Source organism: Bos javanicus, chromosome 17, assembly GCF_032452875.1.
Source record: "Bos javanicus breed banteng chromosome 17, ARS-OSU_banteng_1.0, whole genome shotgun sequence".
Classification (NCBI taxonomy): Eukaryota; Metazoa; Chordata; class Mammalia; order Artiodactyla; family Bovidae; genus Bos; species Bos javanicus.
The window spans coordinates 3,001,841-3,073,929 of NC_083884.1; the positions used below are offsets into that span (position 1 = coordinate 3,001,841).

At 39.3% G+C, this 72,089-nt stretch overlaps 1 long non-coding RNA gene across 1 annotated transcript; it reads right to left on the bottom strand.

Moving 5' to 3' along the window:
• Positions 1 to 34,198: 34,198 nt before the first annotated feature.
• On the bottom strand, positions 34,199 to 50,883 carry LOC133228486 (uncharacterized). Its single transcript, XR_009730215.1, has 3 exons — positions 50,785 to 50,883; positions 34,572 to 34,748; positions 34,199 to 34,414 (listed from the first exon to the last, which is right to left on the bottom strand). It is a non-coding gene; the product is annotated as an uncharacterized LOC133228486 (long non-coding RNA).
• Positions 50,884 to 72,089: the final 21,206 nt, after the last annotated feature.

The following is a 72,089-nucleotide window of genomic DNA, read 5'->3' on the forward strand; positions in this document are numbered from 1 at the left end:
CAGTTCTCCTGACTCCTGATCTATGCTCTGTCCTTTAAACCAGGACAAAAGCTGAATAGTGAATTTATGGAAGGAGATGACAAATCACATCAGAATCTCAAAACACTTGCAACAGTAGAATGAACCTGGTGACAAGGGTAAGCAACAAGAACTGAGAAACTGCTAATAACAGCAATGGATGTGACATTAGGAGCAAAAGGTATATTGCCCCCAAATCAAAGAGAGTGACTTCTAAAAGGTTGTCATTTCCTATGGAGACGTGGTTCCCATTAAACAAAATACATAGAGTTGATGTGAAAGGCTAACACAAATGCAGAGGCTGTTTGGGTCATTTCTTGTGCTCTGAGACATGATGTGATGCTGTTAACATCACAAAACAAAACAAAACAAAAAATTCAACTTCAAACAGAATTCAGCATATGGTCAACTTTTATCACCCTGCCAGAGAAGCAGTATGGAATTCAGTTTGCTTGTAGAATTATCTGTTTCAGAATAATGAGGATATAGTTGCTAAAGCTGTAGTTTCCTAGGCTTACAGAGTCAGGTTCTCTGAAGCAACTTAAAGTCTAAGAACCACAGAAAGAAAACTCTTACTTCCTGCCTAACCTTAAATTCTTCTTTCCCTGCTGTAATTCTTCTGTGAGTCATGGAAAGAAAGTTTGAAATGCTGCATAGGAGCCTGGAGTTCTGCTTTTACTGGGGTCAAGGATGGGCCAAGGAATTCAAGGGTTCATTCGTCAGTGGTAAATTTAAGAAATAAGAGTGGGAATTTAAAGATTTGTAAGAGAAAAAACAAGTTGCCCAAATGGCAGTTATCCAAATCAATCAAGTTCTTTGAAACTAAGGAGCCTAAGTAGGAGGAGGTTGCCCAGCTCTTCACTCATCTTATGGCTGGCAGCATTTACTGTATTCCAGAGGTAGAAGAGAGAGATCTGTCTTTGAAGTGGATGTCTCTTTAAAATAGATGCTTCAATCAGTCACCTACATTACAAAAGAAAAAAAAAAAAAGTGGAGGGGAACAACTCCCAGTGTTTACACTACCAGTTCTATATAGGAATTAACATTTTAGAAGAAATTGTGCTTATTTCCGGTACCACACAAGATGGAGTAAGCCTAGTATGGACTATGTCTCCTAACAGACTACAAACATACACTTTGAGAAAATATAAAAATCAACTACCTGAAAACTCTGAAAATTAAATAGTAGAAAAATAACTAAGAAGAAAAATCAAAACATGAAAAATGGCCAAAAGCATAAATCCTCATTTATCTCCAGGTTTTCACCCAAAAGTGGGCCAAGTCCTGGAACTGTGCAACAGGCATGAACAGTGGAAACCCCAGAAAAAAACACTTTATCTCAAGCCAGACAACTAGAAACGAGGTCCTCTGCATGCTGATGGGTAAACAGAGATCCCCTCCTTTCCCTCTCTCTTTCTTTTTAAATCTCCTGGTCCTCCCTGAGGCTAGCCTCAGCCTCAAAATGGCAATGCTAGGGCAGCAGCGGTACTGTCAATCATGCAGTGGGTACCCAAAATCTTAGGGGGAAATTCTTCACTCTAGCAAGAGGAATGGGGAACTGGGCTCTTGCATTTCCCACAGTGTTGGGGTGAGCGGAGGGTTTCTTTCTTTCTTTTTTTTTTTTTCTTCTTTTCTCTCCTTTCTTTATCCTAAGGACAGCCTTCACTACACAAACTGCATTGAGAACCAAGATTCTGAGAGTAAACCCAGATTCTGAGCCAGAAAACAGCTGTCCTAGGAAAGCATGGCTCCAAGTACAGACAAAATTAGTGATTGCTTTACTATGTAAGTGCCATTTCCCCTGTGGGTTTCAACTACCCTCTGTAATATATTTGTAATCCAGCAAAAGTTGTGTGGCAATACTTTTCACTCCTACACTCCCCAACATCCATAGACAAGTGGCTAGATGGAGGGATAGAGCAAGGTCTTCTGGGTGAGAACAGAAACTGGAGTTCATCCCTTCCTCTTACACTGATGGGATAAACACAGGAACAGCACCTTGAACTTCAAACAGTAGTCTCCAGAGAACCACTTGTAAGGTTTGAAGTTGATAGCAGTGACTATAATGGACTTCTGAATACTTCAGTACGGACTGTGTGATAATGTATTTCCAGCAGTTGGTTAAAACTTAAAGTCTAGAAGCAGTTGCCCAAATCAGACTGCACAGTCCAGAACGGTCGACTAGCATATCAAAAACGTGCATACTCTAGAGGTTACTATTATAAGTACTTCTTTTATCCTGTGTTTATCAACTATTGACACTTTGGCAATTATCACCCTGTGTATCAGACATGGGTCTTCACAACTGAAACTTACGGCTTTAGCATTTAGTATATAAGTCTTAGGATTGGCTCTTGTTGGTGAAACAGGCCAACATTTATTACATATGAGTTGATGAAATATTTGAGATACACTCCCCATCCTTGGATGAAGAACTTATAAGAATCCACCTATCTTTCACCTCTAGAGATAAAACCTGAGTGTTGATTCCCTAGTCTGCCATTTACCTTGTCATTGATAATAGAAGGAATTCTGAATATGTGATGCTAACTATAGGGATAAAAGAACCCCACTTCTGCCATGCTGTTGTGAACTTTTCATTCAAGGTATGGTCAGAGCAACTAACTGAATGAAGAATGGGGACTTTTAGTGAGTCTGTAGAATGTGTGTTAGTCGCTCAGTTGTGTTCAACTCTGCGATCTCATGGACTGTAGCCCACCAGGCTCCTTTGTCCATGGGATTCCCGAGGCAAAAACACTGGAGTGGGAAATATTGAAAGTGTTCTAGGCTAATAAACTTAGTTTTATGTATCACTGTATATGAAACATAAAGTTTATTTTATTTTAATATAATAGACTATAGCCAACTTCCACCACTTTAAATTTCTTTGGTAGCTGCCTTACATATTATCAAACACCTAATTGTGATACACAACCAAATGATTTTAGGTCAGTTCTTACAACTATTGGGATGTCCTCCTCCTCCATTGAGGTGCTAAACACTTTGTGATTCACGTTAAGTGCCATAGCTGTGGAAATTTAAGGATTACGGTACAGCATACGTAACACAGACAGAATATGTGGCTATCCTACAGCTTTAAGAGAGTACAAGAGGGGTGCGAGAAGGTTCCCACAGTCCTTACAGAGGAAAGTGCAGAGGGTTTTCTAGGGGGAGACCTAAGCAGGTTTCCTCTAAAGAGTTTTACCAGCTTGAGAGGATGCCTGCATCCAAAGAGGTGGAAATGAAAACCACCGGTGTGGGCTGAAGGAAGCTAGGGCGGAAATCCTGTGATGAGTCACCCTTCCTTACCCAGACCAGGGAGAGGAGTATTCAGTGCCCACATCAAGACTACTGCGGCTACAGAAAACCCCACTGAACACTCCTGTGCAACTACACCCATTACAGTAATAAAAATCCTCTTGAAACATAGTACAGTGCTGCCAACAGCAATTCTTAACTAATTTTCAACTCAACAAGTAACATATTTTTTTCCAAAAAGCTCAAGGCAATTGAAACTGAAAGAAGTAGAATCCTTAAAATATTCTTCAGCCCATCAGTCTCTGGCTTCACTCCCCTTCCATTGGGCCTTGACTCTGAGCTCAGTCTCTAACCACTGCTCACTATAGTGTCACATAATGTCATGCCCTTCCTCCTCAGTCACAACAATTTCTACCCAAGGCCAGTCTCACCAACAGTTTTCTCTAGTTTCACTCCTAGGGCTGTCAAATTGTTTACTGGGACCATGGAAAATACAGTTCAATCTTATCAAAATCCTTTCTGATATTCAGCTCTCAGAGAATCTTAGGATTGGAAAAGCTTCAAGTGATATTCAAAGATCTTCATGACCCAGATCATCACAATGGTGTGATCATTCACCTAGAGCCAGACATCCTGGAATGTGAAGCTAGTGGAGGTGATGGAATTCCAGCTGAGCTATTTCAGATCCTGAAAGATGATGCTGTGAAAGTGCTGCACTCAATATGCCAGAAAATTTGGAAAACTCAGCAGTGGTCACAGGACTGGAAAAGATCAGTTTTCATTCCAATCCCAAAGGAAGGCAATGCCAAAGAATGCTCAAACTACCGCACAATTGCAATCATCTCACATGCTAGCAAAGTAATGCTCAAAATTCTCCAGCCAGACTTCAACAGTATGTGAACTGTGTACTTCCAGATTTTCAAGGTGGATTTAGAAAAGGCAGAGGAACCATAGATCAAATTGCCAACATCTGCTGCATCATCAAAAAAGCAAGAGAGTTACAGAAAAACAACTACTTTTGCTTTATTGATTACGTTCAAAGCTTTTGGCTGTGTGGATCATAATAAACTGTGGAAAATTCTGAAAGAGATGGGAATACCAGACCACCTGATCTGCCTCCTTCTCAGGAGGGAGATTTCTCAATCTGTATTCAGGTCAAGAAGCAACAGTTAGAACTGGACATGTAAAAACAGACTGATTCTAAATCAGGAAAGGAGTACCTCAAGTCTATATATTGTCACCCTACTTATTGAACTTATACGCAGAGTACATCATGTGAAATGCCAGGCTGGATGAAGCACAAGCTGGAATCAAGATTGCCAGGAGAAATATCAATGACCTCAGATATGCAGATGACACCACCTTTAAGGCAGAAAGCAAAGAGGAACTAAAGAGGCTCTTGACGAAAGTGAAAGAAGAAAGTGAAAAAGTTAGCTTATAACTCAACATTCAGAAAACTAAGATCATGGGATCCGGTCCCATCTCTTCATGGCAAATAGATGGGGAAACAATGGAAACAGTGAGAGACTTGATTTTGGGGGGCTCCAAAATCACTGCAGATGGTGACTGCAGTCATGAAATTAAAAGACACATGCTCCTTGGAAGAAAAGTTATAACCAACTTAGTCAGCATACTAAAAAGCAGAGACAATACTTTATCCAAAAAAGGTCCCTATAGTCAAAGCTATGTTTTTTCCAGTAGTCACGTACGGATGTGAGAGTTGGACTATAAAGAAAGCTGGGCACTGAAGAATTGATGCTTTTGAACTGTAGTGTTGGAGAAGACTCTTGAGAGTCCCTTGAACTACAAGGAGATCCAACCAGTCCATCCTAAAGGAGATCAGTCCAGGGTGTTCATTGAAGGACTGATGCTGAAGCTGAAACTCCTATACTTTGGCCACCTGATGTGAAGAGCTGACACATTGGAAAAGACCCCGATACTGGAAAAGATTGAGGGCAGGAGGAGAAGGGGACGACAGAGGATGAGATGGTTGGATGGCATCACTGACACTATGGACATGAGTTGGTGTCCAGGAGTTGGTGATGGACAGGGAACCCTGGCGTACTGCAGTCTATGTCGTGCAGAGTCAGGCACAACTGAGCGACTGAAATGATACTCAGTTCAATACTCCCATTTAGAACAGAATTTTCCTCTACAATGTCCGTTAGAAATCCAATTTATGACTAAATTCATTTGCAATAGGTCAATAATTTTCCCTGAAATAATTTCCCTCAACTTGTACAAAATGTATATAAATTGGTAGAAGTCTGAATCCCTAAGTCACTAAATTTCCAATCACGTGATCTTGGTTTTTCCTTCTGTCAAAAGGAAATGCATCTGTCCCCTGCGCTGTATGTCATCTTCTCAGCTGTCTGAAGTGCAGCTCCATGTGTCTCCTAAAGCTCCTCATCATAAAGTGAGGTTATCGCTTCCTTCTACGACATAGTTTACAAATCCTTCTCCATCGTGGTTGTCTTTTATAGTGAGTGAGCATAATTTAAATTGGAGTGAGAGACTCTCTGGTGCCCAAAGAGAGCACTGTTAAATTTGAGGAGGAGAACTGTGGAAACAGAACAGTAGAAAAGTAGAGCACTAACAGATGTCTACTTGACAATGCTTTCCAATGTCTGTACTAAACTAATTGGTATCCAAAGACTATGTTGACCAGCTTTGGTCTGCAAGGTCTTATCTAGAAGCCCACCCAATCTAGTATTTGCCACCCAGCATACTGATGTTTGAATAGAGAAATTCCTGGGCTCTAAGAATTTCAGTGAGTAGAATGATATACCATCACTAGATATTTTCATGCTATAGGGTAAAACTTAAGAGTTTTTCTAAGAAAAAAAATTGAAATATACAACTTGAAATGTTAGTGTGCTTTGCAGTTTTTGTCATTCTGTAATTTTTGAAATGTGTCATCCATAATTTGCTCAGAAAATTCATTATATTTTAGTATATTTAAAGGTAAAAGCCCTAGAATAAAAAATGATATCGTTGCTAATTTTCTGTATTGTTAAGGGTAGTTTGTTTTTGTTTGGGGTTACAATTGTAGGGAACACCAAAAACAAATTTCCTTAGCCAGTGGCAAGAATTTTACTCAGGCCTTCTCAAAACTTCAACCTCTTTTCAACCCATCCTTCACTCACTCTGTTACCAAGGACTCTGTATTACCATTTTGAAGCCACTCTGCTCTCATTCAAGGTTTAGCTCCCCAAAATGAATTTCCTAGTTACTCATGAAAGCTAATTTCTTCTGATCTTCAGGTTCTACTTATGCCTGGATATCACTAGGAGCTCAACAACAACTTTCACTCAACCACCTTCTTTAATATTTCTCCAAACTACTTTTGACTCAAGGACTGTTGACCTACCTTTGATTTGAATTTTCAGGGATAATCTTTTTATTCTGAAATCTAGATGTCTCTCCTTAATTCATAAGTCCTAAAAATTATCCAGGTGGCACTAGTGGTAAAGAACCTGCCTGACAATGCAGGAGATGTAAGAGATGTGGGTTGGATCTGTGGGTTGCGAAGATCCCCTGGAGGAGGGCATGGCAACGCATTCTAGTATTATTGCCTGAATCCCATGGAAAAAGGAGCCTGGGAGTCTACAGCCCATAGGGTTGCAAAATGTCAGACAAAAATGAAGCAATTTTAGATGCTGACTCTTTGCCTGGGAGTTGTTAAATTTTGATGCATAGTAAGCCATCTAATCCTGGCCAAGAGCCAGCAATGCCAGGAAAGCATTTCACAAAGAAACTGCTTGAATATAAATGTTCTCGAAATTATGATTCTAAATGCATGCATCAGCTTTAGATCATACAAGGCAATGCTAAATTCCAAGAAAATGAAATTGTCAAGGTACAATAGAATGGATATTGACAATGTTAATCTAAAAAAATACATTATAAAGACAAAAGACATATTTTCAGGAAAATCTACTCACATGCACTGTCTACTGATCAGAATCTGTGTAAATTATTCATAAAAATGGAGGGGCCAATGCAGGTATCATTGACTGGAAAATTCAGCAAAAGAGAGAACTAAGAAAGCATGTGACCTTGAACAAGCATATAAACTCCCTGAACTTCTATTTTCTCATTATTAAAATAATAGAATGATTGGTACGAGTGAATCTGACTTCAAAATTAATGATAATTTTGACCAGAAGGATTACAAGAGGGGTTGTCCATTGTCCTTTCCTTTTTTCTTCCTTCCAAACATAGATTTTAAAATTATTTAAAAGCATCTTGGTTTGTATTTAATAATTATCCCCATTTACACAAAAAATTTAAAATTCAAGTTTTTTGCACACGTAGGATTTAAGTGGAAGGGAAATGTTTTATAGCAATAAAAAGAATGGGAATTAAATTATACACAATAGAAGTTCAAAAAAGAAACACAGTAATAGTGTTTTTTCCTAATTCAAGGAGGTTATAAAAATATTAAAAGTACTGAAAGGTTGTTGTTGAACCACGTGAAGACACCGGGATTCTTGGCCCCCAGGGGAGAAGAATTCAATCCGGGGCTCGAGACGAGGCTTGATCGCTCAGAGCTTTTGTATAGTAAAGTTTTATTAAAGAATAAAGGAGATAGAGAAAGCTTCTGACATAGGCATCAGAAGGGGGCAGAAAGAGTACCTGCTTGCTAGTGTTAACAATGAAGTTATATAATCCAAAAGAATGTCTGGAGGTTGTAAAGACCTCATCAGACCTACTCCCATAATTTACATTTTAAGATAACACTGTCCTCAGGCAGGATACATCCTTGTAAAGACCAGGTCTACTCCCATAATTTACATTTTAAGATAACGGAAGGTTTAGTCCAGAGACTGTCCTTAGGCAGGATACATTATTGTTATATAATCCTAAGGAATGTGGAGAAAGAAAAAGGTTTGTCTTTTCTTCCTCGAGAATTCCAGACCCCTCTCTCCTTGGGAACCCCTAGACTCCTTATCAACCTGCCTAGGAAATGACTCTCTCAGTACCACACTATATGTCATCATGGGATTGTAGGTAATTCATGCTTTTCTCTTTACTCTGCTTTCTAAATTGTCTTCAATATTCATGCATAGCTTTTATTATCAGAAAAAGAAAATGAGTTTGTTTATAAAGAATGGGGGAAGGAAAATAACATATTTTGCTTATTGGCTATGAAGTATTCTTTTTTATATAGACTATATTGATTGAAATGCTTATTTGCATAAGTATTCTGGTTCTTTCCCATTATATGGTATTTCTGTTTCTTAAAACAATTTTCTCAGTTTTAAGAAAAATTGAGGTAAGTCATGCTTAAATTTAGACTGTTATTAAGGGTAAAGGGAAATTTTCAACCTGAAAATAATTTTGTACCTAAAAAGTTTAGAGAATTTAAAGAGACCAGAGATGTCTTCAAGAAAATCAGAGATACCAAGGGAACATTTCATGCAAAGATGGGCTCGAAAAAGGACAGAAATGGCATGGACCTAACAGAAGCAGAAGATATTAAGAAGAGATGGAAAGAATACACAGAAGAACTGTACAAAAAAGATCTTCACGACCCAGATAATCACGATGGTGTGATCACTGACCTAGAGCCAGACATCCTGGAATGTGAAGTCAAGTGGGCCTTAGAAAGTATCACTATGAACAAAGCTAGTGGAGGTGATAGAATTCCAGTTCAGCTATTCCAAATCCTGAAAGATGATGCTGTGAAAGTGCTGCACTCAATATGCCAGCAAATTTGGAAAACTCAGCAGTAGCCACAGGACTGGAAAAGATCAGTTTTTATTCCAATCCCAAAGAAAGGCAACGCCAAAGAATGCTCAAACTACCGCACAATTGCACTCATCTCACACGCTAGTAAAGTAATGCTCAAAATTCTCCAAGCCAGGCTTCAGCAATATGTGAACCATGAACTTCCTGATGTTCAACCTGGTTTTAGAAAACGAAGAGGTACCAGAGATCAAATTGCCAACATCCGCTGGATCATCGAAAAACCAAGAGAGTTCCAGAAAAACATTTATTTCTGCTTATTGACTATGCCAAAGCCTTTGACTGTGTGGATCACAATAAACTGTGGAAAATTATGAAAGAGATGAGAATACCAGACCACGTGATCTGCCTCTTGAGAAATTTGTATGCAGGTCAGGAAGCAACAGTTAGAACTGGACATGGAACAACAGACTGGTTCCAAATAGGAAAAGGAGTACGTCAAGGCTGTATATTGTCACCCTGTTTATTTAACTTATATGCAGAGTACATCATGAGAAATGCTGGACTGGAAGAAACACAAGCTGGAATCAAGATTGCTGGGAGAAATATCAATAACCTCAGATATGCAGATGACACCACCTTTATGGCAGAAAGTGAAGAGAAGCTAAAAAGCCTCTTGATGAAAGTGAAAAAGAAGAGTGAAAAAGTTGGCTTAAAGCTCAACATTCAGAAAACGAAGATCATGGCATCTGGTTCCATAACTTCATGGGAAATAGATGGGGAAACAGTGGAAACAGTGTCAGACTTTATTTTTCTGGGCTCCAAAATCACTACAGATGGTGACTGCAGCCATGAAATTAAAAGATGCTTACTCCTTGGAAGGAAGGTTATGACCAACCTAGATAGCATATTCAAAAGCAGAGACATTACTTTGTCAACAAAGGTTCATCTAGTCAAGGCTATGGTTTTTCCTGTGGTCATGTATGGATGTGAGAGTTGGACTGTGAAGAAGGCTGAGCACCGAAGAATTGATGCTTTTGAACTGTGGTGTTGGAGAAGCCTCTTGAGAGTCCCTTGGACTGCAAGGAGATCCAACCAGTCCATTTTGAAGGAGATCAGTCCTGGGATTTCTTTGGAAGGAATGATGCTAAAGCTGAAACTCCAGTACTTTGGCCACCTCATGCGAAGAGTTGACTCACTGGAAAAGACTGTGATGCTGGGAGGGATTGGGGGCAGGAGGAGAAGGGGACGACAGAGGATGAGATGGCTGGATGGCATCACTGACTCGATGGACGTGAGTCTCAGTGAGCTCCGGGAGTTGGTGATGGACAGGGATGCCTGGCGTGCTGTGATTCATGGGGTCACAAAGAGTCAGACATGACTGAGCGACTGATCTGATCTGATCTGAAACCAAGAACTTCCAGATGTTCAAGGTGGATTTAGAAAAGGCAGAGGAACCGAGATCAAATTGCCAACATCCACTGAATCATTGAAAAAGCAAGAAAGTCCCAGAAAAACATCTACTTCTGCTTTATTGACTACACCAAAGCCTTTGACTGTGTGGGTCACAGCAAATTGCAGAAAATTCTTACAGAGATGGGAATATCGGAACATCTTATCTGCCTTCTGAGAAATGTGTATGCAGGTCAAGAAGTTTCATTTAGAAATGGACATGGAATAACAGACTGGTTCAAAATTGGGAAAGGTGTATGTCAAGGTTGTACATTTTCACCATGCTTATTTAACTTATATGCAGAGTACATCATGAGAAACACTGGGCTAGATGAAGCACAAGATGGAATCAATATTGCTGTGAGAAATATCAATAACCTCAGAAACACCGATGACACCACACTTATGGCAGAAAGCAAAGAGGAACTAAACAGCCTCTTCATGAAAGTGAAAGAGGAGAATGGAAAAAGCTGGCTTAAAACTCAGCATTCAAAAAACGAAGATCATGGTATCCAGTTCCATCACTTCATGGCAAATATCTGGGGAAAAAATACAGTGAGAGATTTTATTTTTTTGGTCTCCAAAATCACTGCAGATGGTGACCTCAGCCATGCAATTAAAAGACACTTGCTCCTTGGAAGAAATGACCAACATAGACAGCGTATTAAAAAGCAGAGACTTTACTGTGCCAACAAAGGTCCGTCTAGTCAAAGCTATGTTTTTTCCAGTGGTCATGTATGGATATGAGAGTTGAACCATAAAGAAAGCTGAATGGCGAAGAATTGATGCTTTTGAACTGTGGTGATGAAGACGACTCTTGAGAGTCCCTTGGACTACAAGGAGAATAAACCAGTCAACCCTAAAGGAAGTCAACCCTGAATATTCATTGGAGGGGCTGATGCTGAAGCTGAAACTCCAATACTTTGGCCACCTAATGTGAAGAATTGGCTCATTGGAAAATACCCTGATACTGGGAAAGATTGAAGGCAGGAGAAGGGCACGACAGAGGATGAGATAGTTAGAAGGCATCACCGACTCAATGGACATGAGTTTGAGCAAGCTTCAGAAATTGGTGATGGACAGGGAAGACTGGCGTGCTGCAGTCTATGGGGTCACAAAGAGTCAGACATGACTGAGCGACTGAACTGAACTGAAAGGGTTTAGTAAAGATCACTCATTTACATAAAACTTATTTGACATAGTTGTCATAAATAGGAAAGAAGATTTGTCCAAATTAAAGAGGTCTCTGCCTCCATTTGGAGAGAGCCAAAGTGTCAAGGGCTTGAGAGGTGAGGACATCACTGTGATGAACACACCTCATAGAACATGTCAGTCACAGCACCTGGGAGTCCCCATGTTGGCCTTGAACAGTGGAGTCAAGGCGTGGGTTTTGGGAGACACTTCCTCAGACAGAAGTGGGGATAGGATGGCATGAAACATGGGGGCAAGGAAGAGGATGGGGAAGTGAGGTCCCCTTCAAATGTGGGGCCTCTGGGTTCCCCAGGAGCTGTCTTTTCTTCCTCCTGCAACCAAGAATTAATCCCATCTTTGTGGCCTCAGAATGTCTTGGGTAGAGTCAGATATATTACTAGGCTATTAATAAATGCTGACTAATATTTATGGCAACTGCAAAGTGCCAGTCACTATAAATGCCTTATATGTATTAATTCAACAAATCCTCACAATAGCAAATGTTTTTTACAGTTAAGGAAAACCAATTCAGAATGATTCAGGGACTTGCTCTAAGGGCCAGAGTGTTGGAAGTCAGACCCCTGACTCATTCTACTGTCTCTCTGCAAGTGGAAACGAAATGAGAGAAGGAGCTGAAATCTCATAATGAAGAGAGTTTTTCCAAGTATAGAGGACAATAAAGAAAATCAGCAAAATATAGCCATAATAATCCACAGGGGCAGAGAAAAGGCTCTGGTTTCTGGGTGTGGATTCCCATTGTCTTAGACAGCAGCTACTTCATCAGTCCCTGAGACCCCCAGCTAGGGAATGCCTGAAAGGCAGACAATAGATAAAGAAGCTATTCGAGCAGGTTAGAGACATACATCTACCATGCTAAGAGGAGATTAAAACTCCAGCCAACAATGCCAAAATAAACCCTTTCCAGAATTAAAAAACTCATCTTACAATAATTCTCCAATCTAATTGAAATCTACCTCTGTAGGATAGATTCACAGACAGCAGATAAACTGTGGTTCAATAGTTGAGTATGCTTTCAGCATAAATAATACTTGGGCTGAATTCTTAGCTAGACAAAAGCAACAGGAACAGAAAAGCACTGTTTTTACATGTCTGAAATGTACACCTAAAAATGTCCACTTGGGAAGACAAATAGCTGTGTGTGTATGTATTTTTAATATAATATTTATACATATCACAGTGCCTGGTTGGAGACTGGGGTGGGGATTTTTATGAAAAAGATATGTAAAGGGAGTGCTCTGAGGCGGAGCCTGAGGGAAGTGTAGGGGCTCTCCCAGCATAAGGCCTTGACAGGGGATCCCAGGGATGGCTACTTCTTAATGCAAAAAGGCAGTTTTCTGTATCCCTGCTTCCCTGTGTCAGTCAGTCACTGGACAGGGAGGACAGCAGAGAGGAAAATGGTCAGATAACCACTCAGTTAACTTGGCTCCCATTTGGCCACAGGTGACGATCAGGAGAAGGAAGATGCTGTGAACGGTTAGCAGCTAAGCCTCAGCAGCTGGGGTGTGTGCTATACAAGGGCAGTGGGTGAGCCATCAAAAGCACCCAAAGCAGTGCACCATTTTATAATAGCTATTAAGCTTCATCCACAAATAAAAGATTAAATCAAGAAAAAATTAATAGAACACAAAAATCTGTACCTACTGACCTCAATTAGGTAAAAATACATGTAAGAATAAGTACAAAAGTGTCTTTGAGACAAGGTTCCCTGTATTTTCATTATGTTATCATCTCCTGCCTTACACATAGTAGGTAGGCAATAAATCTGGAATTAAATAGTCATTAATTCAGCTAGTGACTACTCTCAGAGCAATAACTCATCGCCACATCAACCAAGTGGGTAATCCATTGATTCTCATAGTTTCCATTAATGCTTCTGGAAACACCTAGGCATTGTCGCTGTGTGATTCATAGTAATGAGAAAATCTTTAGGAATTTAACCGAGCCATAAGGAAAATGTTTAAGATGGAACTTGTTGATCATTCTTTATTAAACTTTCATTTTCTAATGTATTTTCAGAACTTTCTGAACACAATAATACTTGATTACAGCTGTATCTTCTTTAAAGAAATCCAAATACCTAATCTCATACCTGCAGTTATTAAATTCCAGAATGTTAATAACATAAAAATATATTCATTGAATGCAAATGGTACTAATGACACTATTCCTATGATCCATTTGTTGCAAATGTTGTGGTTACAGCCTTCTTATATTCTATTACCAAAGCTGTGACTCTCAGTAAGTATTAGACATATTCTATTATATATAATACTCAGTAAGTATTAGACATATTCTATTCTATTCTACAAGCTGGAATCAAGATTGCCAGGAGAAATATCAATAACTTCAGATATGCACAAGATTGCCAGGAGAAATGTCAATAACCTCAGATATGCAGATGACACCACCCTTATGGCAGAAAGTGAAGAGGAGCTAAAAAGCCTCTTGATAAAAGTGAAAGAGGACAGTGAAAAAGTTGGCTTAAAGCTCAACATTCAGAAAACGAAGATCATGGCATCTGGCCCCATCACTTCATGGCAAATAGATGGGGAAACAGTGTCAGACTTTACTTTTTGGGCTCCAAAATCACTGCAGATGGTGATTGCAGCCATGAAATTAAAAGACGCTTACTCCTTGAAAGGAAAGTTATGACCAACCTAGATAGCATATTAAAAAAGCAGAGACATTACTTTGCCAACAAAGGTCTATCCAGTCAAGGCTATGGTTTTTCCAGTGGTCATGTATGGATGTGAGAGTTGGACTGTGAAGAAAGCTGATTGCTGAAGAATTGATATTTTGAACTGTGGTGTTGGAGAAGACTCTTGAGAGTCCCTTGGACTGCAAGGAGATCCAACCAGCCCATCCTAAAGGAGACCAGTCCTGGGTGTTCATTGGAAGGACTGATGCTGAGGCTGAAACTCCAATACTTTAGCCACCTCATGCCAAGAGTTGATTCATTGGAAAAGACCCTGATGCTGGGAGGGATTGGGGGCAGGAGGACAAGAGGACAACAGAGGAAGAGATGGCTGGATGGCATCACCAACTCGATGCACATGAGTTTGGGTGAACTCCAGTAGTTGGTGATGGACAGGGAGGCCTGGCGTGCTGCGATTCATGGGGTCGCAAAGAGTCGGACACGACTGAGTGACTGAACTGAACTGATTCTATTCTACTCTATTCTATATATAGAATAACCACAAATCCCAGTATTCCAGCCCCATTCAAGTTTGTACCTAGTCACACTATGAATAAAAACCAGCCTTGAATGGAGTAGAAAGACACAAGATGGTCACCAAAGTTGGGAGGATCCCCCTGAGCCTTGACCTGCTGGTACAACTCTAATCAAAATGATCATAGCACAGAGCTGTGTTTAGCCCCATCTCTTTGCTGTTGTTGCTCAGTCACTCAGTTGCGTCTGACTCTTTGCGACCACATGGGCTGCAGCACACAAGGCTTCCCTGTCCTTCACTACTTTCCGAAGTTTACTCAAACTCGTGTCCATTGAGTAGGTGATGCCATCTAATCATCTCATCCTCTGCCATCCCCTTCTCCTCCCACTTTCAATCCTTCCCAGCATCTGGGTATTTTCCAATGAGCTGGCTCTTCACATCAGGCCCACCTCTACTCTTTAATGATTCCCAGGTGGATCAATGGTAAAGAAATCTGCCAATGCAGGAAACCAAGGAGACACAGGTTTGATCTCTGGGTGAGGAAGATCTCCTGGAGAAGGAGATGACAACCTACCTCAGTATTTTTTCCTGGAAAATTTCATGGACAGAGGAGCCTGGCTGGCTACAGTCCATGGGGTTGTAAAGAGTCGGACATGACTTAGCACACACCTACGCACTACTTTTTCATATGATCAACTGGCATCATAACTTCAGGTTTCTTTATGCAGTGGGTAACAAAAATGAGCTGTATCTGAGTATTCTTGAGTCTGCTAAAAGACTGTGGCTCTGAGTCCTCTTCTGCAGTGCACTTTTAGTCCAAGGTTGTCCAGACCTGCAAGGAACCTGGTCTCTTAATTTCACATTTTGCATATCTACCCTAATCATAATTTTTAATTTACTTCCATTTTTTTAATCTAGATGAGCCTAAGGCTAATTGTCCTCAGATATTCCACAGTTATCTTCAATATACTTTAGTCTAACAAAATGGTACATGCCCATTTTTTCTAATATCCATATTCCACTTTTTCTCAGTGAAGGAATCTTTAGAAATAACAAACCCAAAAGAAAGAATCTGATTTTAAAAATCACTCCTAATCTCAACACTTCAGAGAAAATTGATTTTAATCTTTCAAGGGACTCTCAAGAGACTTCTCCAACACCACAGCTCAAAAGCATAAATTCTTTGGTGCTCAGCTATCTTTATAGTGCAACTTTCACATCCATACATGACTCTTGGAAAAACCATAGCTTTATCTAGACGGATCATTGTTGGCAAAATAAAGTCAAAGTGAAAGTAGCTGAGTCGTGTCCGACTCTTTGTGACCCCATGGACTATACAGCTCATGGAATTCTCCAGGCCAGAATATGGGAGTGGGTAGCTTTTCCCTTCTCCAGGGGATCTTCCCAACCCAGGGATCGAACCCAGGTCTCCCACATTGCAGGCAGATTCTTTGCCAGCTGAGCCACCAGGGAAGCCCAAGAATACTGGAGTGGGTAGCCTATCCTTCTCCAATGGATCTTCCCAACCCAGGAATTGAACCAGGGTCTCCTGCATTGCAGGTAGATTCTTTACCAACTGATCTATCAAGGAAGCCTGTCAGCAAAGTAATGTCTCTGCTTCTTAATATGCTGTCTATGTTGGTTATAGCTTTTCTTCCAAGGAGCAAGAGTCTTTTAATTTCATGGCTGCAGTCACCATCTGCAGTGATTTTGAAGCCCCAAAAAATCAAGTTTCTTACTGTCTTCATTGTTCATCTATTTGCCATGAAATGATAGATCAGATGCCATGATATTAGTTTTTTGAATGTTGAGTTTTAAGCCAACTTTTTCACTCTCCTCTTTCACTTTTACTCTTTCATCAAGAGGCTCTTTAGTTCTTTGCTTCCTGCCATAAGGGTGGTGTTATCTGTGTATCTGAGGTTGTTGGTATTTCTTGCAGCAATCTCGATTCCAGCTTGTGCTTCAGCTATGACTTCCAAAACTATATTGAATGATAGTGGTGAGAGTGGACCCTTGTCTTGTTTCTGATCTTATGGGGAATGCTTGCAGTTTTTCACCATTGAGAATAATGTTTGCTGTAGGTTTATCATGTATGGCCTTTACTCTTTACTATCCATTTTTTGAAGAGTTTTAACCGTAAATGGGTGCTGAATTTTGTCAGAGGCTTATTCTGCATCTATTTAGAATATCATATGGTTTTTATCTTTCAATTTGTTAATATGGTATATCACATTGGTTTGTGTATATTGAAGAATACTTGCATCCCTGGAAGAAACCCAACTTGATAATGGTGTATGAGCTTTTTAATGTGTTGTTGAATTCTGTTTGCTAGAATTTTGTTGATGATCTTTGCATCTACGTTCATCAGTGATATTGGCCTCTAGTTTGCTTTTTTTGTGTTGTCTTTGTCTGACTTTGGTATCAGGGCAATGGTGGCCTTGTAGAATGAATTTGGAAGCACTACAGAAAATTATAAGACACTTATGAAAGAAATAAAACATGACATAAACAGATGTTTATCCATGTTCCTGGGTAGGAAGAATAAATATTGTGAAAATAAGTATACTACCAAATGCAATCTACAGATTCAACACTGCTGCTGCTGCTGCTGCTAAGTCGCCTCAGTCATGTCTGACTCTGTGCGACCCCACAGATGGCAGCCCACCAGGCTCCCCCATCCCTGGGATTCTCCAGGCAAGAGTACTGGAGTGGGGTGCCATTGCCTTCTCCGACAGATTCAATGCAATCTCTATCAAATTACCAATGGCATTTTTCACAGAACTAGAACAAAAAATTTCACAGTTCATATATAAACAAAAAAGACCCCAAATAGCCAAAGCAGTCTTGAGAAAGAAGAATGGAGCTGGGGGAATCAACCTTCAGACTATAATACAAAGCTACAGTCATCAAAGCAGTATGGTACTGGCACAAAAACAGAAATATAGGCCAATGGAACAAGATAGAAGGCCAAGAAATAAACCCATGCACCTATGGGTACCTTATTTTTGACAAAGGAGGTAAAAATATACAATGGGGCAAAGACAGCCTTTTCAATAAGTGGGCTGGGAAAACTGGACAGCTACCTGTAAAAGAATGAAATTAGAACACTTCTTATCATCATACACAAAGATAAACTCACAATGGATTAAAGACCTAAATGTAAGACCAGAAAGTATAAAACTCTTAGAGGAAAACAAAGGCAGAACACTCCATGACATAAATCAAAGCAACATCCTCTATGACCCACCTCCTAGAGGAATAAATAAAAGCAAAAGTAAACAAGTAGGATCTAATTAAACTTAAAAGCCTTTGCACAGCAAAGGGAAACTGTAAACAAGATGAAAAGACAACCCTCAGAATGGGAGAAAATAAAAACAAAGGAAACAACTGACAAAGGATTAATTTCCAAAATATATAAGCAGCTCATACTACTCAATACCAGTAAAACAAATAACCCACTCAAAATTGGGGAAAAGACCTAAACAGACATTTCTCCAAAGAAGACATTGAGATGGCTAACAAACACATGAAAAGATGCTCAACATCACTCATTACTAGAGAAATGCAAATCAAAACTACAATGAGATATCACTTCAGACTGGTCAGAATGGCCACCAAAAAAAAAAAAAGTCTGCCAACAATAAATGCTGGAAATGGTGTGAAGAAAAGGAAACCTTCTTGCACTGTTGATGGGAATATAAATTGATACAGCCACTATGGAAGACTGTACAAAGATTCCTTAAAAAACTAGGAATAAAACCACCATATGACCCAGCAATCCCACTCCTAGGAATGTACCCTGAGGACACCAAAATTGAAAAAGACACATGTACCCCAATGTTCATTGCAGCACTATTTACAACAGCTAGAACATGGAAGTAATCTAGACGTCCATCAACAGATGAATGGATAAGGAAGTTGTGGTACATATACACAATGGAATATTACTCAGCCATAAAAAGGAATGCATTTGAGTCAGTTCTATTGAGGTGGATGAATCTAGAGCCTATTATACAGAGTGAAGTAAGTCAGAAAGAGAAGGATAATATTGCATACTAACACATATATACGGAATCTAGAAAGATCATACCAAAGAATTTATTTGCAGGGCAGCTATGGTGAAACAGACATAGAGAACAGACTTATGGACATGAGATGAGGGGAGAAGAGGGTGATATATGGAGAGAGTAACATGGAAACTTACCTTACTATATGTAAAATAGCTAGCCAACAGGAATTTGCTATATGTCTCAGGGAACTCAAACAGGGTCTCTGTATCAACCTAGAGGGGTGGGATGGGGAGGGACATCGGAGGGAGGTTCAAAAGGGAGGAAATATATGTATTCCTATGGCTGATTCATGTTGAGGTTTGACAGAAAACAACAAAATTCTGTAAAGCAAGTATCCTTCAATTAGAAAATAAATAATTTGTTTAAAAAAGAAAAAATGTCCAAAAGGAACTTGGTAGCCCAACTATTGGCAAGTCCAGAGGCTGGATAAGCTTTGTAGTTGGTGACAAGGACGTTGTGCCCTTCCTTCACCATCAGAGCCATCCTGAAACAGCCTCACCTCAGCCACAGAAAAGCTACCCATGTTTCCTCACTTTACCAATAGGATACAGAGCCTGAGTTATACAATCATTGACAGAATTCCTCATGTTTCCAGTGACTAAACCACCCCAAACTCATTTGTAGCTGGGAACATGCCACGCACAGACTGGCTTTGTTGTAAATGTCCAGAACTGTACCAAAAGGAAGGGATTTCCTTCTGGGTTTATTACAATCCAGACTGGAAATGGAGTCAATGTTAATGGGAAAGAATATTAATGGATGCTGAAGAGAGTCACAGGCTCCACAAGAGAGGGGCTTTGTCTGTAGGCCCAGCAGCCAATAGCATACTACCTGCTAGAGATTTCTAAATTTCAGCAGCTCTTAGAAAGTCAAAGAGGATAAGAGTGAGGGTGGTCAGAAGACTTTAGACAGAGAGGGGAAAAGAGACCTGAGCTACAGAGGTGTAATATCCCCTGGAGGAAAGCTGGACAAGCCCTGAAAACAAACTCTATGACCAGATGAACATGCAGACCCTGCCCCAGGAATCCCACTCTGTCAAGTCCTATATGGTATAAACACCCCAGCATGGGGCAAATATGACTTAGGATGGTGGTTTACCACAAGCTGTTCACTCTCCCATTTCCACTTTGCCTCATCTTTTGGATGTGGTATACACCCGGCTTCCTCCCTCCATCCTCAGTGGCTTCACAAGGCAATAGCACTCATCCACACCAGCCACTGTTGCATGCTCGGCCTCAAGAGAGCTTCACAGTCCTGTGACCTCTGCTTTTCTCCTCATTCTTCCAGGCTCCTGCAGCCCTGAAAAATATTGCCCCTGGGCCATATTGTCAGTGGAATGCCAGACACTTGCAAACATGTATAAAGCACACTTCTACATGATAAATCTAATAATAACCAAACATTTTTCCTAGCCTAGAATATGCTCATTTCATTTTTGTTTCCATAATCATAGCTGCCATTAGTTTAGCATATCTTCTGTGAGTGGCACTGTACTAGACAATTTGTAAATCTTAATAAATCCTCATAATTGAACAATGTTTTACAATAGTTTGCTGTTGAAAAACTCAGGCTCAAGTGAAATAACTTATTTGAATAATTTACTACAGTGGAAGACCCAAGTCTGTGTAATTCTCTCTCCGTCAGGTCAGAGTAATATACATCCTGACCACCATCACCTTTATCCTGAGAACACTATACTTACATATATAAAGAGGGAGGGGATGAAAAATACTAAAATACTTTATTATTTAGTTTAAGCTTTGGGCCCAAAATCCATTGCAGGAACTAGGTTATTGGGCTGGACCATAGGAAAATTCTTCTTTTTTTTTTTTTCTTCAGAGACATGGGGATCTTCTTTCCCTTCAAGCCCAGGTGCCAATCTTGAATCTTAAAACTCCAGTGAAAAGAAAATTCATATCTCCTAGGGCCAGGGATATTGGAGATGCAGATAAGGGGAAGGAAGGAGCAGATTACTCAATACTCAACTTATATTAAAATTGACCAGGTCACCTCCCCTAGGTTTTTCAGGCTGATATGGTAGCAATAAATTTAGTTACATGTGGGAAAAGTGAAAGTGAGAGCTGCCTAGGGTTGATTGAGTCCAGATTCTTAAGCCCATACACATAAAAGAAAACACATCCATGGGATCCACTTAGAGAACACCAGCTCTAGAAAAAGGAAAAATGCTTCCAGAATGTTCTCGAATTTGTACAATACATCTGCTTTTTAGAGTGAAACTTCTTGCCTTAAGTCTTCTCTAGAGTGTTAGAAGAGGTGTATCAGGGTAGAGATACTTTGAAATCTCTCTTCACATGGGCATCATAGCTGCTAATTATAAGTAGAAATGCCTTGTTGATAATGTTCATTATTTATTACATGCAACAGAATAAAGTTGTAAGGAAACTTATTTTGGTCAGGGTGAGTTCAATATGAATAAAGTGGGAATATTAGTGAGTCACTGGAATACTCATTTATATTTCAAGAACACTTCTTCAGATAACCATGCTACACCTCTACAAACTTAAATCATCCCCCTGCTTTCAGTCCTAGAATGTGAGTGATGGAGACCACACTCACTGCTCCTATGACCAAGCAAGCTCAGTACCCTCAAAACAGGGTGGCATAGCCAGTACCGCCCTGGCGACTGAGAAGGGAAAAGAACACTTTGTACAACAAAGGAGAGAAACAAAAGTCTTGATTACAGAGTAAAGCAGTTCTCTTAAAGAGCAAGCAGTTCTCTGCCTGCTCAATTGACTAAGTTATAATGAAAGTGAAAGTGAAAGCCACTCGGTTGTGTCTGACTCTTTGTGACTCCTTTGTAGATCAGTTGGTAAGGAATCTGCCTGCAGTTCAGGAGACCTGGGTTTGGGTTGGGAAGATCCCCTGGAGAAGGAAATGGTAACCCTCTCCAGTATCCTTGCCTGGAAAATCTCATGGACACAGGAACCTGGTGGGTTGCAGTCCATGGGGTTGCAAAGAGTCAGGAATGACTGAGCAACTAACACCTACTTACACTTACTTTGTGACTCCATGGACTATACAGTCCATGGAATTGTCTAGGCCAGAATACAAAAGAAGGTAGTCTTTCCCTTCTCCAGGGGATCTTTCCAACCCAGGGATCAAATCCAGGACTTCCACGTTGCAGGTAGGCACTTTTACCACCTGAGCCACAAGGGAAGCCCATAATTATACACAAAAGCATAGAAGAACATTCATGAATTGAAGAACCTAAGCCTAGTGAACTGAGTGATTCACTGCCAAAACCAGTAAGAGAAATTTATTATCTTCCTATTGCATATAGGCAATCAGTAGCAAAGGATGGATCCTTCATTTAAAATTTGAGTTTTGGTCCTTATTTTCACTAGTCTTTTCAGGCTCCCAAAACTCTCAATACTTTTCAAGAAGTTCTTTGCAACTCTGGACACTTGCTCCTTCCCTCCCACTTGGAACAGGAAGAGGAAATTGAAGTTAAAAATACTCAAAGATCATAGAAATAATTTTGGTTTTTGTTTACTTTATTTCTCTTTAGTTTAAACCATATTTTATACTACAATTAATAAAGCCCTGCTCATAACATATTCTAAGCCTCCAGATATTAGGACTCATTGCTCATATTTAGTTTAAAGGGAGTTTGTGCTTGGCCTTCTTTAATCAACAGGTCAGGTTTATTTGAAATTATCAAAATTCATTTCAATTGTTCTTTTCTGGCAAGTTTAATACATTCCCCCAGAAAGAGGTTTGTATAATAATATCCAAGGAATTTCCTGGCAGTCCAGAGGTTAAAACTCTGTGCTTTCAGTGCTATGGGCAAGGATTCGACGGCTGGTCAGGGAACTGAAATCCCACAAGCTGGGCAGCATAGCCTATATATATATATATATCCATAAAGAAAGAAAATAAAAGTTTCAAATAAGCCTCAAGTAAAATGATGACAAATACAGAACTGATACAAATGCCTTTCATGGAGTTCTGCTTATATTCTGACCTTCACAGAAATTAAACTTTGGGGTTTTTTCTGTTAATCTTTTGGTTGCCACCGAATATGACGGAAGCTTATTGTGTCCCAATATAATATGTGTTGTAAAGGCAACATTTCTTCATCCATAGTGAAAAAAATAAAAATGTTTAAACCTGCCCAAACTATCAATCAGTAATTTTATGAAAATAAATGTGATTTTTATGAAAGCACTTTGTTTTATCAAAGGAGGAAGGAATGTGATACAGATACAAGGGTGTAAAACTGATAGCAAAAAAAATAATAACAATCCTGTGTTATTCCAGTGCAAATCATATTTCATACATTAGAACAATATGGGCACTTATCAGGAATAAAATAACCTTCAATTAGATTGAAATAGAAACAGGTGTGTAATGCAATACCTTCTGACTGAATGCTAACATGAAATAAGTCCCTAGTGGCTTAAAAGGCTTAAAGAATAAGCACTACAAAAATAAACAGCATTACTGGGATATAATTCAGTCTCCAATTTTACTTCTAATTCTTTGTTCAACCCACACACCTATTGTCTGCTCTGCATAGGCTATTGACATCTACATCATTATTATAATCAATAACGGGAAGAAAAAAAACAGCGCTCTTAGTCTCACGTAGCGACACTTTTCATATCTTCTGTAGTATCTGCAAATGAGATAAATCACGGTACAGACCATAAGGGACTTTGGAAAACAAATTCCATTAAATAAGTGTAATTTACATAAAAATGGAAATTCTTCTGTGGAAAGAGCTGAAAGGCTTTTGCTAAACTTTTCTTCCCCCTTAGGAATACAAATTAAAATAGAAAAAAAAAAAGTTCTCTAATTTTCCCTTTCTATGATTTAAGTACATATTGCTACTAAAGATGGCAAATCAGACGTTTTCCCCTTCTCATTTGAAGGGGAAGTGATGGGCTTCTTGGACCACAGAATTGCAAGGTGAGTGGGAGCTGTACGTACCAGAGTCCTTCCCATGTCAAAGCCCACCGAATCAGTTTCACTAAATGGCATGTGATCTTTGTAGGACAACAAACAAAACAATAATAGTAAAACAGAAACTGAGACTTTTAAAAGGGACTGGGTCAATGGCATTGCACGGTTTACTCACGTTCTACTCCTAGTTGATCATCATACATCATTTCAAGGAGTAGCCTTGGGCCTGTTGAGAGCACTTTGTCTTTCTCTACCCCTCCAACCCTCTTGAGATACAGGGACACAAAATGTTCTCATGTGACTTATCTCATATCATATTTCATATGATTTGGGCTATAGTATTCTGAAGCTTTAATGTGTCCTAAAGAGATCTTTACATGGTACTGTTAAATCTGTCCCAAATTATCATATCTGTGTCTGCCCCAGTGCGGGGTCACTGGGAAACAGACTCTGAAAGCTTCCCTGGGAAGGACTCTCAGCACCAAGGGCTGTGGAGGAGAAAGTGGGGAGGACGCAGCAGACAGAGGGGCAGACTGCTCTGCAGCTGAACAAAGGCCTCCAGGGCTCCCACTGGGAGCTCCGGGGCTAGGAGGGCACAGTCTCAAATAGAGGTCAGGAGTCAAGCCTTTACATTCCCTCTTGGACTGGTCATTTATTTCAAGCTGATTGAGGAAGTGCCTGGGGAGACTTGGGTGGGGCTGCTCTCCCCAGCTGAGGGCAGTGCTCTGGGAAGGACTCCCTGAGTGTTCAGGGCAGCCTCTGGAAGTGTTTCAGCCCCGAAGGGAGGAGATGCGGGCTGTGCTTCACAGCATCCCCTGCAGTGCAACAGTCTATAGGCTTCATCTCCCTGGCTCCCAGCAAAGCAGCCAGTCATGATATGCAGCGTGTTTACACTTGGTGGATGCCAAGATCACTGCTTATCCTCTTTCACCACTTCTACAAGCTGCTGACAAAGGTAAGGGGCATGTTTTGTCAATTACTTACCAAGTGCTCTTTTAAATGTTGCCCATTTAGTATGGTAATCTTGCTATAGTTGTCATACCTGAGGTGTAGTTAACACATACTAGCAAATCATTTTTGTAATCTTATATTTTTAATACAATTTAAATTAAAATGTTAACCCAGGGTTTCTTAACAGTGACACTTGATATTTTGGACCAGATAATTCTTTGCAAGAGGACAACATGCTACTGGTCTCTACTCACTAGAACCCAGTAGCATTTTTCCCACAGTTGTGATAGCCAAAACATCTCCAGATATTACCAGATGCCCCCTTGGGCCAAGGTGCCCACTGGTAAGAACCCCTGTGTCAGCCTCGAATGCCCATATGCTAGTGACAGCACATGGGTTTGAAATGATCGAATGCGAGCATCCTCCTCATTCTGCTACCAAGGCAAAGACTCCTCTCTGGAGAACTATACCCAAGATTGGTGAATTTTTCCTCTTCTACAGAGAGTCACTGAGGCATGAGGTTTAAAAAATAATCCCTTGCCAAATGATTTGCTCTGCAGGTGGGCGGTGTGGTCCCGTTTGGTCTTTGCCACCCCTCCCCTCCTCTAGTACTGGTCTGTTGGCCTCCTCTGTCTTCAGGGCTCTCTGGGGCAGGAATGAACTGAGAAGTAGGGTGCCTGATCTTGTGCTTCTTGAAGCAGCAGAACAGAAAGCTCTCCTGAGGGCACCACCCTCTCCAGAGAAAATCCTCCATTCTATCAGGGAGGAAAGGGTTAAGTTAGCAAGGTTGGGAAAGACGCTAGGAATCTAAAGGAGGGAGAACACATTCAGTCTGGCTGGAGAACGCATTCAGTCTGGCTCCATTTTTTCAACATTTATTGAGAACTTAAGTCCGCATGAACCAATCTGGATACTGGATGGAAATGTAGGATGTAGCCTCTGTGCTCCAGGTTTCAGGGCTTTCATCAAAGTGCTCACACTACTGTGACGCCAGCAGAGCCTCATCTGAGAGATGTCAGCATGTCAGATTCTGTCTGGAGTCCTGCAGATTCTGCCCACAGTCCTGCAGATTCTCCCCTTTATGGTTGCCAGGACCCTGAGAGTGGTTGCCTCTCACCAGCTCAGACTCAGACAAATCAAAACAATTAAAAGTCAGACATAACAAGCGAAAATAGCCATAGATTTAGCCATGCCAATAAATATGACTGCCAAAGAAAGACACTTCAATCGGCTACCACATTTAGAGAATCATCCCCAGAAGTCAATTTACAATCCCTTGACTAGCAGACATACTCAGGTCACAAACTTGGGTGTGCAAAATATGACTTTACTTTCCTACAGCTCACCTGAACTTCTCTTTAGTACCATATTTTTCCCAGTGTAAGTCCTAAAGTAACCAAGCTGATTTGGAATTACCAGTCCTAATCACAAATTTGTTTTTAGGAATAGTCTCAGTGAAATTCAGTATTTTCTGCTCTCACTTATACAGAGTGGTCTTAACTCCAGGGCAAATGATTAGTCCCTGACATCTGCTGAGACATGGTGACTTTCGGTCCCTGGATAGTATCATCTCTCTTTCTTGGCACATCCTGGGCTGTCCATATCTCCGTGGGTGTCTGTCACAGAACTCTTTGCTGTTCTGACCTTTAAATCCCCGAATCCACTCTCTCTCTGACACTGACACAAGATTGTGGGCCTCTCTCAGCCGCGCAGGAGGGTGCTTCCTGTGGGCGGGGCTCTCTCTGAGGCTGCCGCAGCAGGGTCTGCAGTCTTAGCAGCTCCACATGTCCACCTCCGCTTTCTTTCTGAAGTCCTGGTGGCACAGGAGCTCAGGGTGGGACTGACCATCTCTCAGATCTCCAGGTAGAAAACAAGACAAAAGTTATTCTTCTACTCTGGGTTTCCCAAAGCTAGTTTAGAGAGTTCTATCAAACACTGCCCCCAATCCCTCACCCACCCACCCACCCAGTCAAGCCAGAGTCTGGCAGCCCTTACTAAGGTTTGACTCTTGTTCCCTCTCCAATTCTGCCTTTCCCATCAGAGGCTTTTTTGTTGGTTTTGTTTTTGGCCGTGCTGGGTCTTCTTTGCAGTGTGCAGGCTTCTGACTGCAGAGGCTTCTCTTGTTTCGGAGCAGGGCTCTAGGAGTGCAGGCTTCAGTAGTTGCAGCTCTCAAGCTTAATTACTCCACTGTATGTGGGATCTTCCCAGAGCAGGGGTTGAACCGGTGTCCACTGCACTGGCAGTTGTATTCTTAACTATTGGGCCACCATGGAAGTCCCCAGAGATTCTTTATTCATGACTATAAGGAGGATTATGCTCAGTCCGTAAAAGTTTTTTTTTTTCTAAATATGTTTGTCCCATACTGAGGCTATAACATTTTTGAGAAAATGCAAGTTAGGTGTCATGAATAAATGAGAATTTAGAATGGCAAAATGTATTTATTAATAAATGTTTAAGTACATCTGTTTGCGAGAAACTGATATATCATCTTCCTAACAAAGAGCAATCGACCTCAGGGACCAGAGATATTGAAGGCTGATTTAGGGAAAGAGAACCGTTCTACATATTTTAAAACCAGGAATGACTCATCAGAGGAGGCCTCTGATAGAAAGGAAGCCAGTCACAGGGAACAGATTGTCTCCAGTCCTCACTTAGGGCATGCCCATTCCTGTAAAGGGGGTCCTGCCCACTGAACTCTGTGGACAATTTTTTAAAAACATGTACAAAAATTGACAGAAATTTGACAACCTAATGATTGACAACAAACATATTTTAAACTCAATAAAAGTAAAATAGAAACAGAAAAAACACTTTGTTTTGATGTGATATTCTAAAGCAACCAACTCTGAAAGCCATTACTAACAAGAGACAAGTAAAAGGTAATTATCTAAAGGAAAACAGATGTAAGCCCCTTTACAATGACATTCTCCATTTTCCCTAGTATGTTCATTACCCTCCCTAAACAAAATATCAGACACTTGATCCATGGGAAAATTTGTTCTCCACTAACCTCGGTTCACAGATTGTGATTCCCCACCCTCTGAGTTGGGGTAGAGCTAGAACATTGGAGAGAGAGTTGTTTTGAACCAGCTCTGCTTTATACATATCATTTTAGTTTCGTAACAGTGAAGTGTTTTGTTCCCTTTGCCATTAAAGTGGCCGTTTAACTGAAAGGCTCGTGGCCACAAGGACTAATGGGGTCTTCTATTTTCAAGAATATTGAACAATAAGAGGATGTAGATGTTGAAAGAATTTTTAAGACTGGTCATAATTAGAAATTATAGTGAGTGAATTTTCCTGTGTTTAGACAAACCTCTATACTATTCATCAACCAGTAAATATTTGAATAAACATTTAAAATATATCCTACCCATGTTTTTCAATTTAAAAAACAAGTTTATTATGTTCAGGTATAAAATAATTTTCACATAATTTTAAAACTCAATTTAGGCATTATAGCCTACTATAATTTTGAAAATTATATTTTAAAACTGGATATGTCTGTCAACTAAAAAAATACACAACTTAAAAGTTGAAGATTATGTTTTATTTAGCAGAGCTTCTGAGGTCTTCAAGTCCAGGAGGCATCCTCTCAGATAGTTCTACGGGACTGCTTCCAAGAGGTAAGGGAGGAACCAGGATATATAGTTTTTGCAACAAAGATCAGGGTAGTCAGAACATAAAAAAAAAAAAAAAATCACTGTTAATTAAAGAAAACTTCCCAGGTGGCTCAGACAGTAAAGAATCTGCCCACAGTGCAGGAGACCTGGGTTCAATCCTTGGGTCAGCAATATGCCCTGGAGAAGACAATGGCAACCCACTCCAGTATTCTTGCCTGGAGAATTCCATAGGCAGAGGAATCTGACAGGCTATAGTCTGTGGGGAAGCAGAGTTGGACATGACTGAGCAATTAACACATGCCAATGTCCTAAGTTAATGTATTTAGTGCTTTTCTCTGTATGAAAAGATGCAAAAGTTTGGACTCATTGAAATCATTCATTTGATATGCATCTCAGCTCTCTGGGGAGCATATCCTGTGCTTTCTTATCCTGTGTCCCCTTGGGGCGCACCATTGGGGGTGCTGCAGTGGTTGACTGCTTGATGGCAGGCATCTTGTTTCCACCCTGAGTCTCCTCAGGGCTCACCATCAGGGGTGATGGCTTGATGACTGCAACACCCTTTGTTTACTGATAGAGCAGCCAATGTTTCTCATTCACAGGTCCTTGAAGCTCCTTCATTGTGTCTACTACTAGTGGGCGGCACCGGGAAGTCGAGCAGGTGATCCAGGGCACAGTCAGAGGCAAACAGAAGCAATAGGACAGCCACTCAATCAACAAAGCTTACTTTGAAAACTGTAATTTTAAAGGGAATAGGGCTATAGGTCATCATCCCAAAAAAAGTAGTGCTAATTTGTTCTTAGGTTTGGTGCTTCTCAAACAGGCCTTCTTAGAAGGAAATGCAATGCTACCAAAGTAACAACAGAATCTGGTCTTATCTCCTTTCTCATTTGCAGAAGGTTCAGAGTTCATTTAACTGATAGCTTTCAGTTATAGCCTGGGATGGCAGCCTCTCCGAGAGCTCTGAAGGACTGTTCTGAAAACCTAAGGGGGAAACCAGGATACTTAGGAGTTTCCACTGGAAGAAAAAAAGTAATTGAACATCAAGAGATTACTGCTCATTACAAAAATTAGTCATTTCAAATTAATGATTTTAGTGCTTTTCTGCACATGGGGAGATGCAAGAGTCTGGGCTTATTGAATCATTCCTTTGATATACATCTTAACTATCTAGGGCCAGTACCAGTTTTTTTACATCCTGAATATCTCAGGGTGCATGATCAGCAGTACCTACAGCAGGCTTTACAGCAGCAGCATCCTTTGTTTACTAAAACAGCAGACAGAATACAATCTTTGACCTCAGTACTTTCAAATAAGCTGCAGACAGTAGACGAGTCAGAAATCCTCAAGCCTTGTATTTATGATCCATATTTATTTATTTATTTTTTTTAGACAGCATTTTATTTTATTTATTTTTTTTGTTTGTCTTTTTTTTAATTTTATTTTATTTTTAAACTTTACATAATTGTATTAGTTTTGCCAAATATCAAAATGAATCCGCCACAGGTATACATGTGTTTAGATTAGTTATCTCATCCCATCAAGAAGATAAATATTCAGTTCTGGAACTGGGAGGCCAGCCTACGGTCCTGACTTACACCTACAGGATGTAAGTCCTTCGCCGTGTCCATGAAGTAAGGCTCCTGGAGTACCTGGACCAGTTGGCCACATGCTGCTGTAGCTGGGTCTCCTGCACTGACTGAAACCTCCTCCGTGACTTCCTCTATCCCACAAATTGGCCAACACAAGCTTGAAGGAACCATTACTATCAAATGAGTCTTTGAGATGAGATACATCAAGGCACATGACTCCCAGGCAATGGGTAGGGAAGACTGGGGCAAAATGAGGCCAGGCCAAGTGTGGCAAGGGCAAAGTGAGGCATAAGAATTGGCCAGAGTCAGCCAAGGCCCCATCCAGCAGGCAGCCCTGCCAGGTATCTGGATCCTAGAAATGAGGGAGGCAGAGTGAGCACAGATGATGGTCCACAGAAACAGAGTGTCTGCCTGCTGCAGCACCCAAAGATCACAGGCCGTGATGAGGGCTTCTTCCAGAAGGAAATGATGATGCAGTATCCATTGAGGGTTGGTTCCATAACCCCAGTCCACACCAAAACAGGCGCCTATAACAGTTCCTGTATACAATGGCCTGATATAGTCAGCCCTCCTACCTGGGAGCAGAACTCCAAGGTAGAAGTAGGACTGTATATTGGACTTTTGGTGCAGACACACCCAGGTTCCAGTCCATGGTTGTAATTCACCAGTTGAGTAACTTGCAAAATTTATATGTCAGAGCCTCCATTTCCTCGTGTAAATGGTAATAGCAAACCAATCTTGCAAACTTCCTATTGCTCTTGTTTAGTCATTAAGTCGTGTCTGACTCTTTTGCAATCCAATGGGCTGTAACTCACCAAGCTCCTCTGTTCATAGAATTTCCTAGGGAAGAATACTGGAGTGGGTTGTCATTTCCTTCTCCAGGGGATCTTCCCGACCCAGGAATCAAATATCTTGCATCTCCTGCCTTGGAAAGCAGATTCTTTACCACTGAGCCACCAGGAAATCCCAAACTTCCTATACAGATACATAAAATAAGGATGTAAATGGCTGTCATAGTAAGCACTCAATATATATTAGTTGTTGTCATTATTGTAGTCATTCTTCTGTTTTCTTTCCATCTTCTCCTTTTCACTTTCTAGCATTTAAAAGGACGCTTCCCCTGTTTTGCCATTTAAACTTTATTTCCTTCACGTCCCTAAGGGCTCTCAGTCTCAGCTCTAGGCAGGAGTCTGTGACTTACAGAATCTGAGGGGCACTTGAGGGTTAACTGAGGACAGAGCAAGGGGACCTCTTCTTGGGTTATGCAAAGGAAGTGACATCATCACTTCCTGAATCACAGAAAAACCTAAAAAAAATCATCTCAGGAAAAATTTTTAAAACATTTCACTGTAATCTTGGTACACTGTTGTTCATACATTCATGGAATGCATAGACAAATTTACCAAATTTGGTCATAGCTAAAAAAATGTCATTCATGAATATTTTAAAATATTATGGAAATGTCTACTAATCTTGATGCTTTTTTGAAATGAAATTCTGCTTCTTTTTGTGTGAACTAACTCATGAATAATTAAACGTTTCAAGTTTTCCAGTTCGCACACCAAGGGGCCCTTAGAAATTAGTGAGTGAACTAATGAGCCTTAACTTTCTCAATTGTAAGAATCTAAATGTGTTTCATTCTAGAACTAGAATGTTCTTCCATTTTATGAGTAATACGTCCAAATTGATTAATCCAAATCTGGATTTGGTATATAAATACCCAGGAAGAGAGATTTATATATTGATAAAAACACAAATATTTGAAATGAAAATGTGGAAATTGGCCATCAGTTAATGAAAGCCTCCAATATGCTGACATCTGACAGCTGTCTGGCAAGTTTACAGTCAAAACTGGAATGGAGAACAAAGGATGTAAAAGGACAAAGCTCTTTGGGAAAATATATCACTAAACAGCACTTACATGGTGGGATAGGCGTCCTGAGCAGAACTGACTAGAATACTAGTGCCTGAGGACACAGTGTCTGTGGACATACTGGCCTCCTGAGCAATTCATGTAGATTATCAAACGTGAATAGACCTTAAAGTATGCAAGTGTTAGCAGCCGGGTCGTGTCCAACTCTTAGTGTCCATTTTCCAGTGAGTTGGCTCTTTGCATCAGATGGCCAAAGTACTGGAGCTTTAGCTTCAGAGTCAGTCTTTCCAATTAATATTCAGGCTTGAAGGATTGACTGGTTTGATCTCCTTGATGCCCATGGGACTCTCAAGATTCTTTTTCAACACTACAATTCAAAAGCAACAGTTCTTCAGTGCTCAGCCTTCTTTATGGTTCAACTCTCTCATCCATACATGACTTCTAGAAAAACCATAGTTTTGACTATGCAGACCTTTGTTGGCAAAGTGATGTCTCTGCTTTTCAATATGCTGTCTAGGTTTGTCATAGCTTTTCTTCCAGGGAGGAAGTATGGCTTGCAGTCACCATCCACAGTGATTTTGGAGCCCAAGAAAAGAAAACCTTTCACTGTTTCTACTTTTTCCTAATCTATTTGCCATGAAGTGATGGGACCCAATGCCATGATCTTAATTTATTGAATGTTGACTTTTAAGCCAGCTTTTTCACTCTCTTCTTTCACCCTCATCAAGAGGTTCTTTGGTTCCTCTTCACTTTCTGTCATTAGAGTGGTATCATATGCATACATGAGGTTGTTGGTATTTCTTCCAGAAATCTTGATTCCAGCTTGTGATTCAGCCAGCGCAGCATTTTGCATGATGTGCTATGCATATAAATTAAATAAGCAGGGTGACAATATACAGCTTCTATGTACTCTGTTCCCAATTTTGAACCAATCCATTGTTCCATGTCTGGTTCTAACTGTTGTTTCTTGACCTGCATACAGGTAAGGTGGTCTGGTATTCCCATCTCTTTAAGAATTTTCCACAATTTGTGGTGATCCACACAGTCAAATGCATGTATCACATCTTTTTTTATCCATTCATCTGTTGATGGACACTTAATTTGCTATCATATTTTGGCAATTGTAAATAATATTGCTATGAATATTGGGGTGCATATATCCTTTCTAATTAGTGTTTTTTTTTTCAAATATACGCCTTTTGGATATATGTGCTTCCCATATTTTGCACAAGAAGATGTGGGCTGATGATACTAATGCTGATTTTCCAGTGTAAGCCATGTGACTACAATATTACACTACATCCTATACATCTATACATCCTATTCAAGGTTCATTTTATCATTTGTTTGGATTTAATTCTATTATGGATACCAGCATGTTCATTAGAGCTCATGTGAATCTTATTCACAAGCTTGGAAAGGATCATGTAATTGCTTTCCAGGCCCTAACGTCTCCTAAGTGATCATTCTGCCAAAACAGTTCTGATATCTCTCTCTCCTACCCCTTACCCAGCATATAACAGAACAATGTAATGATGATATCCCTCTTATTGCTCTATGTATCTTGAGGATTTCAGCTAAGTTTGCACAGTCCAGTGATCATAAATTGACCAGGACCTGATTAACTATGCAGAACAAGGTGGCAGAAAAGTTCCATTTATTTTGTCCTAACAGAAAGAACCAAGCACAATGATTACAAAAAATTTTCACAAATGTTAAAAATGAATTTTAGCTTTTCAAAAGCATTATGTATGACTGAAAGTGAGATTGTTAGTCACTCAATCATGTCCGACACTTTGCAATCCAATGGACTGTAGCCCACCAGGCTCCTCTGTCCATGGGATACTCGAGGTAAGAATACTGGAGTGGATTTCCATTCCCTCCCCAAGGGGACCTCTCCAAACCAGGGACCAAACCCTGGTCTCTTGCATTATAGGCACACTCTTTACCATCTGAGCCACCTACATGCTTGACTACAATGAGTCAAGCATTTAAAAGTTCACTCAGACTCTTTATACTGAGTATAAACCAAGTAAGCTAAACTCTAAATGGGTGGGGCTCCCAAAGGCGAGATTTGTAATGATAATGAATACCCTGCAGTGGCACCAGAAACAGAGAAGACTTTATCCATCAGACACGATTGTCCTTCCTCCAAGAGCAAGCAGCATTGCAAAAGACACAGGGCAGATGGCCTCCATGGTGGTCCAACTCATGAAAATTCATGAATTAATTAGGTATGTTGTTCTTTATTTTTTGCATACATCATCCCTTGACTTTAACATATTTGTTGAGTATTTAACTGTGTTCTAAGTATTGGCAACTAAGCAACAACAAAAAGTTTTAATAGATAAGGAAACTTAAGCAGACAGATTTTAAAACATATTTAAGCAAAACAACTGACAAAGTAAATCAAAATTTCTTATCTGTGGAACTTTTTCAGAACTTTCTGAAGGCAGGGGCAATTTTTATTCATTTCTGTATGTCTAGTAGGTGGGACGCTTGAGCCAGCATGTAAGAGGCTTTTGGTAAAATATCTGTTGGATAGATCGATGACTCCATCCACTAGAGTATTGTCCTTTACATTCTATTAAAAAAATGAAGGAAAGTTATTAACATGGGATATCCAGAGCCTGAAGAAAGAAATACAACATAGATTAAACCAATTAATTTTAATTTCAAATGTTTTAAATGCAAACATTTCCCAATGATTAGAAGACAGTGTTGTAAAAAAATGTAATTACACATTCATTTTGATGGGTCCTTTCATTTGTCCTCCTTGTACACATATTTTTATAATAATTGTCATAATGGAAAACTGTAGGGAGTCCCATGGCAACAGGGCTTCTGCTTTGTCAAGAAGAGACACACAGTTTCCATCATTTTGTGATTTACTTTACTGATGAAGCAAGGAAGAGACACTACAGGAAGAGATAAAATTGAAAACAAGGAAAACCATTATCTCAGTGAATCATCAATATTTTCTAGGTGGATGCATCCATGGAGTTAATAAATTGGTAGGCAGGTCTGATGTGTCTCCTATTCTGCTCCCTCCCACAGTTTATTCACTGTCTTTCCTATCCTCTCTGCAAACAGGGAGAGCCCAGCCCTAGCAGCTTCCAGAGCCACCCACAACAGGAATGCATCAGTAAGCACCCACAGTATCCTTTGGCTTCTCTCTCTGAGCTCCCTGATTCCCTGCCTGTCTTCTGATCACTGCTCCCCTGCCCATCCCTCTCAGTGCCGTCATCCTCCAAGGTTCCATCACAGTTCTTTGCATCCAGGCACCCTAGCACAGCATCCCCTTGATGCCACAACATCAACACTTCTGCTTTCGCAAATCTGGATTTTCAGCCCCCACTCTCTCAAGGGCCCACAGCTGGCATTCCTGCCTTTGTGCTTGCCTTATTCCAAAAGGGAAATTACATCATAGGTCAAACACAGCAGAAAGGTGAACAAAGGGAAGAAATAAAATAAGGCTTTGGGATCTAGGAGATCACTGATGATGTGCAAGACAGCATTTCTATGAAATGTCAAGAGAAGCCATATTAGGAAGCTATGTATTGTCCACCAGCCAAAAACAACTTCCTTAACTTCTAATCTCTTCATATTTTGATGTTACTCCTGTTATCCAATCTTTAAATTCCTACCCCTCATTAATTCCAAATCTCAGTCACTCTCATGCTTTCCTTCCTATCTTTATTATACTGTTGTTAGCTATGTTTCATCCATTCATGGAGGTTCATGTTTTACCCTCTCTGCTAGTGTTTCAGATTCTTCTGACTTACTGAGTTCAGTGGATCATACTGAACCATTGCACTTTGATATGCATGTGTGCTCAGTCACTCAGTCATGTCTGACTATTTGCAACTCTATGGACTGTAACCCACAAGGCTCCTCTGTCCATGGAATTTCCCAGGCAAGAATACTGGAGTGGGTTGCCATTTCCTTCTCCAGGGGATCTTCCTGACCCAGGGATTAAACTCACATCTCCTGCATTGGCAGGTGGATTCTTTACCACCACACCACCTCGGAAGCTTGCATCTTGATATATCCTAGTCTATTCTCCTTTTCTTGTTAAGTGAACTTAATTCAATTTCATTAGCTGCAGTTCTTAGAATAGACCATATTTGTAGGTAATACTACAATTTGTATTTAATACGTGTGAGAATTAGCTTCTGCCCCACAACCTCTCCACTGAGTAAGACTCAGAATAAATTCTGTCACATAAATATATTTACTATATAAATATTCATTAGCAAGTAGACAAATATTCATATAACCTGTTTGCAAGCTCCATAAATTCTAGTTCTTTATGTTTTTATTGCTTCAATTACCATCATACATTTAATGTCTAATTAAGGCAAAATGATATCTACTTCAGTGGTAGGATTCTGTTTCCATTACAGTTGACATCAGGAAACCAGAATCCTTTGACTCAAATGCTGGACCTAGACAATTAAGGATTAAATTTTGAATGTCATGCTTTCAAGCCTTGCTCTATATCCCACTCATGCAAGAGTAGAAGGATAGTCTTTAGTTTATGGAAACCAATCTACACAATTTGGGTACCTTTAATTTCATCAGTGAGAACTCATTTCTGACACTTAGAATGTTATTAAGCAAAGGATCTGATGTCAATTGATTTTGTTCATTTAACACTTACACAGGACTTACTCTGTGGCATATAGTGCTCTAAAAACTATATCTGTGTTAACTCATTTAATCCTCTTGGCAGTCTACAACATAGTCACTAGTATATTCCCAGTTTACAGGCTCAGAAATTGAAGTGCAGGTAATTTAAATTCCTGAGATATTATAACTGGTAAATAACAGAACCAAGACTCCAATGGGGGCGGTCTGATTCCAGGGTTTAGTCTCCCTAAGTCCTCTGCCCCTCTGGATAATGGAAGCATTTAGAGACGTTAATGTTACTTCTGAGATACAGGCTTCCTGATTAGAAATGCTAGCTGATCTAGTGAATATACTAGAATGACTTGGGTTGTGGCTTAACCTGACTAATAATGACAGCCATTATGACCCACTGTCTATATCAAAGTATTTTAAAGTGAATAACTAACACAACACTAGTTAATTCTATGCTTTGTTAGTATGTTAGTGAAGAAGGCTGGTTTTTACAAAAGCCTACTTATTTAGGTTTGTAGATCTTTTGTCTCCAACTCTACTGCTTATGCCTTGCGCTGGCAACCATTCAAGGTACTTTATTTTATTTTATTTTTTTTTGGAGTGGGGGGAAATGACTGTTTATTGAGCACTTACTGTATTTCAGGCATTTTGGGCACAATAGTTCTATATCTTGGATTTTGCAAGGTTGATATTATTTCAGTTTTGTAGGTGATAAAGGTGAGGCGAAGTAATGCACCCAAAGGCACACAGAGCTGAAATAAAACCCACCTATATTTGGTTTCAGAGTTGATACTAATTCTATTATTCCAGGCTTTGTCTTTATTTTTATTTATTTATTTATTTTTTAATTTTATTTTTAAACTTTACAATATTGTATTAATTTTGCCAAATATCGAAATGAATCCGCCACAGGTATACCCGCGTTCCCCATCCTGAACCCTCCACCCTCCTCCCTCCCCTACCCTCCCTCTGGGTCGTCCCAATGCACCAGCCCCAAGGATCCAGTACCGTGCATCGACCCTGGACTGGCGACTTTAGAATGTGTAGAATTATACAATCTATATATAAAGGGCCTTGGAGCTCAACTAGTTTAACTACCCTTCTGAACTTTTTAATTCTCTGTTTATATCATCCTGTCAGATGATTGTGGAGCTTTTGTTTGAATAATGCCTTTGGAGGACACTCGCTCTCTTGGGGCAGCCATCTAACTGGTAGACATTTCTGCCTATAAGAAGATTCTTTATGTTAAGCAAGATTTGTTTTTTCCCAAACCTCCAATAAAGTGACCACGTTTCTATGTGGCCCTTAAGGGATAGAACTTATGAAAACAAGACATGCTCCCTCACAAAATAATAACAAAAATACAATGTTTCCTGAGGTTGCACACTGCCCTCATGAAGGATGCTGTCACATGAGAAGGGTCCATTGTGACGCAGCAAGTCCACAAATGCAGGACTCAGAGGAGAGAGTTCGATGAGGACTGGTGTTGTCAAGGAGGGTTTGGCAGACACGACAGCAGAATGGCCAGGTTCACAGCAAGCAAGCAATATGTTTTGTTGATGGATGAATTGAGCTGGTATTAGGCAATCTGGTATCTAAGCATGGTTCCTTTTATCATGATTCCTGATTCCTGCTTTTGATTGATCATGACTCAAGACCAGCTGTGGAAATACACCAAAGGTGGCTAATTGCTAATTTCTTGCAGTTTGAGGCAGAAACACAAATCAGCAACCCTTGCAAGATTGTTTCACACTTCTGAATCCGCCCCCAGAGAGCTGCTGATTTTGAACTGCAAGTTGCTGATTGCTAAGTGATCCATATGGAACAAGGCTGTTATTCAATCCTGAGCAAAGTATGGATAAAAAGTTACAGGTTTGTCCAAGTTAGAAAACCTGATGCTACAAGCCAACTCATTGGAAAAGACCCTGATGCTGGGAAAGACTGAAGGCATGTGGAGAAGGGGTAGACAGAGGATGAGATGGTTGGATGGCATCACTGACTCAATGGACATGAGTTTGAGCAAGCTTTGGGAATTGGTGATGAACAGGGAAGCCTGGCATGCTGCAGTCCATGGGGTCCCAAAGAATCAGACATGACTGAGTGACTGAATAACCACAGAAAACCTCAGTCTTCATATTGATAGTAAGAATAATGGAACGAATATTACTAACAAGAACGCTTGAGCAGTACTTCACAACTGTAAATATTCAGTACTTTTAACTCAGATTCATACAGAATTCTTCGTATGAATAAAAAATCTCATAGAAGTCATGATGCTTCTAAAATGGATGCTTGGGGCTAGTGCACTGGGACGACCCAGAGGGATGGTATGGGGAGGGAGGAGGGAGAAGGGTTCAGGATGGGGAACACATGTATACCTGTGGTGGATTCATTTTGATATTTGGCAAAACTAATACAATTATGTAACGTTTAAAAATAAAATAAAATTTAAAACAAAAACAAAAAATAAAATAAAATCAAACATACGGTATATACTAGACATGATATGAGAGGTCAAATATTCAGACATTCAATTTAAACAGTAAATCTAGAACCAATAATGAACAGATGTTGACATGTATGCACTTAAGATTTATGCATTTTACTATGTAAAAATTGCATTACAATAAAAATATGCTTTAGTGAGAGTCATAAAGCGGTGATTGAACCAGTAAAGTAGTAAAGATGAGTAATAAATGGAAAAAGACATTAATCTATGAGCACCTCCTATGAGCTCTACCCCTTGGTCATCCAGTTCTGTACATCATCTTATTTATTATCCACCCCAGATTCAGGGAGCTGCATTTACAGATAATATAAGTCCTAGAGAGGAAATCTGACTTTCTGGGATATCTAAGAAAACAGTCCAAGTGTGGATAACCCCAAAATCCATGTTCTGTGCTATTACTTTTTTCCCCAAATTATGCTAGGGATACTACTGGCAGTGCATGAGATGACTTCTGGTGCACATCTTCTAAGTGCCATGTGTCAGTTTAATGTAATTTGGGAGAATAAAGCATTTAAAAGCATTATACAAATGCCTTTAAAAATAAATTTAGGTTTTTAAAAGTGGCTCAATTTTAAGAAAAATATGAAATATTACAAATAACAATATAATTGGCCTGCAGATGTGTTGCCTGGAGAATCCCAGGGATGGGGGAGCCTGGTGGGCTGCCATCTGTGGGGTTGCACAGAGTCGGACATGACTGAAGTGACACAGCAGCAGCAGCAGCAGCAGATGTGTTACCACACGATGTCATGGCAAAAATAATAACAGTAACATGGAATGACTAAAACTTGAGAAAACTAGAGTTATATCATGTTGCATCCCCACAGGCAGCAATTAACTTGGCTAACAGCTTAACCTGAACCCTGAACTGTTCTCCACAATACATTCCACACACACTAAAGAAAATAATTCCAGAAGAGCTTAAATCAGAAGAACAGAAATGAAACTTTAAGAGGTTTTTGTTCATAAATATACTCTACATAAATTTATATATATTCTCTCTGTTGCCTGTCTCCTCTTAGTTCCCATTTGTTTCATGCTGGGTCATTTGATTTTCCCTAATAAACAGTGTGGCCTTTGAGGAACCAGCAAATTTGGAGCATAGGAAAAGAGAAAACCTATTCCACAGGCTATCCAGAAAAAGTTAATGATTAGAAATACAATATTAATATTTTTATTGCTGCAACCAAGTCAAAAATAGTAAACAGACCAGAGTCCAATGACCCTCCTTCAAAATATTAAAGAGAGTTTGATGAGAAAAGAGCAAAAAGCTATTCCAAGGGTATTGGAGAGCCCAGGGTACTAAATTATTCACTTATTTAACATATATTAGTTGATAAATTATTGTGGCCAACGACTTTCTTATTTGGTGAGGATATAATGTTGGAGGAAAAAAATCCCTGGTGCTTCTTGTAGTGTGTTGGCAAACATTTAAAACCACCAGCTTTCGAGGAAGGGGGGGACATCCCTAGTCCATATCATTTGCCAGTTTCTACGGTGTAAATATGTGAACCCTAGCTAACTTCAAGCTATCAATGTGCTGCCTCTGATAGTGGAGTTGGAAAAAGCCCATGACTGGTTCTTAGAGTTGATTCCAGCATACCACTGAGTCCTTCTGTATTGGCACTGAGAGAGGAAGAGAAATAAAAAATCACAGAAATAAATTTAAATTTCAGCTCTGATAAATCACCTTCAGAAGAGCTACATAGAAAGCCAAGAATACCTATCACTGAGGAATTGGACCTAGTCATGGAAGTTGTGGAAGGTTTCTCTAAGCCAGTGAAACTTGAGTTGAACTATGAAAGATGGGAAGAAGTTAACTTATTAAAAAAGAGAGGAAGGAGGATTTCCAAGCATAAGTAGCAGCACGAATATAAACTGTATGGTAGGGGAGAGCCAGAAGTGAAAACAAGGATAGAAAGAAAGCCAGAATGATTGGAGTGTAGAAAGCAAGGGTGAGAAGGACAGAAAAGAAGACTGGAGAGGACGCGAGGGCTTGAGATTGCAAGGTTTTATTCATCATGCCAGGAAATGCTTTATTCTAAAAGGAATGGTAAGGCAATGAAGTTTGCTTTGTTTGTCTTTGCTTTTATTTTAGTGTGTGTAGGAAAGATTATAAAATAATAGGAATTAAATTTTCAACATACCATTCCATCTGTAATAGAGAATAGATCAGAGGGTGGTCACTGGGGATGTAGGTAAAGCACTAAAAAGCCACCGGAGAAGCCCAGAATAGAGATCCACGGGGCTCAGTTTAGGGTGGTGTTGGTAGAGACAGAGAAAATCAGAGTTTGAGAGATATTTCAGACATGAAATCAAGAAGGCTTGATGAAGGATTGGATACAGAATGTAAAAGCATGAGAAGTGTCAAGAATAACTTCCGAGAAGATATACAAAAATGCCCACTGATTTATACTAAAAGATATGAGCATTAGAAGGTGCTCACATTATTATCAGAAAAAATGAAAATTAAAATCACAAATTATATTCAAAATCACTAAGAATAGCTACTAAAATAAAAAAGACTTACAATACTGAAAGTTGGTACAGATGTGAAACAACTGGAATTCTCATACACTGCTAGTGGAAATGTAAACAGGTACAGCCACTTGGATAGCAATTTCCTAGTTTTTTAAAAAGTTGAATATAAACCTACTGTGACCTAGCAGTTATACTCTGTGCATTAAGGGACTGATCCTGCCCAAAAATTGTTTCATTCTTTCCTCCCGACTCTGGATGATAATCTTTTGTCTTTGGAATATCTTGTCTTTGCCTTGAGCCACACCAGATAGTGATTTAAGTGTGGGCCTTGGGATGGGCCTCGTGATTTGTGAGGGTCACACAGCTTAGCCTCTGGAGGGGCTGGAAACCAAAGTCACCACGTGAGCAGTCAGCTTTGTCTGCACGGCCAACCACTAATATAAAACCTTACGCCAAGAATCAGGTCAGCTTCTCTGGTTGAAAATACCTTGCATGTATTATCATACATCAGTGTCTAAGCACTGCTGTTTGATTCCACTGAGAAGCAAACAACTGGAAGCTCACACCTGGTCTCTCCTAGACTCTACTCTATGAGGCTTTTCTCATTGCTAATTTTAATCTCTAAACCACAATAAACTCTAACCATATGCATAATAGTTTTCTGAGTCCTATGCATCCTTCTAGTGAATTATTGAACTTGAGGGTGGTCTCAGGGACACACAACCCCACACGTTGTTAGGTACTTACCCGAGAGAAATAAAAATATATCCCTTCCAAAAGACTGCATAGGAATGTCCACAGAAGTCTTACTTATAATAACCCCAAACTGGAAACAATCTCAATACCTATCATAAGGAGTGGATAAACAAATTATGATATATTCATGCAATGGAATACTGCTCAGATTTAAACATGAACAAATTGCTGATATATATAGCAACAGGCACTGCAATGTGTTAAGCAAAAAAATATGCTAAGAGAAAGAAGTCAGACCCAAAAGAGTGCATACTGTATGGTTTAACTTAAATGAAATTAAAAAACATAGGCAGAATGAATCTATGGTGTCAGAAGTCAGAAAATTGTTGGTTCTGAGGAGTGGGTTGACTGGAAAAGAGCACAACGGACATTGTCTAAGTGATGGAAATGTTCTCTGTCTTGTTTGGGCAATTGTTATATGGGTAAATAATTGTCAAAGCTCACTGAACTGAACATGTAATGGTTGAGTATTCTATAAAAGGTTAGTTATACCTTAACTTAAATTGTAAAAATAAACCATAAGAAAGAATGAGAGCTGGCTTTCTGATTTGAGTAACTTGGTGAAGATTGGTGACAGTCACTCTGATGGGAAACAATGGCAGCAATAAGCAGGTTTATAGAGGAGTATGATTGCTATTCATTGATTTACCAACACTTACTCAGTGTCAAGTATAAGCCAGGGTCATTTTTAGACTCTCAGAAGTCAATAAAATTTCTTGTCAAGATAACTGCAATAAAATAGAGTAAGTAATTGGAAGAGGAATTATTTTTCAACACAGCAACAGGATATATTGGGTAGAGCCACAAGAAAATCCAGGGAAGCGTGACATTGGGGTGTCTTTGAAATATACAAAGTTGATTTTATGTGTGCATTTGGCTTAAAGTTCAGAGGAGATATCATGGTAAGACAGGCATTTATAAACATTTATCATTTTCTCAGTATGGTCTGAGAGCTGTGATAATATGAACTGAAGATACAGAGATAAACATAAAAACTCCAAGCTTAGGGGCCTAAAACAACAGGAGATTCAAAAAGTCAACCTGAAGACAAATGTTAAGGACTGTGGTGTGTGCTAAGTGCTAGGCCAAACCAGAATGGGCATCTATGCCATCCCAGAAGTAAGCAGTCTTCTGGAAGTGAAATCTACACATGGGTTTTAAAGCCTAATTAAAAACTGTCATGTCAGGGAAAGAAGAAAGGACATTTCATCAGTTGTTCTTCCTCCAAGAGTAAAGCTTTGCTCTAATGGCTTGGTATACATCAGTGATCAAAACCAATAGAAGTCCAAATCCATGCATTTGTTGAATTTATAGGATGGTGACATTTCAGTAAAGGCAGTGTGAACACATGAGGACTGTTAAACACCCAATAGCACAGGTGGGTGAACAGATAGATTGTGGCAGAAATGTCTTGGAAAGAAAGAAAAGAGGGGGAAACGTGACAATATCACCACATGTTGCAAAAAGTTTCAGGTAGAACTAGAATTCTACCTTGGCTACTGCCAAGACTGACAATAGAAAGTTACTGCCAGGGCTCTGAGAGCCAGAGAGCTCCTGACTGCTCTGGACCCAGGACAGGAGCCTGGAGCAGAAACCCTGAGTGGAAGATGCTTTGAAACCCAAAGCTGCTGAAGAGATCACAGTCTAAACCACAGGCAGGTCTAGAGGTGAAGGCTAGGTATTTGTGCCTACAGACTGCCGCTGGCAGAGGGGAAGGTGCCGCCTTCCTAGTTTCTCACATGGTGACACTGTGCCTGCCACTTCTCTACAAATGAGCCACTGCTGATTGCTCAGCTCATGATGGCCTGTCCATCTTTGCTTATCTGGCTACCCTCCCCTTCAACATCTTAGCTCAGATATTATTTCCTCTGGAAATTTTCCCTAACTCCTTTTTTTTGCTGAGAGTCCACCTGAAACTCCCACTGTGCCTTGTGGCAGGATCTGTGTGCACCTGGGTTCCATGCCAAGAAGTGCACACCCCACATCCAGACTTCCCAGGGCTCTTATATTCCTGCCTGTGAAGGCCTCCTCAGGGCCAAGTGGAAATGTTTACCCAGAGCCGTCCACCCCTTCTGAAGCTTGCTTTAGGTTCCCTGGACACAGAATTCTCTGTATAAATGGTCCAGACCCCACTTTCAAGGCCTTGGGGTTTGTATGCACCCTTAGGCTCACAGGTGGCCAAAGTCCAGCTGTTTGTGTCCACATGGATGCACTCTGCACATCTGGGCTGGGAGTGTATTTGCAAGCCCCCCACAGTATGCAATAGCCAGGAATGGGGCTAGAAGGGGTTGGGCTGCAGGTCAAGGACTGGCTTTCCTTCAATTCCATGTTTCTGTGTAGAACTCCAAGGAGCCATATTTCTAGGTTCAAACTTGGTCATACAGGTGTATGTATCAAGGGATGAGGATAGCACATATCTAATTTGGCAATGGTCTGTTAGTTAGATTTACAAATTTCCAATCTTTAGATGTGTGGAACATGTGTTTCATTCTTGCCCCAGGCCCCGCAAGCGTTATGGGTGGACCTGTCGTGGATGTATATACCAGAGTGCAGACTAACATCTACTGAACCGTTTTTGCTCACAAGTTTGTCTCTCCCAACTAGGAAGTGAGCTTCTAAAGGCTTTAGCTCTGTGCCCAATGAATAAGAGATGCCCCACAAATATTTATTAAGCTGAACAAAACTGAGAAGATGAAGCTCAAGAACCAGTCAGGGTGACTGAGTCATCTTCTGGAAGAAAAAAGAAGACAATTATAGGACTCGGCAGATCTAGAACTGGCTGTCCTCTGCCAGAGATTCTCTCAGGAATATTTCACTGTTAGTAAACAATGGGTAATAAGCGTTAACAAGAAATAAGCCCGAAAGGCAGACAGAATACATAAATGGATTTATTTTCATCATCTAACATTTTGGTATGAAAAAGGTATGGTAAGTCATATTGAAACAATCTTACAGCAACTGTATGAAACCTGCCAGTTAAACATTTTTACCTGAGAAATTAACAAGTGAAACAAACTCACAAATAAAACACATTAACAAATGAAAGAATCCGATAATCAACTTTCTATAGAGGCATCATAAATTTGAGACATATCCCTCTGCTAAATTTCTCTCTCCAATACCTTTCGACCAATATACATCTCCACCTCTCACCAGCTTTCTCCTTATGTGAACATCAAAGAGCCACAGACAGTGGGAAACAACAGTAGACCAAAGGGAGGCACAGCGACATCCCACTCTCTGCTCTTCATGTCCACTCGCGTCCACGCAACGCTGGGCCTAGCAGCAAGAGGGAAGTAAGTGGGGAAGGTGTCCATACATTTGTGTTAGAGTACTCCAGAAAGCAGAACCAATAACATATATATATGTTAACATATATATATATATATATATATACACACACACACATATATAATGTGTGTTAGTTGCTCAGTTGTGTTCAATTCTGTGACCCCATGAGCTGTAGCTTATCAGGCTCCTCTGTTCATGGAATTCTCCAGATAAGAATACAGGAGTGAGTATCTATTCTCTTCTCCAGGGGATATTCCCAAACCAGGGGTTGAACCTGGGTTTCCTGCATTGCAGGCAGATTCTTTACCATCTGAGTGAGCCACCAGGGAAGCCATATAAATATATGTGGTATGGAATGTGTATGCTCAGTTGTGTCCAATTCTTTGCAACCCCATAGACTGTAGTCTGCCAGGCTGCTCTGTCCATGGAATTTTCCAGGCAAGAATACTGGCATGGGTTGCCATTTCCTACTCCAAGGGCTCTTCCCAACCCAGTGATCAACCTGGATCTCCTGCATTGGTGGGTGAATTCTTTACCACTGTGCCACTTGGGAAGTCCATATTTGTGTGTATATATATATATATATATATATATATATATATACACACATAAAATGGAGAAGGCAATGGCACCCCACTCCAGTACTCTTGTCTGGAGAATCCTATGAATGGAGGAGCCTGGTAGGCTGCAGTCCATGGGGTCGCTAAGAGTCAGACACAACTGAGCAACTTCACTTTCATTTTTCACTTTCATGCACTGGAGAAGGAAATGGCAACCCACTCCAGTGTTCTTGCCTGGAGAATCCCAGGGACAGGGGAGCCTGGTGGGCTGCCGTCTATGGGGCCGCACAGAGTCGGACACGACCAAAGTGACTTAGCAGCAGCAGCATATATATAAATTAGATTGATATTGCTAATGATATTGATATTTCTATAGATAAATGTGTATGTATGGAGCGATTTATTATAAGAAATTGGCTCACTTGATTGCAGTGGATGACAAGTGCTGGGTCTGCAGGGTGAGTGGGCAGTTGGAGACCCAGGAGAGCTAATGGCATAGCTCCATTCTGAAGGCTGGCAGGCTCAATACCCAGGAAGAACCATTGCTTCAGTTTTAACCCAAATGTGAAAAAGCTGGTGTCCCAGTTCAAAAACAGGAGCAAGGAATTCTCCCTTGGGTGCAGATCAGCATTTTTTGTTCTGTTCAGGACTTCAGCTGATTCAATGAGCTCTACCCACATTAGGGAGGGCAATTTGCTTCACTTAGTCTACCAAAGTCAATGTCAATTCCAACACTCACATCCAGAATAATGTTTGACCAGATATGCAGGCAACCTGTAGCCCAGTCAGGTTGACACATAAAATTAACCATTATGGTATTCAACCAGGAAAATTTGTGATAAAGAAATTATGGCTGGTAATCAGTATTTTAGTCATCCCTGGCTTATTGACCTGATGAACTTTTTTCTCAGCTCCTTTAGCTTATAAAAACTAGCAAACTTGAGTCACTTTCACCTACTAAGATTTACATTCGTGTCCACTATAAAATTCTTAGCTTTTTCAGTACAGAAGAAATAAATGCTATTGAAATGAATTTCATCTGTAAGAAAATACAGGAGTGTATGTCCCTTTTAGAAATAAAATATCTGCAAACAACTTTTGGTTATTCTTCAAGTTAACCATGCCAAAGAATGACGGTGTGCATGTGCGCAAAGTCACTTCAGTCATGTCTGACTCTTCGCAACTCTATGGACTGTAACCTGCCAGGCTCCTCAGTCCGTGTGATTCTACAGGCAAGAATACTGAAATGGGTTGCCATGCCTTCTTCCACGGGATCTTCCTGATCCAGGGATGAACTCATATCTCTTATGTCTCCTGTATTGGCTGGTGGATTCTTTACCATTAGAGCCCCCTGGGAAGCCCAAATGTTGACCAGGTGAAGAATTGAAGGCATACATCCAAAGGCTTGTAAATGAGTGTTCACATCAGCATTATTTAAAACATCCAAAAGGTAAGAAAATTCAATTGTTCATCAACTGATTAATGGATAAACCAAATGTAATATATTCACACAATGGAATATTACTGTTGGAATATTATTGTATCTATCCTGTTTCCCTTCTGTAGAGGGGGAATGTATTTGAAAACTTTTAAATATAGAAATGATTGTGGGAGGAAAAAAAGATCCAGAACATAAATCTCCCACCTAAATCCCAAGAAAATACTTCTAGGAATGTTAATAAATGCATAGAGAGTAGTATAGGGGGGTAAAATTTGTTTTGTTTAATATGCTCACTCTTAAAGGAGACTCAAAGTCTAACAATACTCAAATATACGGGGGTCACACTGACATGAAGTCATTTTTAAAACTAAAGAAAAAAGCTGGTTTGCATGGAAAATGTTGCATATAGTGCTGAGAACTCCATGCCTCTTGAGTCACTTCTCCCAGGAGGCAGTAATGGGTGGAAAACTTGTCTACCACCACCGCAAGGGCAGTGACCATGCTCCAAGGATAATAAGCAGCACTGAGCACATCATCAGAAAGTGTCCTTTCCAGAATTTCAGTCTAATTCCTCAGGTAGAGCTATTGAACTGCGTGTGTAACACCTCTCCATCTGAACTAAAATACCTAATCCGTGGAGACTTGCACATTATCCTCAGTTGTGGCCAGAACAGTGATGGAGACTGAAAACACAGCATTTTTATCTGATCAGGAACAGGTGGTACCAGGCCATTAGTAGAAGCAAAAGGAATATACATACTTTTAAGTTTCTTTTACCTGTTAGTGCTTTGAAATATCCCACTTTATTCTGAAAACAAAAATCCGTAAGTTTTCACTGAAGACACATGTCCTTTATTGCCCTCTCTAATAGAGAGGAGTGTGTGAAAGGTTTATGCTACTGCATACTTCTACCATATTTGTACCTGGATCTTTGCTTTAATAACTCAATTAATGCTGCAAAAATAAAGACACACATGTTACATGTGATTTCTTGCTTTATGGGCATTTATCCATTCATTTTTATTGCAAAACAATAAAAGCACACCCCTCTGAGAGAAACCCGATGAGTGCAATAGCCCCTTTTGTGCCAATAACTATCTCTGTGACCTTGAGAGTCTCACTTACCCTCTGCAAGTTTCAACTTCCTGGAGGGAGGAGGGAGGAGGGTTCAGGATGGGGAACACATGTATACCTGTGGTGGATTCATTTTGATATTTGGCAAAACTAATACAATTATGTAAGGTTTAAAAATAAAATAAAATTAATTAAAAAAAAAAAAAGAAATTTTAGTACTACAATTAAACTGACCAATGAAGATCCAAAGTGAGTCTTGATAATGGCCTCATTAGCACCATAGTATAAGCCAGAGGTTAGGAAACATCCTGCTGGCCAAGCCAATTTTTGTAAATAAAGTTTTATTGGTATACAGTGGCCCTCACTTAGCTACGCAGTGCCTATAGCTGCTTTTCCACCACTACAGTGGAGCTGATTTGTTGTCACCAGGCCCACAAGTCAAAAATATTTCCTAAAAAAAAAAAAAAAAGTTTCAACTTCTTTTACCATAAATTAGGGGGCATTAACTAGATGCTCTCTAGGTCCTTTTGACATTCACACTCCTATGACTTTAATTCTGTATTTTGTCTCAGTGGATGCCTGCACTGGTTCAAGCCATGTGGCCTGTGTTCTGCAGGAGAGATATGTTTTTGTGCTGTTTCTCAGCCCTGGTGTCTTTGTTTTGCTGTGTCCCTTTCAGAGTGAATAGCTGCTATGAGACAGTTATAATAATTAGCCAATCCAAAACTCAGGTTTATAAGTCTCTTCATTTGAAGATCTTTCTCTCTCTCTCTCTCTTTTTTTTTTTTTTTTTTTTTGATTACTTAGCAGCTTAGAGCCTTATGCGTTCTCCAAAATGAAGGCCTCAGAGTTGGCTTTTGAAAAAGGGAAATGAGGGGTTGATCCTGCCATTTGGCTTGGGATGGGGTTGACTCTATGGAGGTGGCTAAAATTTTAATGGAGCAACGTGGAGACTTGTATGTGAATCTGAAGTCCCAAGAACCCAAATCTCTTGAATTACCAACAAAGACTCCCTTTCCACCTCTAAGTTTTCATGCAAGTCTGAACTCTATAGGTAAAACTGTCTGTTCAACGACTTTACTTAGGGATCACTTAGAGGCTCAAATTCAGCATTTCTAAAATTCAGCTTATTTTCCTTCTCCACACCAAATTAGCTTTTCTATCCTCGACTTGAAGCTTTGCACATACTTCCCCTCTCCAGCCCTTCAGTGCTCTATCATTTCCACTGCATTGCCCATCACATCACCTGGACTATCACGCTAATAGTTCTACCCCCAAAGTTCTTCTCTTCTTTCATCCTGCTGCCATGATCATCTTCCCAAAACAAAAGTTCAACCATGCTACTCACTTTCCACCATCCCTTTTAAGTTACCAACATTCACACTCCTTTCTACAGCCATCAAGTCCCTCCACTACCTGGCCTCAGTCCACTCTTGAAACAGCCCACCTTCATCACAAATACCTGAGGCTGTAGCTCTTCTCACCTGGAATTTCCCCCATCCTCTATCTCTGTGGGAACAAATTACAAATTGTCTTTCCTGTTAAATCTCTGATTCTTTCTCCTTCCCACACTAAAAATGAGATCCCTTTCTCTGAAATCTCATGGAACTTTTCCATACACATTTTGTGATGGGTACCATTTGTTCCCTTGAATTACTGTTATTGCTGTTGTATTTTATCCTCAAATCCAGATAAAGGCTGACTTTTGCTGTTTCCCCCTGTTCTCTGACCTACAACTTCCCTGTGGGAAAATCACTACCAGAAAGGAACTCAACATCATGAGCATACAACTGATCAGAGCATTGATTAAGTTTCTTTAGTATACCAACTGAATTCTAAATATGAGGACAATTAATAATACTGTACATTTATAAAATAAAATGAAAACCAAAACATTGCTTGCTAAAACTGGGAAGGACTTGTCAATTTTTAAAATTGATAATAAATGTCTCACCACTGAATTTTATTTTCTTTGATTGAGGTTAAGGGGACCTGTTTCATAAATGTAACTCTGGTCTACAGAATCTGCAGCACAATTGAATGTCAAAGTTATTAGATGTTATGTTACCTACTTCTGTTCCCTTAAATTAAGTAGAATATTCTTAAAAGCATTTAAACCAATGTTTCCAACATCATTGCTGTTTGTTTAGTCACTAGGTTCTGTCCGACTCTTTGCAACCCCATGGACTATAGCCTACCAGGCTCCTCTGTCCTTGGGATTTCCAAGGCAAGAATACCGGAGTGGGTTGCCTTTCCTTCTCCATTTCGACACCATTAGATTTGTGTAGATTTCATTTGATGACATACAGCCCTTTGTTTCCCTTGGTATCCATGGGAGATTAGTTCCAGAACCCCTACAGATATTAGAATCCACAGATTCTCAAATCCCTTGTATAAAATGGCATTGGTTTGCAGGTAACTTAAGCACATCCTGTGGTATAGTTTAAAATCATCTCTAGATTACTTATAATACCTAACACAATGTAAATGCTGTGTAAACCATTATAAAGACAAAATAAATGCAATGTAACTAATTTCTGGCATGTAGCAAATTCAAGTTTTGCTTTGGGGAAATTTCTGGATTTTTTCCCTGAATATTTTCTATCTAAAATTAGTTGAATCAGTGGATGCAGAACCAGCAGATACAGAAGGCTGACTAACAGCAGATCAGCAAAATACAACTCTGCCAGAAAAAAAATCTTTAAGCTATTTTCCACCCTAATCACCTAATTTTGTAGATGAATAATCCAGAGTGATTTCTTAATATTTAATTATAAAACATACAGAAAAGGAAAATAAGCCATTTAAAATATCCTTTCTTCTTCCTATATTTTCTTCTGTCATATATTTTAAAATGTTTCTCATATATTATAAGGTTATCTAAAAATAAAATTAAAGTGCATAATTTGATTAATGAACACAGTGCAATAATGATGAAATGCTCTGTTTCATCATTATGAAATGTTATGAAATGTTTCATCATTACATGAATTACCCCAGAACAAATACATTTTTTCCTATTTTTAATATGCTGAGATTATCCAATAAATGTTTACTGAGAATCCCACTGTATGCCCTATTCTATTCTAGATGCCAGGGTATGGTAGAGAAGAGTCCACAGAAAATCACAGGTCCTATTAATCTCATTCTACTCAAGGGAAACAAAATAAGCAAGTAAATGAATAAAGAGAATAGTTTCATGGTAACCAACACCACAGAGAACATTAAGAAGGGAGATGGAAGGGAGAGTGATTGACTAGGGAATATCAAAAGGAAAAGTCTTTGATCAGTTTAAACCTGGAGGTTTCAAGGACATGGAAGGAGGTCAGTGCAGCTGGTACAGAAAGGGTGAGTGGGAATTAAGGAGATAGAGTTTGAGGAGCATGAAGAGACAAGGTTATACATGGTCCTATGTTGGTCAAGTTAATAAATTCTGCCTTATTCTAATACCAGGGACCACTAGACATTTTAAACAGATTATATGTAGTCTACATACTCTTTTAAAAGAGCATGTTGAAGGTTGTAAGGATAGAGAATCAGTTCAGTTCAGTCACTCAGTCATGTCTGACTCATTGCGACCCCATGAACTGCAGCACGCCAGGCCTCCCTGTCCATCACCAACTCCTGGAGTCCACCCAAACCCATGTCCATTGAGTCGGTGATGCATCCAATCATCTCATGCTCTGTTGTCCCCTTCTCCTCCTGCCCTCAATCTTTCCCAGCATCAGGGTCTTTTCAAATGAGTTAGCTCTCCGCATCAGGTTGGCTCTCCTTGCAGTCCAAGGGTCTCTCAAGAGTCTTCTCCAACACCACAGTTTAAAAGCATCAATTCTTCAGCACTCAGCTTTCTTTATAGTCCAACTCTCATATCCATACATGACTAATGGAAAAACGTAGCTTTGATTGGACAGAGCTTTGTTGGCAAAGTAACATCTCTGCTTTTTAATATGCTGTCTAGGTTTGTCATAACTTTTCTTCCAAGGAGCAAGTGTCTTTTAATTTCATAGTTGCAGTCACCATCTGCAGTGATTTGGGAGCCCCCCCCCCCAAAATAGTGTGTCACTGTTTCCACTGTTTCCCCATCTATTTGCCATGAAGTAATAGGACCAGATGCCATGATCTTAGTTTTGTGAATGCTGAGTTTTAAACCAACTTTTTCACTCTCCTCTTTCATTTTCATCAAAAAGTTCTTTAGTTCTTCACTTTCTGCCATAAGGAGAAAGAATAGATTGAGGGAAAAGTAAGAATAGAAGCAATTAGAAAGCTGTACTCAAATGCTGGCTTGGATTTGGATAGAACTCATGGGCATGATGAGGAATGATCAGATTTGGAATATTTATGTTTCTCTGTGTGTGGGATACATGTAGGGGGTTTTGACCTAACAACAGTGAATGGTGGTGTCATTTACTAAGAAGAAGCAAATATGAGGATGAGGAAAAATCAAGAATTTCACTCCTAATATTCTAAGTTTTAGTGAGCTATTAAATAACCAAGTGAAGATATAGAATAAGTATGTGATAAATGATCCTGGCACCCAGAGATTATACAATTTGCAGCTCATCCAAAAATTTTTACTATTTTCTTACAGATATTTGGCAAATATTTTTCATTGTTTTCATATCTTCCCCAAAGCCACTAATGGAACTTCTTTAGAGATAAATACACAACTAATTTCTTCCTCACACTTACTTCCTCACATAAATGCCCCAGGCTAAAATTGAGAAGAAAAATGTTAATTTTTTTAGGTTCCTGAAATGAAGTTTCACTCATCATTAGTATCAGTGAATACCCAGACTCTATTAATTTACCTTAATGTACTCCTTCATGACTTTTATAGTACTTCTCTCTTTCTTCAGAAAAGTATTAAAGAAGGTCTGAATATAATTTATATAATAAACGTCAAAATACAGTTAGTCTTGCATCACCAGCACTTATTATAGGACTTAAATGTATTGAAAATTGGACAAATGTTGATTGAATCAATGATATATTTATATTTGCATGTATTTTGAAATTAATTTTCATTACCATCAAGTTTAACAATTTTTCAAGGATCTTAAGCCTTTTCTTGATAGCTTAGTTGGTAAAGAACCTGCCTGCAATGCAAGAGACCCTGGTTCGATTCCTGGGTCAGGAAGATCCACTGGAAAATGGATAGGCTACCCATTCCAGTATTCTTGGGCTTCCCTTGTGACTCAGCTGGTTAAGAATCCACCTGCAATGCGGGATACCTGGGTTTAATCCCTGGGTTGGGAAGATCTCCTGGAGAAGGGAAAGGCTACCCACTCCAGTATTCTGGCCTGGAGAAATCCATGGACTGTATAGTTTAATCCATGGTGTCACAAAGAGTCGGACATGACTGAGTGACTTTCACTTTCACTTTCAAGGATCTTAACTCATTTTAACTAACATGTGAAGTCAAGCCACATATATCCAAAAGAGGCTGCCTAACTAAGTCAATACGGCCAGAGATGGTGAGTTAGTTAAGCCAAGGCCATTGAGTAAAACCACAGTTCCTATAGACACATAGTCAATAGCTAAAGGGAACAAATACTGTTTTCCTCCACCAAAATATGGTCTTCAATACGTAGTTGAAAACAGAGACTACAAACCTAACTAAATGATCAGTGATGGAAACAGAGACTTGGAGATGATTAGGATTGACTGGAGCATCAAATCTAGGCCCATGGTGCCTTTTTGATGCACTTGCTTCTTGTTCTAGACAAATGTGATCAGAATTCACTCATTCAACACTTCACATTAAAAAGATGTGCTATAAAAAAAGTAAGAAAGAAAGAAATATAGACCAATGGAACAAGATAGAAAACCCAGAGATAAACCCACACACCTATGGACACCTTATCTTTGACAAAGGAGGCAAGAATAAACAATGGGGGGAAGACAGTCTCTTCAGTAAGTGGTGCTGGGAAAATCAGAAAGCTACATGTGAAAGAATGAAATTAGAACAGTCCCTAATACTATACACAAAAATAAACTCAAAATGGATTAAAGACCTAAATGTAAGAAATTATGAAACTCTTAGAGGAAAACAGGCTGAACACTCTTTGATATAAATCCAAGCAAGACCCTCTATGATCCATCTCTGACAGTAGTGGAAACAAAAACAAAAATAAACCAATGGAACCTAATTAAAAGCTTCAGCACAGCAAAGGTCTACGAGATCATCATTTTAGACCAAGTCTAAAATCATGGTCTACAGTATAAAAAGACAATCCTCAGAATGGGAGAAAGTAGTTGCAAATGAAGTAACTGACAAAAGATTAATCTCCAAAACATACAAGCAGCTCAATATCAGAAAAACAAACAACTAAGTTGAAAAATGGGCAGAAGACCCAAGGAGACATTTCTCCAAAGAAGACATACAGATGGCCATTAAACACATTTTAAAAATGCTCAACATCACTCATTGTTAGAAAATCAAAACTATGATGAGTAGTTTTGACCTCACGCCAGTCAGAATGGCCATCATAAAAAATCTACAAACAATAAATATTAGAGAGGATGTGAAGAAAAGGAAACACTCTTGTATAGTTGGTGGGAATGTAAATTCATATAACCACTGTTGAGAACAGTATGGAGATTCCATTGAAAACTAGGAATAAAACTACCATATGACCCATCAGCCCCACTACTGGGCATATACCCTGAGAAAACCATAATTCAAAAAGATACATGTGCCCCAATACTCATTGCAGCACTATTTACAGTAGCTAAGACATGAAAGTAACCTAGTTGTCCACTGACACATGAATGGATAAAAATGTTGTGGAATGTATATACAATGGAATATTACTCAGCCACAATAATGAACAAATTTGAATCAGTTCTAGTGAGGTGATTGAACCTAGAGCCTATTATACAGAGTGAAGTAAGTCAGAAAGAGAAAAACAAATACTGTATACTATTGCATATACATGGAATCTAGAAAAATGGTACTCATGAACCTATTTGCAGGGCAGGAACAGAGACACAGACATAGAGAACAGACCTGTGGGCACAGTCGTGGAAGGAAAGGGTAGGATAAATTGAGAGAATAACATTGAAACATACATGTTACTATATGTAAAATAGATAGCCAGGGGCAATTTGCTATATGATGGAGGGAGTTCAACCCCGTATTCTGTGATGACCTGGAAGGGTGGGATGAAGTGGGGGTGGGGTGGAAGGAACATTCAAAAAGGAGGGGAAATATGGCTACCTATGGATGATTCATGTTGTTGTATGGCAGAAACCAACACAACATTGTAAATGTCTTAATCCTCCAACTAAGAAAAACAAAGCAGGGCTAGAGAGAGGAGAACTAGTGACCAACAGGACTCATTTACAGTTGTTCCAATTGACAGAGCAAGCTAAAAGGCCATCTTGCTATCTCCAGGATCATTACCACAATGACCAGAAGTATATTTGAGAGATGAGTGCAAGTATAGGTTGATCTTGGGGGCAGGAGGAGAAGGGGACGACAGAGGATGAGACGGCTGGATGGCATCACTGACTCGATGGACATGAGTCTGAGTGAACTCCGGGAGTTGGTGATGGACAGGGAGGCCTGGAGTGCTGCGATTCATGGGGTCGCAAAGAGTTGGACAAGACTGAGCGACTGAACTGAACTGAACTGATGAGCAGAAAACAGAAATTGCCTCTGGAAAAAAAAAAATGATAAGAAAGGATAATGATTCACTTTGATGGAGGCAGGGGACAGTAAGGACAGGGTCAGTTATTTTTTTGACAAATGAAGTGATTTTGTTTTTAGGGATAAATTTTTAGTTTGTATGTTTTTTTATTTTTTGAAATTTTACTCCCAAGCTGATAAGCCAACAGCTCATGAACCTACTGCGTGTGTGTTAGTTGCTCAGTCATGTCTGGCTCTTTGCAATCCCATTGACTGTAGACTGCCAGGCTCCTCTGTCTATGGAATTCTCCAGGCAAAAATACCAGAATGGGTTGCTGTTCCCTTCTCCAAGGAATCTTCCCAACTCAGGGATCAAACCCAGCTCTCCTGCCTTGCAGGCAGACTCTCTACCACTGTGCCAACTTTCATTATTAAAGAAAGACTATTAGGCCTTTTTCATAATCCATTTTATGATGACATGATATATTAATAGAAGAACTCTACTTTTATGGTAATGTAAGAATTCACTGATCTTTTCCATATACATCTAACAAGGAAATAGCTAGATGGTTTCACTTTCCAAGGAACTAGTGTTAAGAATATTCACGTACCTTACAAGTTTTCTAATTAAGTGGCTCACCAAGGCTGGCTCCAACTAAATTCTATAGTTAAAGTTGAAGTAACAAAATAGGGCTTGAAATATTCTTTTTCCATTCTTAATAAAAATATGAATACTGGGAACCCCAACCTGGGAGACTCTGCTTCATTAAATCTAGGATGAGACCTAGAAATCTCATCTGCATTTTTAACAAACTCTATGGATATTTCTAATGAAGTTTTAGGGATGTTAGAGATCATCCTGTAAAGTTATTTGGCTTGTTTTACAAACGGTTAAACTGAAGGACAAAACATTTCAGTGCTTGCCAAAGTCAGTTATTACCAATACAGTTCTCCTAACTCCAAGGCCAGAGTTCCCAAGTGAAGCTCCTTCCTATGCAGGACCTGTAACACAATGGTGGGAAAATACAATAGGAACCTATGTTTGATCAATATAGCCTCCATAGGCTGCAGAATAATTTGAGGATTGTTTGAGAATTCTTTAACCATCCACAGATAGGCAGCAATCTTAAATGATCAACCAAATGAATATTAAGTCTATGATGATATACTCAGCCTCAATAAAAATAAATTCTTACCTTGTGTACTTCACAAAGGACTTTCACATATTATCTGATCTCCCCAAAACTGCATGAGATAAATTGAGACTGTTGTTTCCATTATAGAGAAAGGAAAATGAAGCTCAGAGAACTCAATTATAATGGAATTATAGCATGGGCATATTTAATGTTCTAAAGTTCAACATTTAACAGTATAATTTAGCCAAATGAGAAAGAAAAAAAACCTCCTGAAATAGCGTGGGCCATTAGCTTGCTAATATGCTCAATGAGGATATATACACCAGACTGGACATGTCACCTGCCCTCAATCAGCCCCAGGGCTTCTTGGCCTCTCGCAGAATGAGCAATACTCCTCACTGAATGGGAAGTTAATGTTTGTTTAAAGATAGGTATTTAAATAAACCTCATTAGCTTATATAAAAACCTCATTTTCATTACAAACAAATATAATTACTACTTCTGTGGTCTGCTCAAAGAGGCAGTAGTCTGATCTAATAGGAAGCTGGTGAAAGACTCATTCAGAAATGGTGAGCTGATGTCCAGTTATACAGACAGAGCCGAGAGAGGTGACTTTCTGGCAGAGTTACACACCATGGCACAGAACATGGCCACATTCAATCTAGACCATCAATGTATGAGAGAAAATTCTTTAAACTGGAAAATTCTGAACAAGAATCCAAATGAAGTGTAATGGTTATTTTGACCATGGGGAGTTTTGCTTTGTCTGTTGATTTTGACTTCTCTACAGACACTCAAGTAAAAATCAGTATGACTTATTGAATTTGAATTTTCAGACTTAAAGTCCTGATGTCAAGGAAACCAAATGAATGGCAAAGTGTGGTGGCTTTTAATAAAAATAGCTATAGGGAAATACTTAAATACAGTCTTGGTTTGGACTCCCCCACAGGCACATCTGGAAGAAGCAGTTTATGTGTGAGTTGTGCAGGAAGCACTAGGAGGCAAGGCTGATAAGGGAGAAGCCAGTGCAGGGTGCATTCAGGAGCAGGTACTGCTGTGGGAGACCTTTGGAAAATGGATAAAACCTACCTCAGAGTTGCCCCACCAGAGGGATGGGGAAACTGAAATGCTTACCAATCAACTCCTATTAGGTCATTGATTAAGGTTTGTTCTCAGGGCATTTATTTTCCTGCATGCCCTGCAAAGCCAAAGCCAAGGAATTCAGCAGCTCTAAAGCCAGCTTTATAAGAAATGTTGAAGGAATTTCTTTAAGCTTAAAAGGAAAGGTGCTAATTAGTAATAAGAACACATATGAAAGTATAGATCTTACTATGTTTAGGTATATATCATACAAGTAATGGATTAATCACTTATAAAACTAGCTTAAAAGTTAAAAGGCAAAAGTTGTGAAAAATCCTATAACTACAGTAATTTGTTTAAGGTATAACATATAAATGTACAAAATGGGACATCAAAAATATAAAACATCAAAGGAGTAAAAATGTAGATTATTAGAATGTATTCAAACTTAAGTTGTTCTCAACTTAGAATGGACTGTTTTATATATATAGCCTTATACGTGAGGTTCGTGACATTGTACAGGAGACAGGGATCAAGACCATCCCGGTGGAAAAGAAATGCAAAAAGCAAAATGGCTGTCTGGGGAGGCCTTACAAACAGCTGTGAAAAGAAGAGAAGCAAAAAGCAAAGGAGAAAAGGAAACATATAAGCATCTGAATGCAGAGTTCCAAAGAATAGCAAGAAGAGATAAGAAAGCCTTCCTCAGTGATCAATGCAAAGAAATAGAGAAAAACAGCAGAATGGGAAAGACTAGAGATCCCTTCAAGAAAATTAGAGATACCAAGGGAACATTTCATGCAAAGATGGGCTCGATAAATGACAGAAATGGTATGGACCTAACAGAAGCTGAAGATATTAAGAAGAGGTGGCAAGAAGACACAGAAGAACTGTACAAAAAAAGATCTTCATGACTCAGATAATCACAATGGTATAATCACTGACCTAGGGCCAGACATCCTGGAATGTGAAGTCAAGTGGGCCTTAGAAAGCATCACTATGAACAAAGCTAGTGAAGGTGATGGAATTCCAGTTGAGCTCTTTCAAATCCTGAAAGATGATGCTATGAAGTGCTGCACTCAATATGCCAGCAAATGTGGAAAACTCAGCAGTGCCCACAGGACTGGAAAAGGTCAGTTTTCATTCCAATCCCGAAGAAAGGCAATGCCAAAGAATGCTCAAACTACCACACAATTGCACTCATCTCACACGCGAGTAAAGTAATGCTCAAAATTCTCCAAGCCAGGCTTCAGCAATACATGAACTGTGAACTTCCAGATGTTCAAGCTGGTTTTAGAAAAGACAGAGGAACCAGAGATCAAATTGCCCAACATCTGCTGGATCATTGAAAAAGCAAGAGAGTTCCAGAAAAAACATCTATTTCTGCTTTATTGACTATGCCAAAGCCTTTGGCTGTGTGGATCACAATAGACTGTGGAAAATTCTGAAAGAGATGGGAATACCAGAACACCTGACCTGCCTCTTGAGAAATTTGTATGCAGGTCAGGAAGCAACAGTTAGAACTGGACATGGAACAACAGACTGATTCCAAATAGGAAAAGGAGTACGTCAATTCTGTATATTGTCACCCTGCTTATTTAACTTATACGCAGAGTACATCATGAGAAACGCTGGGCTGGAAGAAGCACAAGCTGGATTCAAGACTGCCGGGAGAAATATCAATAACCTCAGATATGCAGATGACACCACCCTTATGGAGAAAGTGAAGAGAAACTAAAAAGCCTCTTGATGAAGGTGAAAGAGGAGAGTGAAAAAGTTGGCTTAAAGCTCAAGATTCAGAAAATGAAGATCATGGCATCTGGTCCCATCACTTCATGGGAAATAGATGGGGAAACAGTGCAAACAGTGTCAGACTTTATCTTTTTGGGCTCCAAACTCACTGCAGATGGTGACTGCAGCCATGAAATTAAAAGACACTTGCTCCTTGGAAGAAAAGTTATGACCAACCTAGATAGCATATTCAAAAGCAGAGACATACTTGGCCAACAAAGGTCCGTCTAGTCAAGGCTATGGTTTCTCCTGTGGTCATGTATGGATGTGAGTTGGACTGTGAAGAAGGCTGAGTGCTGAAGAATTGATGCTTTTGAACTGTGGTGTTGGAGAAGCCTCTTGAGAGTCCCTTGGACTGCAAGGAGATCCAACCAGTCCATCCTAAAGGAGATCGGTCCTGGATATTCATTGGAAGCATTGATGTTGAAGCTGAAACTCCAATATATTACATTTACCATTACAAGGCAATGGCACCCCACTCCAGAACTCTTGCCTGGCAAATCCCATGGACCGAGGAGCCTGTTAGGCTGCAATCCATGGGGTCGCTAAGAGTCGGACATGACTAAGCGACTTCACTTTCACTTTTCACTTTCATGCATTGGAGAAGGAAATGGCAACCCACTCCAGTGTTCTTGCCTGGAGAATCCCAGGGACGGGGAGCCTGGTGGGCTGCCGTCTATGGGGTCGCACAGAGTCAGACACAACTGAAGCGACTTAACAGCAGCAGTAAATATCCCGTTACATCAATGATCATCCACATCATGCTTATTCATCATCCACAGGTAAAATCAATAAGCCAACATTGATCTTAAATGAAACATTGCACCAGATAAAAAACATACAGAAAACATTCCATCCAAGTAGTGCAATGCATGTACTTCTCAAGTGCCTATGAAAACGTCTTCAAAGTAGACTATATGTTAGGTCACAAAACAATTCTCAGGCAATTTAAGAAGAAGGAAATCATATCAAGCATCTTTTCCAACTACGGAGGTAGAAAAACAGAGATCAGTTACAAGAAGAAAACTGGAAATATCACAAATATGTAAAGATTAACCAACATGCTAATAATAAACTAAGAAGTCAACAAAAAAATCAAGAGAAATTTTAAAAATAGGTAGAGAAAAATGAAACTGTCAATACAACATACTAAGATCTATGGGATGCAGTCAAAGTAGTTTTATGAGGGAAGTTCATAACAATACAGGCCAAACTCAAAAATTAAGAAAAATCCCAAATAACAATATAATTTTACACCCAAAGAAACTAGAAAAAGAGAACAAATAAAGCCCCAAGCTAATAGGAAAAAAATGAAATAAAAGATGTCAGGGCAGAAATCAAAGAGAAAGAAGACAATAGAAAAGAATGGAAAAAGATGAAATAAAAGATGTCAGGGCAGAAATCAAAGATAAAGAAGACAATAGAAAAGAATGAAACAACTAACAGCTGGTCCTTTGAGCAGATAAACAAAATTAACAAACTTTTAGCTAGATTTATCAAGAAAAACAGAGAGACTATTCAAATAAATAAAACCAGAAATGAAAGAGAAGGTAGAACTAATACCACAGAGAATCACAAGATATTACCATGAACAATTTGTGCCAATAAATTGGATAACCTGGAAGAAACAGATAAATTCCCAGAAAAATACAACCTGCCAGTACTGTATGATGAAGAAAATATGAATAGATGGATTACTAGTAAAGAGGTTCAATCAATAATGAAACCTCCCAAGATACAGAAGTCCAGGACCAGATGGCTTCACTGGAAAATTCTACCAAACTTTCAAAGAAGATTTTATACATTTCTCCTACTCTCTCAAAAAATTAAAGAGGAGGGACTGCTTTCAAAGTCATTATACCAGGGAGAGGGGTGCCATTGCCTTCTCCGAGGCTAACATTACCCTGATACAAAAATCTGTCAAGGACATTACAGGAAGAAAATTATAAGCTAATATCCCTGATGAACAATGGGTGCAAAATCCTAAACAAAATTTTAACAAATTGAACTAAACAATACATTAAAAATCATATACCCACTGAGAAAACCAGAAGGGAAAGAGACACGTGTACCCCAATGTTCATCGCAGCACTGTTTATAATAGCCAGGACATGGAAGCAACCTAGATACCCATCAGCAGATGAATGGATAAGAAAGCTGTGGTACATATACACAATGGAGTATTACTCAGCCATTAAAAAGAATACATTTCAATCAGTTCTAATGAGGTGGATGAAACTGGAGCCTATTATACAGAGTGAAGTAAGCCAGAAAGAAAAACACCAATACAGTATACTAATGCATATATATGGAATTTAGAAAGATTGTAACAATAACCCTGTGTACGAGACAGCAAGAGAGACACTGATGTATAGATCAGTCTTATGGACTCTGTGGGAGAGGGAGAGGGTGGGAAGATTTGGGAGAATGGCATTGAAACATGTAAAATATCATGTATGAAACAAAAAAAATAATAATAAATAAATAAATAAATAAAAATCATATACCATGTTAACCACAGAAAATCCCTATTCCATAGATGCAAAGACAATTTAATATCTACAAATCAATTGATGTGATACCCTACATTAACTAAATGATGTGAGTCATATGATCATCTCAATAGGTGTAGAAAAACCATTTAACAAAAGTCAACATTCATTTATGATAAAAAAAAAAACTCTCAACAAAGTGGATTTCAAAGCAATGTACCTCAAAATAATAAAAGCCATGTATGTCAAGCTCATTGCTCTAACGACATACTCCACAAGAAAAGGTGAAAGCTATTTTTCTAAGATCAGAAACAAAACAAGAATGCCCCCTTTTGCCACTTTCATTCAACATAGTACTGGGAATCCTAGCCAAGGCAATCAGATGAGAAAAAGGAATAAAATCATCAAAATTGGGAGGAAAGAAGTAAAACTGTCAGTATTTGTGGATGACATGATTTTATATATAGAATACCCTAAATACTCTATCGGAGAAGGCAACGGCACCCCACTCCAGAACTCTTGCCTGGCAAATCCCATGGACCGAGGAGCCTGGTAGGTTGCAGTCCATTGGGTCGCTAAGAGTCGGACACGACTGAGTGACTTCACTTTTACTTTTCACTTTCATGCATTGGAGAAGGAAATGGCAACCCACTCCAGTGTTCTTGCCTGGAGAATCCCAGGGACAGCGGAGCCTGGTGGGCTGCCATCTATGGGGTTGCAGAGTTGGACACGACTGAAGCGACTTAGCAGCAAATACTCTATGGGGGGAAAAACTGTTAGGACTAACAAAGGAATTCAGGAAATCTGCAGGGTATAAAATTAATACTCAAATTTTTGCTGGTTTTTTATGCACTAACCACAAACTACCAGAAAAAGAAATTAAGGAAACAGTTGCATTATAAAGAATAAAATACCTAGGGATAAATTTAACCAAGAAGGAAAAGACCGGTATACTGAAAACTATAAGGCATTGTTGAAAGAAATTAAAGAAGACACAAATAAATCGAAATACATACTATGCACATGGATTATAATATTTATTATCATTATAATGTCCATGTTATCCAAAGCAATCTACAAATATAATGCAATCCCTGCCAAAATTCCAATTGTTTTTTTTTTTTCACAGAAATAGAACCAATTACCCTAGATTTTATATTTAGCCACAGAAAACCCTGAATACCTAAATCAATATTGAGAAAGAAGAACAAAGCTGGAGGCACCATGCTTCCTGATTTCAAACTATATCACAAAGCTATAATAAACAAAGCATGATACTGATAGACAAATAGATTAATAGAGCAGAATTGACAACCCAGAAATAAGCCCACAAAGAAATAGTCAATTAATTAACAACAAAGAAACCAAGAACATACAGTGGGAAAACAACATTCTCTTCAAAAAATGGTGTTGGGAAAATAGCCACATGTGAAAAAGTGAAATTAGACTATTACCTTATACCATACACAAACATAACCCAAAATGTTATTGAAGAGTCAATTAAAGACTTGAGTGTAAGAACTGAAGGCATAAAATTCCTAGAATAAAACATAAGGAATAAATTCCTTGATGTCAGTCTTGGCAATATTTTTTTAAGTCTTACTCATAAAGCAAAAGAAAACATGTGGGACCACATCAAGCTATGCAGCAGAAAAACCAAATGAAACAGCAATTAACTGAATGAGAGAAAACATTTACAAATAAAATATTTGATAAGGGATTAATATCCAGTCACTAGTAAGCAAACAAACAGACAGTCCTATTAAAAATGTACAGAAAATCTGAATAGACATTTTTCCAAAGACATACATATGGCCAAAAGGAACAAGAAAAGATGCTATCATAATTAATCATCAAGGAAAGGCTAATAAAAACCGTAATATCACCTCACACCTGTTGGAATGGCTACTATCAAAAAAACTGGAAATATGTATTGGCAAAAGTGTGGAGAAAAGGGAATCCTCATGCATTCTGATTAAAATGTAAATTAGTGCAGACACAATGGAAAACAGTATAGAAGTTCATCCAAAGGGGAAAAAATAGAACTACCAAATTATCCAGCAATTCCACTTCTGGGAATTTATCCAGAAAATGAAAACACAAAAACTTTAAATGATATATGCACCCCTATGTTCATAGCAGCATTTCTCATAATACAGAAGATATGAAAACAACCTAAGTGTATATCAATGGATGAATGAATAAAGAATATGTGGTGTGTGCTGTGCTTAGTATCGCAGTTTTGTCCAACTCTTTGTGACCAAATGGACTGTACCCAGCCAGGCTCCTCTGTCCATGGGTATTCTTCAGGAAAGAATACTGGAGTGTGTTGCTATACCCTCCTCGAAGGGATCTTCCCAACCCAGGGATCTAACACAGGTCTCCCACATTGCAGATGGATTCTTTACCATCTGAGCCACCAGAGAAGCTCAAAAATACTGGAGTGAGTAACCTATCCCTTCTCCAGGAGATCTTATGACCCAGGAATCAAACCAGGGTCTCCTGCATTGCAGGTGAATTCTTTACCAGCTGAGCTACCAGGGAAGCCCAAAGAATATGTGGTATATATACACAAAGGAATACTACTCAGCCACAAAAAAAAGAATGAAATCTTGCCTTTTGTGATGACATAACAGACTTTCATGGTATCATGATAAGTAAATTAAGTCAGACAGAGAAAGACAAATACTATATGATTTCACTTATATGTGAACTCTAAAATAATAAATAAATAACAAATAAAAGATAACAAAACTCAGAAAAGAATAATGGTGACCACAGGTATGGTGTTGGAGGTGGGCAAAATAGGTGCTGGAGTCAAAAGGTACAAATTTTCCAGTTATAAAATAATGTAATGTTCAGCATGGTGACTATAGTCAATAATATATTTTTAATGTTCAAAATTTACCAAAAGAATAAGTCTTAAAAGTTCTCTCTATTATATCATTCTGGACAGGAATTTGCTCTGCCAAGGGCTGGGATCCCAGCATGCTGATCATAAAATTGTTCTGTGATAAGAAAATCTCAAATTCTGAAAAAAAACTTTCCTTGCCCCAAGTTCTTATGGTCTTGCCTGTTATTTTTCATCCAACAAATATTCACTTTCACTTTTTTCTACTATTTGCTGGGCTTCCCTGGTGACTTAGCAGGTAAAGAGTCTTTGTGCAATCCAGGTGATGTGAGTTCAACCCTTGGGCTGGGAGGATCACCTGGAGAAGAAAACAGCAAACCACTCCAGTATTACTGCCTGGAAAATCCTATGGACAGAGGAACCTGGCAGGCTACAGTTCATGGGGTCACAAGAGAGTCAGTCAAGACAGCAACAAAAAAACAACAACAATTTGCCAGGCACTGTGCAGGGCACTGAGCATATCAGAAAGTTCACAGATAAATAAGACAGACAGAAACATAAATGTAACATAATGAAAAGTAAGGCATGGATTATTTTTTCTCTGTCTTCTAAATAAACTATAAAATTGTATTCAATTAACTTCTGGTTAATTATAATCTAATGTTCATAAACAGATGTTACTTACCAACTAGCAGCTAATGATTAATCCACAGTTGTCTAATATGAAATTCATAGTGAAAATCTGTGCCTTGAGCATTCCTGCCTTCACAATATGTTGGTTAATTTAAATAAAGTGCTACAAGTTGCCTCTAGTCATTTGCTTTCAACATAAAAAGAGCATTGCACACACCATTATGCTACCAATCTGAAGCTTGAGAAGCAAAGAGGGAAGACAAAAATGAGACTTGGCATTAGAAGTGAATCTGTGAAATGAAAGCACAGAATTCATTTCCAGAAGTTAGCAGTCCTCATCAAAGCAGAGAAAAATAAATGTAAAGCCAAATTGCAATGAGCTTAGAAATTTCCTGTCTCAAAAACATGACGTTATTGAAAAGAAAAAGAAAACACTATAAATAAATAAGAGATAGAAATAGAAAAAAAGGACAAATTTCATGCATTTATACTAAGAAATTTTAATGCTACCTTAGGCTTCTCAGGTGGTTTAGTAGTAAAGAATCTGCCTGTCAATACAGGAGACAAGGGAGACATGAGTCCAATCCCTGGGTCAGGAAGATCCCCTGGAGACGAAAATGGCAACCCATTCCAGTATCCTTGCCTGGGAAATCCCATGGATGGAGGAGCTTTGTGAGCTAAAGTCCATGCAGCCCCACAGAATCAGACAGGATTGAGCACACACATAAAATGCTACCTTGAGTTTTTGCAGAATTATATGTAATCTTTGGCATTACAAAATAAATATTCATTACAAGTAATTGAAGTATTAAGGAAAACAGACAGGTATCTATTGGAGTCTAGCTTGCCTGATTCCACAGGGATAGAAAGAAATGCCTGGGGATGCTTTTACTTTTCAGCTTATGAAGCATCCTCTCTCCTTTATAACTTAAAAAACTTTGAGAATTTAAGATCTATTAAAGACAACAAGTCCATGTGAATTAATAATCTAGAAATAGGCAAAAACACAGTAGTAGTAAACCAAATGCTAGAACATGATGTCTGATCATAGAAATTGGACATAAAAATGGACAGAGAGACACACTGCAATGGTGGCAAAACACAATGGAAAGGAAGATAAAGTATAGCACAGTGGGCAAGCCAGCCAAGGGTCTGCTTAAGAGAAAAAAAGAAAACTTGCTTTTGAATCTAAGAAGACTTCCAGTTAAAAATTAAGAAACACTTGGCAGCTTCTTAAATAGAAGCTGGATTTGCCTTTAGAGCATACTCTCCCTTAGTTTGGAGAAGAATGACAGTAATAGGCTACTTCACTTATGCAAATAAAAACTAAGTATCCACCCAATGTTCTGAGGGATGATTGCTCTGAAATTACCTCCAGGTTGTACTTTGCTGAGTAAATGCAAAAGGTGCAATATCCAGATAGCTATTTTCACATGCAAGTTGACAGAGTCTGAGAAACAGGAGAGTATAGGAAAGAGAAGACTCAGAGAGGACAGAGAAGGAATTTTCAAACTTCGTTTGGTTGTATTTGTGAGAGATATTTTTTTTCTGGGTATAGAATTCTAGGCTGACAGCTGTTTTCTTTCAGTATTACTAAGATGTTGCTGCACTGCTTCTTTGATTGCATTATTTTCTGATGGGAAATCTGCTTTTCTTTTCTCTTCTATACATGATGTGTCTTTTTTTCTATCTCCTCATAAAATTTTCTCTTTATCAGTGTTTTTGGGCAATTTGACAAGGCCATGTGTTAGTACAGTTTCTTTTTTCTTTCTTTCTTACTATTTTCACTTTATATTTTATTTTATTGATATACATCTTAAGTTATTTTTCAAGACTTCATTTTTAGAGTAGTTTTTGGTTGACTGCAAAATTAGAAAAAAGGTAAAGAAATTTCCCATATACCCCCCACTCACACACATGGACAGCCTCTCCCATTATGACCACCACCTGCCAGAGCTGTACAGTTGATGTCACCTGACAGTTGATGAATCTACACTTGTGCATCATAATCACCCAAAGTCTATAGTTTTACTAGGTTTCACTCTTGGTATTGAACATTCTTTGGGTTTAGATGAATGTATGACAATATATGTCCCCTGTATGGTAAGTGTGTAGTCACTCAGTCATGTCTGACTCTTTGCGACCCCATGGACTGTAGCCCACCAGGCTCCTCTGTCCATGGGATTCTCCAGGCAAGAATACTGGAGTGGGTTGCCATTTCCTTCTCCAGGGGATCTTCCCGACCCAGGGATCAAACCTGGGTCTTCTGCATTACAGGCAGATGCTTTACCCTCTGAGCCACCAGGGAACCCCCCTGTATGGTAAATAAAGAGTATTTTCATTGCCCTAAAATGTTTCTGTGCCCCACATACTCTTCATCCTACCACACTCTGCAACTATTGATCTTGTTTTTGTCTCCGCAGTTCTATCTTTCCCAGAATGTCATATAGTTGGAATTATATAGCATGTGGCCTTTTCAGATTGGCTTCTTTCACTTAGTAATATGCATTTAAGGTTCCTCTATGTCTTTCCATGGCTTGATAGTTAATTTTAGTGTTGAATAATATTCCATTGTCTGATGTTCCAGAGTTTATTCATTTTTCTATTCATCTACTGAAGGGTATCTTGGTTACTTTGAAGTTTTAACAATTATGGATAACATTGCTATAAAATCCATGTACAGGATTTTGTGTAGACATATGTTTTCAAATCCTTTGGATAAATTTTAAGGAGCATGGTTCCTGAATCTTAGAGTATGTTTTGGGTTTTTTATTGTGTGTATGAGAAAATACTGCATTGTCTTCCAAAGTGACTGTATCATTTTGCATTCCCACCAGGAATGAGAGTTCCTCTTGCTTCACATTCTTGCCAACATTTGGTGTTATCAGTATTCCAGATTTTTGCCTTTCTAATAGGTGTGTAGTAGTATCTCACTTTACTTTGCATTTCTTTAATGACATGTGATGTTTAGCATCTTTTCATATGCTCATTGTCCATCCATAGATCTTCAATTGAGGTTTCAGTTAAGGTCTTTGACCCATTTTTTTTTTCAGGTTTTTTTTTCTTATTGTTGAATCTTTAATGTTCCTAGTATATTTGGCTGTCACTCCTTTATCAGATGTGTCTTTTGAAAATGTTTGCTCCCAGTATGTGTCTTGTTTCTCATTCTCTTGACATGGCCTTTAGCAGAGCAGAAATTTTTAATTTTAATAAAATTCAGTTTATCAATTCTTTCTTTCATACATTGTACCTTTGATGTTATATTTGAAAAGTCATCACCATATCCAAGTCCACCTAGGTTTTCTCCTATGTTATCTTGTGTTGTTTTGTGTTTTGCATATAGGCCTATAATTCATTTTCAGTTAATTTTTGTGAAGGATGTAAGTTCTGTATCTAGATTGACTTTTTTTATATGTGAAGGGCCAGTTTTTTTCAGCACCATTTGTTGCTCTTTTGCATTGTCTTTGGGCTTCCCTGATAGTTCAGTTGGTAAAGAATCCACCTGCAATGCAGGAGATCCCAATTCAATTCCTGGGTCAGGAAGATCCGCTGGAGAAAGGATAGGCTACCCACTCCAGTATTCCTGGGCTTCCCTTTTGGCTCAGCTGGTACAGAATCCGCCTGTGATGCATGAGATCTGGGTTCGATCCTGGGTTGGGAAGATCCCCTGGGAAAGGGAAAGGCTACCCACTCCAGTATTCTGGCCTAGAGAATTCTATGGACTGTATAGTTCATGGGATTTCAAAGAGTTGGACAAGACTGAGCAACATCAGCACTTTCATCAAATATCAGTTGAGCATATTTATGTGAGTCTATTTCTGGGTTCTCTATTCTGTCCATGATCTATTCTATTCTTTATCCAATATCATGACATCTTCATTACTGTAGCTTGATAATAAATCTTGAAATTGGGTGGCATCAATTTAGAGGTTATGGAATTCCAGTTGAGCTATTTCAAATCCTGGAAGATGATGCTATGAAAGTGCTGCAACTCAATATGCCAGCAAATGTGGAAAACTCACCAGTGGCCACAGGACTGGAAAAGGTCAGTTTTCATTCCAATGCCAAAGAAAGGCAATGCCAAAGAATGCTCAAACTACCACATAATTGCACTCATCTCACAGGCTAGTAAAGAAATGCTCAAAATTCTCCAAGCCAGGCTTCAACAATACATGAACTGTGAACTTCCAGATGTTCAAGCTGGTTTTAGAAAAGGCAGAGGGACCAAAGATCAAATTGCCAACATCCACTGGATCATTGAAAAAGCAAGAGAGAAACACCTATTTCTGCTTTATTGACTATGCCAAAGCCTTTGACTATGTGGATCACAATAAACTGTGGGAAATTCTGAAAGATGGGAATACCAGACCACCTGACCTGCCTCTTGGGAAACCTATATGCAGGTCAGGAAGCAACAATTAGAACTGGACATGGAACAACAGACTGGTTCCAAATAGGAAAAGGAGTACGTCAAGGCTGTATATTGTCACCCTGCTTATTTAACTTATATGCAGAGTACATCATGAGAAATGCTGGGCTGGAAGAAGCACAAGCTGGAATCAAGATTTTCGGGAGAAATATCAATAACCTCAGATATGCAGATAACACCACCCTTATGACAGAAAGTGAAGAGGAAATAAAGAGCCTCTTGATGAAAGTAAAGAGGAGAGTGAAAAAGTTGGCTTAAAGCTCAAGATTCAGACAATGAAGATCATGTCATCTGGTCCCATCACTTCATGGGAAATAGATGGGGAAACAGTGGAAACAGTATCAGACTTTATTTTGGGGGGCTCCAAAATCACTGCAGATGGTGCCTGCAGCCATGAAATTAAAAGACGCTTACTCCTTGGAAGGAAAGTTATGGGCAACCTAGATAGCATATTGAAAAGCAGAGACATTACTTTGCCAACAAAGGTCCGTCTAGTCAAGGCTATGGTTTTTCCAGTAGTCATGTATGGATGTGAGAGTTGGATTGAGAAGAAAGCTGAGTGGTGAAGAATTGATGCTTTTGAATTGTGGTGTTGGAAAAGATTCCTGAGAATCCCTTGGGCTGCAAGGAGATCCAACCAGTCCATTCTAAAGGAGATCAAAGGAGATCAGTCCTGGGTGTTCACTGGAAGGACTGATGCTAAAGCTGAAACTCCAATACTTTGGCCACCTGATGCGAAGAGTTGACTCATTGGAAAAGACTGATGCTGGGAGGGATTGAGGACAGGAGGAGAAGGGGACGACAGAGGATTAGATGGCTGGATGGCATCATCGACTCAATGGACATGAGTCTGAGTGAACTCCGGGAGTTGGTGATGGACAGGCAGGCTTGGAGTGCTGCAATTCATGGGGTCACAAAGTTGGACACAACTGAGCAACTGAACTGAACTGAAATGAACTGATGTATTCATGTCATCTGCAAACAGTGAAAATTTAACTTCTTGTCTTCCAATTTGGATTTCCTTTACTTCTTTTTTTTATCTCTGATTGCTATAGCTCGGACTTCCAAAACTATGCTGAATAAAATTGGCTACAGTTGATATCCTTGTTTTGTTCTTAATCTTAGAGGTAATTATTTCAGATTTTCACCATTGAGTATGATGCTAGCTATAGGTTTGTTGCATATGGCCTTTATTGTGTTGAAGTGTGTTCCTTCTATGCTCACTTTCTGGAGAGTTTTTATCCTAAATGGGTGATGAATTTTGTCAAAAACTTTTTCTGCATCAATTGAGATGATCATGTGGTTTTTATTCTTCGATTTTGTTGATGTGGTGTATCAGGTTGATTGGTTACAGATACTGAAAAATTCCTAGGGTGAATCCTACTTAATCATGGTATATGATATTTTATTGTTTGATTCAAATTGCTAGTATTTTGTTGATTTTTGCATCTATTTTCATCAGCA